The sequence below is a fragment of the Cryptomeria japonica genome, chromosome 8 (assembly GCF_030272615.1).
Source record: "Cryptomeria japonica chromosome 8, Sugi_1.0, whole genome shotgun sequence".
NCBI classification, from domain to species: domain Eukaryota; kingdom Viridiplantae; phylum Streptophyta; class Pinopsida; order Cupressales; family Cupressaceae; genus Cryptomeria; species Cryptomeria japonica.
This window is the reverse complement of record NC_081412.1, coordinates 743,761,562-743,833,650: the sequence shown is the minus strand read 5'-3', so window position 1 is coordinate 743,833,650 and position 72,089 is coordinate 743,761,562. Positions and strand designations below refer to the sequence as shown.

The window sequence follows — 72,089 nt, the reverse complement described above, 5'->3', positions numbered from 1 at the left end:
AGCTCATAGATCGAGTGCTCGTGAGAAATTAAAATTCCAAAACCCATGATTAAGATTTCAGACTTTTCAAGAATTTTTGCTCGAGCAACCAAGAGAAAGTGACTTAAGGGAACAAGTGGGCTGATTGAGAACTTATGAAAACTTAGAACTCCGCGACATGGTTAGGAGATACAAGGAACTAGCAACCGAGTTCAAAAACACATAAAGGCCATGAGTTAGTACTTTTGATTGAAATAAGTGAATAAAAATATTCATGGAGAAGGAACTCAAGGCCTGAAAATCAAAGGAAATAGTCGGTCAAATGACACTATTTGGGTTTCACTAATAACAGTTGGTACTTTGCCAAAATTGCTCTAGGAATCTCTGAAATTGTAAGTACACCTAAAAGAGAATAGCCTTTGAATATTGTATTATAATACTCATTAATAATAACATAATTGATATATGCTTTGGTGTGTGGATGTTTTCTTGAAAGGGTTTTCCCACGTAAATTCATGTGTTAATGCTTTTATGTTTTTATGTGTTTTGAATTTACTTTACCTTTGTGTATCTAAATCTGTAATTGTTACATTGGTTTGTAAGAAATTTTTGCACTCACACTCTTGTAATATTTTACATGTTGTTTCCACACTCCACTTTCTTTCCATTCTCTACTTCCTAATCAAATTCAAAAGTAGAAATAAGCATAGGTATGATGACATGGGGGTGTGGATGCAATGAATAGGAATCCTACGATGATGTGACATAAGTTATCGATTAATGGTTACAAAAGATGGATGTTATAAGTGCATGGAAAAATATTTGTCTTAAGTGTAGGGTACACATAAGTATCAGATTTACCCATGATGTCTATGTTGGTGTGAATAAGGTATTTCACCTAACTAGTTCACCTAATAGGTCCTATTAACATGCTATCTTTACTTAGGTCATAGTATTCTTTTTATAAGTTATAATTGTCATAAGATCTTATTTTATCTTATGTCATGTACTTATTTTCTTAGGTATTTAATGTTTGTTGTCTCATGTCATAGGATTAAGACACTTGTCATGATCTTGTCCAATCTTATTTCTAATCTTGGCTATAAAGAAGGTCTCTTCTACATTACATATCATCATAGGAGTTCATACTATATTGATACATTATTGATCATCGTACACATTGCTTCCATAATAAAAAAATTCATTCCCTTTCCATGCTCTCTTAAGGAAGAAAAGTTTTGTCTTGTAGGTGATCTCGAGCTATAGGATCTCACTAGCAACTCATAAATGGTATTAGAGTGCTAGATTTGCAAACTCAAATTTCAGGGTGTTTTGGACATGAGATTTTGTTGGGTGCATTTTAAAATCAAACATGCATCGCTATTGATTTTAGAAGGCTTAAAAATACCATTTTTCATATATGATACTTTATGTTTAGGTGATGAAAATTTTAGACATTTTTTGAGAGTTTGGCAGAATCTCACACACTTTATATGTAGTCACAAGTGCTAGATAATATGCATAGTTAAAATATATTGTGGTAGGAAATATTCATCTCTATGAAATTTGTATATGATCTAACAACACCCTTATGCTAGCAAGGTATGATTGCATATTTTTTAAATTTTTTTATGATAGATTAAATTTGACCTTTGGCCACCTATTAGTGGCTTGTGAGTGGTCATTGCCCAAGCATCACCATTACACCACCCAACTATCACTCCACTAGTAGTATATTTTCTTTTTTCTTTTTTAAATTTGCAACACTTGGTCACATTGGTGATGCTTGCTATCCCTTAGGGTTTGTTTTTGAAATCATCACAAGTTTTTACTCAAATATCATTGGAAAGTTGATTTTTTTTTTAGTGTGTAGGTAACACAATTTTTTTGCTAGTGTATTTTATTGTTGTACGTACTCAAATCTCTCATTTGGACCTCCAAGCTTATAAATTTAATCCTATTTATCCATTTTTACAATTCTTGTAGAATTGAAAAGGTATAAAGGGATTCTTCTATTCTACTCATTAAGTTTCAATTTATTCTACCTCAAAATCATTTTATTAATTTTTTTGCCAATATTGCATTCTGTCTTCTTACTTGGACATCCTGACACCTAGAGAAGTTTTGTCTTTCTAGAAGGGCTCATTTTCAATATTAATCATAGTTGAGAAAAAATATTTTTTGTTGAAGGTTTTTTTATATGAATTTGGAGATTTATCATAATTAATCATGAGATTTGTTTATTTCATTCTTCTTTGATCTTCTTGAAAAGAGAAAACTATAAACAATATATAGATGACATCTTGAAACATTTTAAATACATTCATTATAATTTTTCAAATTTATATGGTCTTGTTCCTCTTCCAAGTACTTCTAGTAATAAATTTACTTTAAATTGCAAAAAGGATCATGTTATAGGAGTGATTTCTTGCCATATTGATTTTTAAACTTGGAATGCCATTTGACACATCGAGTGCGAGCGCCCTCACACTCTTTGGACTAACATTTGGGAGATATATGAAGATCTTTATATGAAACCATTCCTAGATGACACTATTTTAAACTGTTTTGTACCTCTTGATGCTTCAAATAGTATTCCATATGAATATGATTCTATTCAAGAATTTGATACTTTGAAGAGATTTGAATATCAAGATGATATTGATTATGAGGTTTCTTCATATTTTTCTTCTTGTCTTGTGGAAATATGATGCAGTCAAGGTAGGGAGATCCAATGAAGGACAACCCATCCTTGTAGCCTAACACAAACACCATGCAAAACATACAAGTAAGCGGTAACACAATGCCAAAAATAGTAGAAAGAACAACTAGTAATAACACATAATACATAACCGGTCAATAATATGAATAATTCTTATTATAGTCTAAAGAATTACATATTCCACATGCTGGATCACAGTCCAGGATACAAGCAATGCTTACAACACAAATATAAGATTCGCAGATCATCCACATATCAAATCGGCCTCTGGAAACAGTCTGTTGGTTCTACCCTAATCTATAACTCAACCCTTCTGACTTTAGTCCACCGGATCAGAATCTCACTTGATATACATCTTCACTTGATCTTTATACTCTATCTTCTATGTTCTATTTCTTTGTTCTCAAATGATTCACAAACTTCTATTTATACCATCCACAAATAATTAACTTGATCAAGTTGACCCAAAGACCAACCGATTCATGAAACATGTAACGGTAACATGCCGGCTCAAATCACTAAGAACAACTTCCAAAATGTATAAAACATCATGTGGTCCTTCGATAACATCAGAAAAGACACAAGAAACATAAATCCATGATCCAAAAGTCATGGGAATCAACCGCAACCCAATACAACTTCACTCAACACATTGCCAAACTAACCGGTAAGAACATATCAACCAGGCCAATACCGAAATCGATCTCACTAGGATTAAATCCAAATGTCATGAAACTCAAACATGACAAAGACCACGAACTCAAGGGAATAAACCCAAATCCACAACGTTAAACTCTCAAACAAGAAGAAATGCCACGATCTCAAGCAACTCCACTGCAAACTGCCTCAACCGGTAAGAACTACACCGATGCTCCTACATCACAATATTTTTTGATCCTTCACCTGCAAACCTTGCTCTACCTCACATTCGATGATCTGAACAAGTCCACAAGTTGTGTCAACTTCCTCTTCAACCAACTAGTGCATAATCGGGTCTTCCAACAATAGGTTCACAAACTAGCTCTGATACCATTTGATGCAGTCAAGGTAGGGAGATCCAATGAAGGACAACCCATCCTTGCAACCTAACACAAACACCATGCAAAACATACCAGTAACCAGTAACACAATGCCAGAAATAGCAGAAAGAACAACCGGTGACAACACAAAATACATAACTAGTAAACAATATGAACAATTCTTATTACAGTCTAAAGAATTACATATGTCACATGTTGGATCATAGTCTAGGATACAAACACTACTTACAACACAAATATAAGATCCACAGATCATCCACATATCAGATCGGCCTCCGGAAACAGTCTGCCGGTTCTACCCTATTCCGGAACTTAGCCCTTCCGGCTTTAGTCCACTGAATCAAAATCTCGTTGGATCTACATATTCACTTGATCTCTAAACTCTATCTTCTATCTTCAGTTTTCTGTGTTCTCAAATGATTTGCAAACTTCTATCTATACCATCCGCAAATAATTAACTTGATCAAGTCGGCCCAAAGACCAACCGGTTCATGAAACGTGTAACGATAACATGTCGGCTCAAATCACTAAGAACAACTTCCAAAATATATAAAACATCACGTGGTCCTCTGAGAACATCAAAAAAGACACAAGAAACATAAATCCACAATCCGCAAGTCACAAGAATCAATTGCAACCCGATCCAACTTCACTCAACACATTTCTAGGCTAACCGATAAGAACATATCAACTAGGCCAATACTCGAATCGATAACTCACTAGGATTAAATCCAAAAGCCATGAAAATCAAACATAACAAAGACCACGAACTCAAGGGAATAAACCCAAATCCACAATGCTAAAATCTCAAACAAGAAGAAATGCCACGATCTCAATCAATTCCACTGCAAACTGCCTGAACCGGTAAGAACTAAACCAATGCTCCTGCATCAAAAAAGTTGTTGATCCTTTACCTTTTTTGATTCATTGTATAAAATAATTGATTGAGGCTCCCTTAATTTTTGTTTAATAGGACCACCTTCATCTTTCAAATTTATCTTTGTGGGATGAGTATTTGACAAGTATATTGGATTTATATTGTGTCTCATGTTGCAGATTTGGACAACACACTTGATGGGTTATCTTTCCTCTTTGATGATAATAATATCATAATTTTTGGCAAACAATTATTGTCATTGAATCTTGTTCATCATCAATTACCACTTGATCCTAGTTTGTTACCTTATTTTTTGATTGGGCTTCTACCTAATTTTATTGTGGCATTATGTTCCATGGATATAGTGACAAATGAGAAGATTTTAGAGACATCATCATACATATTCACCCTACTTCCTATCAATTTCTATCTGTTGGTATTTTGGTATGGTTTTTTCATTGATGTCAACACCTACTAAAACACTAGCACTTTGGTGATCCAACAACATTCACCGACAAGCAAGTAACTATTGCACAGTTACTGGTATATGGTTCACCGACAGGATATAATGATCACTGACACTTCGAATGGCATGGAAGACACATGGTTATGTCGAAGACATCATTTGGACATCTTGTCCTGGAGTTTTGTTCATTGGTACATTCACAGTTGCATATTTGCTTTTACCAACAAATAGGTCCAGGGTTATCTAGGGTTACACCGACAAGTTTATCTTTTCCAGATCAGCATGGCACGCTATGGAGATGAATAATTATTATTGTAAATGCATTAAGCCGACATGTTCAATCAGTTATTGCATCAGATATTATATTATTTGTAAAATGTTTTTATTGTAATATCTTGTAGAGCTGACCTACTAAAATTGGTCTTAGGTTATGGTATAAATGTAAGATCTTATTTGTAAGATCAAGTGTGGAATGTGAAAAAGAATTGTGTGAAGGTATATGTGAGATTAAGCAGTGTAATACACGCAGACATCATTTGAAGGTGAAGCTAGGTTTTTGTGAAAGCATACCAGCATTACACCGGTACTAAATCCAGCATATGAAGATGCTATTTTGTGCAGTACATTCTTATTGGATTTAACCATCCAATTGTAGTCAGTGTGACTCCCATTTTGTGATTGAGCAATGAGCTCTAGGCTGTTGGCCTTTCTGCATGTGTAGACCCCATTTATGTACACTTACTATCTACTAGTAGTATCATCTAATTGTGGGTAAGGTTTCCCACCGTGGTTTTTCCCCTTACAGGGTTTCCATGTACAAATATTGGCGTTATGTGTTGTGGATGGCTTTGTGTTTATGTTTCATGCATTAATCTTTACCGGTATAGCAATTAACTGTTAAAACCGTCTACCGACATACTTAACTGGTTTACCAGTATTAAGCATTAAGTTGGTTAAGTTGTTTTTGGTTTGAATTTATTTGACAATTGATTCACCCCCCCCCCCCTCTCAGTTGTCTTCGGGACCTCACACTATCAAGAATATGAAACATTATTTCATCTATACTTGTTTTTTTTCTTTTGAAATGGAGGAATGTTGCTTGTAAGCATTGGATCATATTTTATTTTTAAACTTCTACCATTCTTGTAGGGGATTACACATTGTAGCGGGGCTACATATTCTTGTAGGAGATTACACATTGTAGCAGGGATATCCCTTTTGTGAGATTTTGCCAAGATCAAGAGGCAATGGAAAGCACAAATAAGAGAGAACAAAATAGATGATAGAAATAAACTGTATTCTATCAAGATGAAAATACTGATCAACTGGATCATCAAACGTTCATTACATACAATGAATATGAGCTTGCTTATATAGGCAAGGCTATATGGATATGTGAGCACACAAACATGACATGTGGCTCAATAAGAAACAAGGGTAGGTAGGAAATAGGTGTGGGTAGGTAGGAGAAACAATATAATATTCCACATGAGGTGGATCACCCACCGAAGGTGGAATTATCACTCCACAATAAGTGGATATGATAAAGTAGTAACAAGATCAACACCATAAAAGGTGGAATTTCTCCTAGACACACTATCCCAATGTGGCACAAACACCCAAGTGTCTCATACCCAAACTACTATGAAATGCATTTCCTAAGTAAACTTAAGTATAGTGTAATAATATCCAAGATGAATAATTATTTACACCAACACCCCTCCTTAAGTGCAACTTAGGGGAATGCACTTAAGTCTACAATGCAACTAAGCAATGCAAGATGGGTCTAGGCTACTAGGCCATGTTAGGTACCCATGTACACATGCAAATGCAATCTCCCATAAATGAGGAAAGAGAGAAAAACCCAATGGGAAAAAACCCTCCCCCAAAAGAGAGATGATGAAAGCACACAATGCTCTCAATGATGAATGAGAAGAACAACACTATGTCCCCCCCATAAAAGAGAAGAAGAGACCATGAAGCCCTCCCTCAATGTCGAATCTCCTGCAAAGATGGTCCAAGGATGTTGACCAAAATACCTCCCTTTAAGGAAGAAAGAGAGCCAATGCTGCACCAATAATGTCAAAGTGTGACAAAACCAGGTACCAAGTCGATGACGATGAATCACTTGCTGCAACAAAAAGAAGATCAGGCATGGAGACAACCCGCTATGAGCATCATCTGAATACTCAAAAATAGCAGAAATACTGATACAATCCAAGTCTCATGGGAGCCATGCACAAATGTGTACAATCTAAGTCTCAACTAGAGCCATGCACCAAGTCTCACAAGATATTCCTAATCTACGTGTACAAGAGGATTACATCAAATAGTCAACAATGACAAGATACAAAGAGGTAAGGCACTTTATGATAGTGCGAGTACAACATTTCTCAAGCAAGATCATACATCATGATAAAATATTCAAATGTGGAAACATGAAAAATGATGCCGCCAACAAAGAAGCCCTATAGAATACTGCAGATGAAGATGCCTCTGAATGGAATTTCACCAAGAGATATAAATGAACAACTGACCCCCCATAAAAAGATCATGTTGGCACTTTCAAATAATGGAAAAGTGGACTTCTGATTTCAACTTTACAACTTCTCAAAATGAGATATAAGAGACTTCAACAAATATTGCTAGTGATCTAAACTGAGATCTAAGCAAAATACAAGTACCAAATAGGCCAAAAATGACCAAATACTGAAAGTACAATTTCTACACAAAATCACTACAAACAAATGGCAGATTATGAAAGTAGACAAAAAATTATGCACTTCAAAAAAAAATGGCACCTGAAAAGGAGTTCATATGAGCCCAAATGAAGCCTCCAAAGTTGTAAAAAACGGGATTTCATGATTTTTGAAAAACCTGTATCCAAAAATCCGACAAATCCTACACCATTGTACAGATCATGCAATTCTACCCCAAAACAAAAAAAATTGCTCGAAAAAAGGAGTCTGGATGAGTGAGATATCGCTATTTGAAACTTGCCTGCAAAATTATAATTTCTGGAAAATTTCCTTCGCAGCTTCAAACTTCAAATGCTTCTAGGTTTGGCCTCCAAAGTCTGATTTGGATGAAACAAAAGACAAAACTGACTCTCTTGGACCTCCTCAATCCAATGGTAACCTCAGATTTGACCCATCAAGCTTTAATAATAACCTGCAATAGAAAGATCTAAAATGCAAACCCTAAATAGCATCAAATTTCTCTCAATTGACAAACCAATGACACTCTAATGGCTCTGATTCCATGTGAGATTTTTCCAAGATCAAGAGGCAATGGAAAACACAAATAAGAGAGAACAAAATAGATGATAGAAATAAACTGTATTCTATCAAGATGAAAATACTGATCAACTGGATCATCAAGCATTCGTTATATACAATGAATATGAGCATGTGTATATAGGCAAGGCTATATGGATATGTGAGCACACAAACATGACATGTGGCTCAATAAGAAACAAGGGTAGGTAGGAAATAGGTGTGGGTAGGTATGAGAAACAATATAATATTCCAAATGAGGTGGATCACCCACCGAAGGTGAAATTATCACTCCACAATAAGTGGATATGATAAAGTAGTAACAAGATCAACACCGTAAAAGGTGGAATTTCTCCTAGACATACTATCCCAATGTGGCACAAACACCCAAGTGTCTCATACTGAAACTACTATGAAATGCATTTCCTAAGTAAAATTAAGTATAGTGTAATAATATCCAAGATGGATAATTATTTACACCAACACATTTTATATTTGTGATTAATGTAGTCCTTGTGGGGGCATGTTGAGTCCTCCATTCATTACTTATTTCATAAATTGTACATGATTGTTTTCTTACACTCCTTTTTTTTTAAGATGGTTTTTTTCTCATGTGATTTTTCTCGTTGCCCCATTTATGAGAGATCTTTTGTAAATGGGTACCTAATAGAGCCTAGTATCTAGAACCCATCCTCCATACATTTTTCTTCTTCTCTATAAGTTGCACTTAAGGGGGGTGTTGGTACATGAATAATGTATTTTACCTAACTACGTCATCTAATAGGTCTTATTCACATGTTAAGTTTATTTAAGTATTAAAAATATTTATAGAATTTTTGATTATCATAAAATCTTATCTTATCTTAAGTAATTTAATATTTTTTGTCTCATGTCATAAGATTAAGACACTGTCATGATCCTGCACATCCTATCTCTAATCTTAGATATACAAATAAGGCATCTTGTTCTCTATGTATCATGATAGGGGTTTGTGCTATAAAGAACTGTTATTTATCACTATATAAATTACATTCATAATCAGGTAATTCATCCTCTTTCCATACACTCTTGTGAAAGTATATTTTGATCTTGTAAGTGATCCTAGACCATGGGCGCTCGCTATTGATAAAATCCTTAGAGTTCACTACCAACTCCTATAGTCTGCAAATGATTTTTCATCATGTTTTTCTCCATTAGATATTTTTTTGTCTTTATAATTAAAATTTTTAGAGTGAGATTTTTGGATTTTTGTTTAGAGCATCTATTTCCATATAAGGATAATAGTATCACATTTTAAATATTTGGTTGACATGGATCATGATGTTAGTGTTGCACTTGGTGGATATTTCTATGTACTTCATTGATTACTAAGTAGGGTTCTCCCAAGGTGTTGCAAAGATAAATGGAGTGGGAGGTAGGTTGCATGATGGATGAAAAGGATGTAGTGACAAAGGTATACAAGCTAATGGATTTAGTTGGGTAAAAGGGATAGAGGAAGGATGAGATTATGGAGGTATGGGTAAATTTCATAAAGGTAAGGGGAATTAGGACCAATAATTACATACACCAAGTTGTCTTATGATTTTGGATCTTTTGTTGCATGCGACAGGGGATTTTGGGTTTTTAGATTTTGGGACTTATTAGCTGAGGGTTTTTGAACTTTAATGTGTTGGGATTTGGTGTTTCAGTGATGCTCTGGTGAAGATTGGTAGTTCCTGATTCTTGTAGATTCTTAGGAGTTGTCTTTGATGGCAACTCAGTCTTCTAATCTGAACCAATATGAAGTTTTGGTTAACCTAATATCTTGAATATGGTATTTCTGGATTAAGTCTATCAATCCAGTTTAGTATACGACTTTGTGAATTTCGATGAAATAGGTTTTGATTTCGGTGATCGGTGATTAATTGGTTGGGTATATGAAGCATATCATCACAACAATCCACCCTTTGGTATTTTTTCCTACACATGTTTGAAGATCTGGTATCCTATAGAATAGTAAAATAGAGTATTCTTCATGTGTGATGGGATAGCGTGTGTTTGAATTCTTTATGTTAATTTTGGTGATTGGAAATGTGTTTGGGGTTATATATGAGACCTATAGGAATCGTGCGATCATGTATTTTGGGTCCAGAATATGATCCGACAATAGATCCAAGCCGACTTGCAGCTACACGTTTCACATTTTGAAAATTGGCGAAGTCGACTTGTGGGAGATTAATTTTGAGTGTTCGGACATATAAGGTTGTTTGGGTTAATGGATTAGGTGTTGAATATAATATGTGTGGTGTTTTTGGAGCGAATGAGCACAATTTCACGTGTGCACTCATAATTGTATTGATCTGGTAAAGCAAAACAAAACAATTTTTCAGAATAGTGCAACAAATCATTTTGTGCCTAACTAGAATTGATATTTGGCATAGTTAGATGTTATTTTCTAGTTCACTACTTATTGTGATAATTTTGTAATCTCTTGTAAGGTAATAAGCCTTCTTCCAGGGTTGTATCCCTGTTTTTGTAACTTGAGCAGTGAGCTCTAGGTGGTGTGCTTGAATGCAAGTGCATTCCCCTTATGTATTATTGTTTTTCTACTAGCCATAGTGGAATAATATTGTGAGTTCAAATCCTACCATGATTTTTCCCATTTGGGTTTCCACGTAAAAATATTGGTGTTATGGTTGCATGGTTACTTGTTTCATGTTTCTGCACTTTGATTTTTTTGTTGTTCATCCGATGATTGAAGAAATAGATCAATAAATTTAAAATTTGCAGAAAATTTAGTCCCCCCCACCTCTCAGTGTTCTTTGATTCTAACAATTGGTATCAGAGGCTAGTTCCTCCGAGGAAGCCTAACAACTTGAGGTAGGTATGAGAAATTGAATCAATGGATTCAAGTTTGCAGAGACAACTTTGTGTGGCTCTTGAAGATCTTGATGCAAGAAGAAATGAAATAAGTTCCTTGAAGAGAAACTTGAATGCAACTGAAGACCTCATTAAGGATTTGAAAGATCAAGTGAACACTTCAAGAGACAAGAGGAAAGAGCTGATGGACAAACTAAAAGAGAAAGAAGAACAAAGTATGGAAAATATTGACAAGACTGATGAATGTGTAAAGCTTGCTAGAGAGAATGTTGTATTGAAGAATGAGATGCAATCCATAGTGATGAAGCTGACTAAGGAGATTGAAGACCAGAAGAAGAATGAAGAAAGCTTGACTCAATCATTGAAGGACAAATCAGATGAATGTTGCAGACTTACCTATGAGAATGATCAGTTGAAGCTTGAGCTGATGCAATCAAGGAATGATGGACAAGAACTTGAAAGATAGATTGTTGCCTTAAGAGTTGAACTTGCTATTGAAAATGAATACAAAGAAAAATCTAATACTAGCTCAACAAGGCTTGATGAGATGCTAGAAAGACAGAGACATGGAAAAGACATGAAAGGAATTGGATATGAGAAAGGAGAATCCTCCAGTTCTGGACAGGCCAATGCAAAGCCTAAGAACAACAATCCTCTGGTAATATAGCCTAATGCTTATAAGTTCAATGGTAGATGTTTTACTTGCAATAAATTTGGTCATACGAAAAATCAATGCAAAAGTAGGATGAATAATAGAATGAATAATATGAACAATGGTCTTACCTTTACCGGTCAGTGTTTCATATGCAACAATTTTGGTCACAAGTCAAACATGTGCAAAGCAGTATTGAATAACTTTCAGAACATGAGGTGTTATTCTTGTGGGATGTTTGCAAATATCTCTAACCAATGTAGGATGAGACCAAATTAGATAAATTTTAGACCTATGTAGAGAGATGTTGTTTTCCATGCATGCAACAAGCCTGGTCATATTGTAAAATACTGTAGAAGCAAGAATAATGGTTTAACTAACAAGAACAAATCAGATGAGAAAGGCAAAGCAAAAGTAGATGAAATCAAAGATCAACATAAGAAAATGTAGCTCAAGAAAGAAGATTACAATGTGTAGAATGGCTCCACACCTAAATCAGGTGATGGAACCTCATCTGACAACTAGGGCCTTTTTAGCCTTAGGGCTAGTTTCACATGCAGATTCATGAAACCCCCTCTTCGGTGATTTGCAACTGATTTTGGTAGGTTGTAGGAAGTTTAAATCATGTATGCATATATGTTATCCAGAAGATCTGATGAAGATTCGAGGCCCTGGTAAGAAATTTCATGAAAATCAAGGTAACCGATTAAAGCATTTATTACAATGTAGAATTAGGTCTTGAGAGGTTAAAAAGGGCATTTTAGAAGTTTATTTTTTCACAATGCGATTAAAAGAAAAGAGAAGTGGAGCAAAGAAAAGAGATTTGGCAATCAAAATTGAGCTTGCAACGATTCAGAAGTGATTTCTTGCACCTGGTTGAATTAAAAGGTATTTATCTATTCCACGAAGCTATCCATTTTCAAACCCTAGATTTAAAATGGCATTGACATCTAGAATTGATACCTTTTTGGTTGTTGAGATTAAGGATAGAGCTAGATCTACTTTTAAGAAACACCCCTTCAAGTCTGTTGAAGATGATCCGGAAGGATAATTAACTCCGATACCCTACGACATTCTTCACAATGAAGATATTAGGGAACACATCCAATGTGATCTTGGGGAGCTTGGAAATGTTGATATGTTGTCCCTATACAACAAACATTTGGTGAACAACTTGGGTAACCTTAAACCAAAATAAAAGATTCTTCAAGACAAGGGTTTTTCGTAGGTCATCCATTTCCCATTGTTTGTTGAAGTGGAATGGATCTGGTATATCAGTAGGTGAGTCCATGATGAGTTCATGTGGCTTGATAGGCCTCATAAGATCACTAAGAAGGCAATTTAAACTGTGACAAGCCTAAGTGAAACCGGTGAAGTACTTGGCCCGAGAAAGGTATCAAATAACACAATGATAACCACTACCAATTCTAAGTTTGACAATAGAGCAATGAATATCAACGACATCTTGGAGCATGATGTCAAAATTGCATCATGTCAAAATTGCATCGATGGTGGTCGATTACAAAGTCTATCAATCAAGCGGACAAAAATCTGTCTCTGAAACTGCAATTTATTCAATATATTAAATGCTCAAAGATGACAAGAGGTATGATCTGTGAATAGTCCTTCTGAGTGAACTGAACAAGCCTTATATTTATTGAATGAGATCCCTAGTATAAAAGGAAAGGTCCAATGGGCCTATGATAGATTGGTGGATATGCAAATCAAGGAGGGATTGTGGGGCATATGAGATGCTACAATGAGAATATCCGCATTATGGGGCTATTTCAAGACCTTTCATGTCTCCATGAAGAGTAGAGAAAGATCCCTAAGGAGATTGTGGAGAAGTATGAGCAAACCATTTTTTTCATTGTTGATAAAGATCATTTCCAGATGAAAGCGGTTGAGCCTAGAATAATTTAGATCATGCCTATGGGGTATGAAGTTGATGCCATCATGCTTGAAGCATATGCTCAACACCTATTGAGCTAACTGGTAGATCCAAAAGAAGAAAGATTTGGTACTTTCAAGGAAAAAGACTTTATTCTATATAAATAGTTCACTAATGCTGAAAGAAAGAGAAAGATCAGAAAGGAAGTGGAGGTTATTGTAGAACAAATGGGATTGACAAAGGAAGTTGTACAGAGGGCAAGAGCTCAAAACATTTTGAGGAAAGAGGATGTAATCAAACCACAACCCAAACCAACAAATCCTTCTATGTAGCCCAAAGATAAGCCTAGCAAGTCTCCACCTGTCTCTATAGTGAAGAAGTCAATACCTCCACCTAAGACAAAACCAACAGTATCAACTGGTGGAGTGAAGAAAATGAAAAAAGGAGAAGCCTTCAAGGTAGTATGTTGGAGCTGAGGAGGAGATAGAGTCAGATGAAGAAGTTCAGAAAGTTAAGAAGAATGCTACTTATGCTCAAGTAGTTAGAAAGCCATCCGGTGATGCTCCACCCTCTAAGAAAACAATGATTCAAGGTGAGCCATCCAGAAAGCCTAGAGGAACCAGGAAGCATAAATCTGAGATAGATGAAGCCTTGGAGTCTGGTAAGATTGAGATTATTCCTTCTAAATCCCTGAAATATATAAAGAATGAAATCATTAAGGATGGAAATTTGAATAATCTTACTATATATTATGAGAATGCAGATGATAAGGAGAGAAGAGAAATTGAGGAAGCAGTTGTTCTATATATGAATAACTTCAGTAGGGCTCTAATTGAGTTATCATCCGAGGGAGCTGTATGATATTCTTGATATCCAGAGAAATACTCCTTGTTGGAAAGATGAAGAAATGAAGGAGTATGTTTTGGTGAATACTTGTTCAATCATTTCTAGGGATGAAGTTGAAAGGTTATTAAAATTAGCAAAAGAGAAATTCAGGAGCAAGAGAAGAGTTAACAAAATTATGCTTTGCAAAATCGATGAAGTTGCAAGAGAAATAAAATATAATGAAAGACTTTTTACTTGAGCTGAGATATGAGGTAAATCAACCTTAGGGTGCATCCCACTTGGAAGGACAAAATCTTGACACTTCCATTCTAGAAGTACATGTAGAAGTATCGGATGGTCAGGGAGATCAACAATCTATTGAGAAAGAAGCAACACAAGATGCACCCTCTGAGAATCTAGTTGCAGATGTCTTCGGTGAAGCTACTCACAATCCTCCTAAGATAGAAGTGATTGCAAAAAAAGATAGCAAAGGAGATAGCGAAAGTTGAAAAGAGAGTGAATGTAGAGGTTGGGAAGGAGAAGAGTGATGAGAAAACAGAGAGACCTCCAGTAACCATGACTGCAGCTATTGTCACCAATAAAGGTAAGGAGATTGATGTAGAGGATGACTTTTCTCATGGTTCGGTTGATTTAAACACTCTTTACCCTCTTTAAGCTTTGAAACTTGCCTCCCAAGCTTAGATCAAGGCAAGTGAAGATCTGTTGAAATCTTAGTGTGAAGATTAAGAGGTCATCTCTCTTGCAACTAAGGTTTTGGAAAAGCTTTTACCCAGTTTCAGTCATGATTCCAGTGCTTCTCCCTTTAGAAATCTTAATAACCTATTAAATGTTGTTAACTCTAATTTTGTATCATTAAAAAAGGCTGCAGATGAATCTGTATAGAAAAGGTTTAATGAGAGGAGACTGCAAGAAAAGTTGAAATAAGTAGAGAGAGATAGAGCCAGCCTAATGACTGCAATGAAGAGTATAGAAGAGGCATTGGATGAAGGTGAGAAAATTTTCAAATCATATCTATTTTTGCCCACGTTTACTACAGACATTGATAAAAAAATAAGAGATCTTGAAAATAAGTTAGTTGGTATCAGTCATTCTTTTGCACCTCAATCTATCTTCCCGAGTATCTTTGAAGCACAAATTTTGGATTAATCAGATAAAATAAAGGGCTTGAACCATGACAAGGAGAGAATATTGAGTAGAGTAGGAGAACTGAGGAGTTTGATAACTCCCTAGATGGATACCTTACTAGGAGTACAACTAGATGCAATAAGTGCCGTAGGTAAATTGGTGTCATCCGATCTTCAGAGTGTTGAGATTCATGCATTTCAATTCCCTAATAAATGTCTTTGATTATTTCCAGAGAGGATGGAATGAGTATCTAAAATCCTTAAAGGTGACTTACTCTGACATCTTTAAGTTCATGTAATCAAACGTATTCATTCTTTTGTATATAAGTTTTGGTGGATTACCACCCTTTTCTATTTATGTCAAAGGGGAAGAGAGAGAGCAGTGAAAAATGGGAAGTTCATGGGGAGTCAGTTAGATTGAGTAAACACAATTCAAATTTTTGGTGTTTAGTAGATTCTGGATACTTATCATTTTTCATCCGTGTTGCCATCAATCCCAAAGGGGGAGATTGTTGGCATTTGGTGTTCTGATGATTGTCTGGTGAATATTGTTGGTTCCTAATGCTTGTAGATTTTTAGGAGTTGTCATTGATGGCAACTAAATCTTTTGATCTAATCCGGTATGAAGTTTTGGTTAACTGGATGTCTTGAATATGGTATTTCTGGATTAAGTCTGTCAGTGCACTTCAGTATACGGATTTGTGACTTCCGATGAACTAGGTTTTAGTTTTGATGATCGATGATTCATTGGTTGGGTATATGAAGCAGATAATCATGACAATCCACTCTTTGGTATTGATTCCTATGCCTGTTTGAAGATCCGATATCCAGTAGAACAGTAAAACAAATTATTCTTCATGTGCGATGGGATATCATGTGTCAAAATTCTTTATGTTAATTTGAGTGATTGGAATGTGTTTGGGGTGATATGTGAGACCTATAGGAAGTGTGTGATCATGTATTTTGGGTCTGGTATATGGTCTGACAATAGATCTAAGCCGACTTGCAGCTACATGTTTCACATTTTAAAAATTGGTCAAGTTGACTTGTGTGAGATTAATTTTGAGTGTCTGGATATATAAGGTTGTTTGGGTTAATGGATTAGGTGTCGATATAATATGTGTGGTGTTTTTGGAGTTATTGAGCATAGTTTCACGTGCACACTCAGAATTCTGTTGATCTGGTAAAGCAGAACAAAACAAAACAGAGTCATTTTTTAGATTAGTGCAGTGGATCATTTTGTGCCTAATCGGAAATGATATTTGGCATATTCAGATGCTATTTTATAGTTCACTACTTATTCTAATCAGTTTGTAATCTCTTGTAAGGCAGTGAGCCTTCCTCCGGGGTTGTATCCCCATTTTTGTAACTTGAGCAGTGAGCTCTAGGCAGTGTGTCTGAATTCAAGTGTATTCCCCTTATGTAATATTGTTTTGCTACTGGCCATAGTGGAATATTGTGGGTTAAAATCCCACTATGGTTTTTCCCATTTGGGTTTCCACGTAAAATCTTGGTGTTATGGTTGCATGGTTACTTGTTTAATGTTTCTGCACTTTGCATTCTTTGTTGTTCATCCGGTGGTTGAAGAATCAGATCAATAAATTTAAAATTTGCAGAACATTGATTCTCACTCTCCTCTTAGTGTTCTTTGATTCTAACATTATGCTCTTCAATATTTAGAATTTGAAATTTGAATTATCCATATTTCCATGTTTTGGGATCCAAATAAATTTTGCATTTTAGCTTGTTGGATTTTGATTTGGATATTTTGATTCTATGGAATCATGATTGTCAAATTTTAAGAACTAAGTGGATTTCAAAGTTTTAGGTTTTGGGGATTATGGACCATTAAATTTTATCTTTACATTCAAGATTTTTTTGTAGTATGATTGCATTTTAAAGACTAGATTTTGGTATGGGATGTTGGGATTTTTTGATTTTGAATCCCAAGCTGAGAATTGTCGCGTTTTTGGATTTAAATATATTTTTATGAATTTGGCCTTTGTATTTATTGGGGCTTAGACTTTATGGGTGCAAGGATTTTAGGTATTTGGATGGGTTCCTTAGGATATGTTGATGTATCCATGTTGGTTTAAAATCCTAGTTTGTGATTCGTTAAGGAAATATTATCTTGAACGCCCATGAAGGTGATGATAAGTTAATGTTGTGAAATGTTTTGAGGGATGTGTGATTTTTTGATCCAAGGTGATGCATGATTAAGGCTAGTGATAGGAATGGTAGGGTTAGTGAGAGGGGTGATGATGTAAATTTATTAGTAGGAATGATGAAAGGCAACCATTTTGATGTTCAGATAAGCTACTCTAATGGTTGAGGGAATATCATTATAATCCTCATTTTGCACATCAAGATATTTGTATGCGAGGCCCTAAGATCCTAATTTGAATAAATATGAATGTGTTCAAAGAAATTTTGTTCGTGAAGGCTTAATCCTTTTCCTTGATAGTTCATGAAGATTTGTATTTGAGGCCCTAAGATCCTAGTTTGAATAAATATGAATGCATTCAAAGAATATTTGTTCATGAAGGCTTAATCCTTTTCCTTGATAGTTCATGATTCTATGGTTTTGATTTGCGATGGGGTATATGTTTTGGATTAAGGAAAAAAGAGTGTTTGAAGGGCCCCTGAAACCCTTTACAAAATGATTCTAAGAGATATAGAATCAAATATTAACTTTGAAAACAAAACGGGCTGCATGGATAAGCATTAGAAACAATAGCCAAAGAGATAGCAAAAGCCCAGCCGAGCACAAAAAGACAACAAGGAGACCAAACCTAGACACAGATAGAGCCAACAACCAAAAAATAGAAAATAACATAGACCTAGTTACATAAGGCTTTTGAGGGTCTCAACGACCTCAGCCTCAAGGAAATTCATTGTATTAGAAACAATCTTCATAACTTTTTAATCCACATTCTGAATAGCCGCCTTTTTCTTCATATTCCAATAGATCCTTTTTGCAGGGTCCTTCTCTAGCCTAAGCCGCCTCAGCATCATCCCCAATAATAACAACTACCCTATTCGGCTACTCTGGACTATTCACCATAGTATTCATAACAACTGCAAACTGTTTGATAATTTTGTGATTGCTTGCCATAATAGTTTTGAGGGTGTCTTGGATCTTGTTATAGCCTTCCTCAACATGAGTAATGCAATCCTCCAGCCTTTTCTTCAGTTGATCAACTCCTTCACCCATCTTCTTGATGTAGTTCATAACCGATTTCTTGTCAACGTCAGTCCAATTTCCCTCATTATTCTGATTACCTTGAGTACAACTGGTAGGTATCGCTTCCATTTTGCTTCCCAGGGCTCTTTGGTTGGTCCTTATCTCCTTAAGTTCATGGAACAACCATTTGAACATGCTAAAAGTGTCAATAGCATGTTCACGAGCCATGCCCAACACATTATCATAATCCTCCCTTTTATTGTTAATATCAACACTTTTGGGATGAAGGTCTTCAATACCAATCGCGCCCACATTACCAGTTTCCTTATTGGAAGAAGGAGAGGCCGAGACATTAGGGCAATCATGGTCCTTACCATCTTTTGCCTTCTCTCTAGAAGAGGGGGAGCCATTCTCAGCAGAAGTAGAGGAGAAGGACATAACAATGTTCTATTTCCCTTTGATACCCTTCCTCACCTTAGGTTTTGAACTCGAGGGTTTTTTGATTTTAGCTTTTTTCAGGGGAGGGGAATTCTCTTCAAACCCAGACCCAGAGGATTCATTGTTAGAGTCACCCGCACTAGTCTCATAATTCTCAGAAACAATATGGATATAATTCTCAAGGGGAGGAAGAGCATGGAAATGGGCATCAATAAGGACCATCAAGCCTTCGTGCAAGATGGGAAAATTAGAAGGGTTCTTGCGGTGGTCACTAAAATTAACCCTAAGAGAAGACATGAGATAGAAAGGGAAAGAAATGTTCACACCCTAGTGGAAATGCTTCAAAATAACAAAGTGATGACCATACACCCTAGTATAACGACCATCCAAAGTAAGGTAATTCATGATTACCTTAAGAAGCTTCTGCCATAAAGACTTAATGATCGCAATGTCATAGTAATTGGCCATCTTTTTTAACAATTTTGCCCCCCTTCGCCTCCTTGGGGAAATTCTGCACAACTTTCTCAGTATACACTATATCTCTGTAATATTTCATACCCTCCATAGATAACCCTATGACCTGTGTAATAAGGGATTCATAAACTAGGACCTTTTGACCATGGAGAACAATCGTTCCATCCTTCCAGTTCTGAGCAAAATAGTTTATGACATCCTGATTACGCCCTTGTAGCCTCTCAATGTAGGGAGTGAACGCCCCTTTCTCCAAAATCTGCCATGGCTTCTTATCATTCTTCAACTACATACAACTAGGCGGATCAATTCTTTTTCTCGCACCATCCATTCTATCTTGCTCTCTATAACACTCTGCAAAAAAAAATTAAAGTGAAAGTAAGACTCTAGAAAATGTTTAAAATCACCCACAAAGCATGCGAAATAAGTTCGCATTGATTCTCATGTCCTCTTTGGCCACCTGTCTCAAAAGGAAGGTCTCAATAACTCTAAAAAACACTTGAAGTCATTATGGAACAAGTTATCATTAAATTTACTCCCTTGACTTCGCTCGTGGAACAAATGCATAGCAAATTCTGAGTCCAACCTGTCACCACGGGTCCAACTAAGTTGAGCTTTACACGTAACTCCTCTATTGGCAAGGAAGTCAGCCACCACATTGGCTTGTCTGTATGCATGAATAATAATGTATCTATCAAAGGTTTTAATAATATCTTTTACCTTCTTCATCCATATATCAACATTCCAAGCCGAAGTAGATTTGCCCTTTAGGTAGTTGATAATATTCTTTGAGTCCCCCTCAACTTAAACAAGATTAAAGTTGTTTTGTTTAGCAAGTTTTAAGTTGTGATAGGCTCCTATAGCTTTTGTAACATTATTAGTCTATTTTCCAAGAGGGAGAGAAATAGCAAAAATGAAGTTGCCATAGTGATCCCATATCACCCCTCCACAACCAGCTTGACTAGGGTTCCCTCTTGGCGCACCATCAAAATTGATTTTCACCCATCCTTGGGGTGGAAAGTTCCAACTAATGTTGTCCCTAGGATTGACCTTAGGTTTGACCAAATGAAGAATATGACCAAAATCCCAATAATTGACAACATTGGCTTCATACTCCTTAAGGAATCCACTTTGAAAAAGAACATTGGAGCTAATAGTCGAGAGATTATCAAAGATGGCTCTAGAAATTTTCTTGAAGACAATATCAGGAGGGAAATGGATATTCCTGAAGATATGATTATTACGTTATTTCCATAAACCCCATGCCATGTGAGGAAACACAAAGTACCATATCTTCTTCAGGAGAATATTTATTGAGGGTAGGTTCCATTGGTGAACGAACTCCTTTATGGCCCTCGTGAGATTCCAGCAAAGACCCCATTTCTGAAGCATCGGACCCCAAATCTCAGAAGTATAAGAGAAATGTAAAAAAAAATGATAAAAAGATTCAGCATCCCTCATACACAAGTAGCATCTATTTGGGATAGAAAAGACTCTCTTAACAATGTTGTCCATAGTTAAGATTTTATTAAGAAAGAGGAGCTAAAAAAACATATTGACCTTAGGAGAGAGGTCCTTTATCCACACCTTAGAACACCAAGAAACATGGGGTTCATCATAGAAATCCATAGAAGCAACATAAAACATCCCATTAGGAGTGAATTTCCAAATAAGCTCATCTTCCACACCATCCTCCAAACCTAAAGAATTTAGGGAAAACTGCTAGTGAGTAAAAAAAGGATTAATAACAGAAAGATTCACCCACTTACCCTCCTTCCAATAGTCAGCCACCATTAAGCCAAAAGAAGCCACACAAAGATCCCTTAAAGATCCCAATGTAGGATCAAAATCGAGTGAGCAATTCTTGATCCAACAATCATCCCAAAACCGGATTCTTCTGCCATTCCCCAACTTCCAATAGGCTCCCTAGCTAGCCACATCCCTAGCCTTGAGGATATTGTTCCAAAGATGAGACCCAATGGGTATATGAGAAGAACTCAAAAAATCCTACAAAGAATGAACATTAGAGAAATATTTATTGCGCCATAAGGTGTTCCATTCCCTTCTATAGTCATAAGATCTCCAGACCTGTTTAGCCAAACGAGCATTATTAAAAGTTTTAATGCTTCTAATTCCCAATCCACCATATCTCCTTGGTTTGTAGACATTCTCCTAGGAAACCAGAGGAATTCTTTTCTTTTCCTCAAACCCAGACCAAAGGAATCTTTTCTGAATTTTATCAATAATTTCAGCAAATTTAGAGGGAATGTTGAACAAACTGAGGGAATACACTGGGAGGTTTTGAAGTGTAGCTTTCAACAACTGAATTTTACCAACCTGACTCAAAAGGGTGCCTTTCCACCTAGCCAACTTCCTATTAAATTGATCAATTAAAAATATCCAAAAGGAATCAGAAGGTTTAGATCCCAAAGGAAGACCCAGGTAAGTAGAGGGGGGCTTACCTATGAGGCAATCGAGAATGTTAGCAATCTTCATTTGACGTTGCTCGAGAGTATTAATGAAGTAGATAAAACTCTTGGTTCTATTAACCATTTGTCCATAAGCCTTTTCATAAAGGAAGAGAATTGATCTAATGAATTTGTCTTCCCCAACAAAGGAGCTTCGCATTAAAATGGTCTCATCAACAAACTGTTGATGAGAGCAAATCAAATTGGCAGAGGATGACTTGAGGCCCTTCACAGATCCTTCCACCACCTTTTTATGAATGAATCTTCCCAAAATTTCCACCACTATAGTGAACAAAATAGGCAGTATAGGATCACCCTGCCTTAGTCCCCTCCAGGTTTTAAAGAAATGGGAGGGCATACCATTGACAATAACTGCAGTTGAAGCGGTGGATATAAGCTACCAAATTAGACTGATGGCCTTACCAGAGAAACCAAAAGCATGAAGAACTTTTTTTAAGAAGAACCAATCCACCCTATCATAAGCCTTAGCAATGTCCAATTTCAACAGAAATCCTTGAGTCTTCGCCTCCAAAAGTGAATGGATGTTTTCATGAACAGTGATGATGGAGTCCAAAATCTGTCTCCTGGACACAAAGTCATTTTGTTGAGGAGAAATCAAAAGAGGAAGAATCTTCAACATCCTCAACGTAAGGACCTTGGAGATAATTTTATAGAAAGAATTGCACAAGCTGATAGGCCTAAAAGAATCCAGAGAATCAACCCCCTGCTTCTTAGGGATGAGGACAATAAAAGTTGCATTCAGTTCCTTCAACAGGGATCTAGCTCCAAAAAACTCTTTCACAACATTAGACACATCTTTCTCCACAACTTCCCAAAAGTGCTGAAAGAAGAACATAGGAAAGCCATCGGGACCAAGAGCTTTATTGCCATCAAAAGAAAATAAATCACTCCTAATTTCCTCCTTTGAAGGAATGGCAGCCAAATTATGATTTTGGTTATCAGATAGGACTTTATGTATGATATCAACCAACTTATTTTGAGCCCTCGGGTCTAATAAAGTATCTTTCTTTAGAAGATCAACAAAGAACTCAATAGTAGTTCCACTTATTTCATCCTCATTATCAATTCTTCTCCCATTCTTCATAAGGTGGCCAATTTTATTTTGCAGCCATGTGTTTAAGGGTAGAGATGTAGAAGAATATGGTATTTTTATCACCATCCTTAAGCCATAAGGATCTAGATCTCTGCCTCCAAAATGTCTCTTCCCGGGCTATAATTTTGTGGTATTTGGACAAAACCTCACTTTCCTTAGAAAAATTATCATTCACATATCCTTCATTTTGGAATTTGTCTTGGATCAGGCCCAACTCCTCCTGAAGAGCAGATTTCTGAACGAAGATGTCCCCAAAGATTTCTCTATTTCACTTTTTAATCTTCTCCTTAACATGCCTTAAATTTTTAGCAACCCAGAACATATCAGAACCATCCACTTGAATATTCCACCAATATTTCATACTATTGGAAAGTTTTGGGTGGGAAAGCCACATTTTAACATTAGATAGTCAAATTTGTTGGGATTTTCAACATGCTCATTAACAAGAAGACAAATCTAAACAAAGGTAGTTAGGTTTGACAAATATAATACTTTATGTTGAGTGGAGTTGATGGGCGATTTATTGACTTCGAGTTAGTTATGGACAAGTTTGAACATGTGGTAGATAATGATTTTGATGTATCATTAATTTTTCACCTTGTAGAGTGAGTGCATTTCCCTTCAGCTTGATGTCACATTTATTGATTAGATATTGTATGTAGTTTCATAATAAATGGCATGCCTTTAGATTTTATGAAACTTACCATAGAGATTATGGATTCAATGAAAGGGGTGATTTGTAGGAATGGAAATGCTAAGAGAATTTTGAGTAACCTCAACATGTTTGAGTTGCTAGGGGTGCGCAATGACTCCTCAAATTTGTGTTTTGATTGTGATTCCTTGCTTGAGTAACCCTTGAGATTGTATGTGTTAATCCTATGAGGATATAGTTAATATTGAGAGGGGGGGGGGGTGAATCATTATTAAGACCAATTGAAACTTTAAACCCAAAATCAAACTTATATCAGATCTGTAACCATTTAACAAATATCTCAACTTCTTTAATCAGATCTAACAACCTCTTTATCAGATTTTCTTAATACATTAATCAAATCGTTTACCACATCTATCAATACTTTCACCACCAAAGCAATCATATAGATTTGATCATTTACCAACTCTATATCCTCATCAATCAGATCAAAACACTTTCTCTACCAACACATATCAGTACTGGTAACCTCTGATAAAACATCATAACCGGTGTCTCAGAAATAATGCATGAAATGAAACTATAGCGTCCTAAAATTGTGACACTTGCAATTTCGACCGCATTTGGGTCTTCACGATGGCGATGCAACACTAAACCTGAATGGAGACCCCGAAACTTGCTCATGACACCAAAAACTGCATTTTCTTGCACCCTGGCCTGATCCTCCTTTGCACCCTGCTGTCCCGGGAGGTGGGACCAGAGCGCCCAGCGCCCTGGTCCCCCAGGACCATGGCGCCTAGCGCCCTGGTCCCTGGCCCTATTTTGGGCCCGGTCTCCTATGGGACTTCAGGCCTTTTTGTTTGCAAATTGGAAAATTATCTTTCCTGGTCGGCCTAAGGTCGGGAAAATCAGTCTTTTAACCCTAATTGGCAAGTATATAAACTACTTTTCCTCTCTCATTTGAGGAGGATGAAAAAAGGTGGAAACGATATTCAAACATTCAAGCATTCAAGCATTCAAGCATTCCTTCAAGCAATTGATCATTCTAAGTCTTCATTCAAGGCTAAGTGTTGCATTCAAGACAAGGATTCAACCATTGAAGAGGAGATCACTTACAACACATTACATGCTACAACATACAACATACAACAAACAACAACATCTATACCTTCGCATATAAGGATACAAACATCCTTACAACAAGGTATTAGTACTTGTTTTACATTACATTTACAGCATTTCTCATTTCTTGGTTAATTCCAAAACCGGGGTTTGACCTAAAGGCAAACCCCTAATCCCTAACCCCCCAATCGTCTTCGCTTTTCTGTGTGTAGGTTGCAGGTACGCGGCTGAAATTGAAGATCTGGAATCCTTGTGCAGAGACGAACAGATCCCCCTTCGTTTCGCGGATTTTTCGGAGGATCGTGTGCACACCGGGCGCCATCGTCCTGTCAACTTTTGCTCAAATTTGCAGGACAGTGCCGTATCGACATTTTACAGCTAATTCCAGGTCCGCAGCTTCATATCATATCCCTATCTCAGTTTATAAGCGAATCTTTCTCACTTTCTATGCATTCCTAGTTCAATCTTTCTATCTACATTCTTTACAAAAGAGGGTATCCTTGCTATCACAACCCTTGAAACTCATATAGAATCCAATCTTGCATTGCGTGGGATTGGATCTTGTGGGTTTCAACCCCTCTTTTGAATGTAAAGTCTCCCCTAAGTGAAAACCATCAACCCTAGTGACTCTCCCTTCTCTCTCCTCGGAGTTGGAAGAGGGGAGAACGACTAGGGTTCGATCATTTTTTCGCTTTACATTTTGGTGAACCCGACGTGAACATCCTTTTTGATTATTCATAGTTAGATCTGAAAATTGGATTCCTTGATTACATTTCCATGTTTGATCTTTTGCAAAATTTTAGAGGTTAATTGCATAAAAACCCTAAAATTTTCTTTTTAGTAATTAAACTTGTAAAATGTTTGATTGTTAATGCTTGTTTCAGATCTGCCCTTCTATTACAAATTATCAATTCATATTTGTGCATTAATTTTGAAAATTAAGTGGTTAAGTGTCAAAACCCTAATTTTCGAAACCCTCTTGATTCAACCTTTGTCCGACAATTTCACTGATCAAAACATCTCCAAATCAGCTGTAACTTTGGATTCTGCAATAAAATCATAATATCTTTCATCCCTGAAAATTTGGAAAAAAGTTGCGAGGACCGTGTGCACCCCAAGTGCCATCGTCCTCGACATTTTTTTCAAAATTTCGGGAGCTAGATCTTACTGTATTTTTCTGCTAAAATCCAGAATTTTGACTGATTTTATCAATTTTAACACCTTCAAAATTACAGTCAAAGTTGGTCTAGCGATTACTTGGATTGAGGCTTCTAATCATTCAAAAATTGTTGAAATTGAAATTCATGTCAAAATTGTGTTTCTTGCTGTCCTAAATCTGAAAAGTGTGTTAGCATTCATTCAAAATTTCAGTGATTTATTCAAATTTTTGCAATTTGTGACTTTTGAAATTAAGTGCTTAATTACAACAACTTTGATTTCCGCTTTCAAAATTGAATTTTGCGTGAAATTGAGTCAACTTTCAAATTTCAAAACTTGCATTGCTTTTGGTATTCCCTCTAAAATCATAAAATTCAAAATTTCAGTTTCCCTCTCTTTTTCAAAATTCAAATTTTGCATTTTTCGACAATCTTGGTAGGGTTCAATTTTGAGATTGCAACTTTAATTTGGCCTATCTACAGATCGTAAAATCACTCAATTTTTTCAGGTTAGTTGTAAAATCATCATAACTTTCATCCCTGCAAATTTCGAAAAAAGTTGCGAGGACCGTGTGCACCCCGAGCGCCACGGTCCCGGACATTTTTTTCGAAAGTTTGGGAGATTGTCCTGATTGTATTTAACAGCTTAAATCTAGAAGATTGGCTGGTTTTACTGAAATTTGCTACCTCTAAAATTCAAAATCTTCTCTCTTTCTTTAGTGCATGAGTTTTACAACAATAAGCCCTACTTACACTATTCCCGTTAGACGAAGCCTTAGAATTAAGTCCTTCCAAGGTTTAATTACTGAGGAGATGGAACCTAATTTGAATGGTCTTTTTAACGAGGACATGGGTAATTCCTCTAATCCTCTTAATGATGAAGAAGCTCTCCATGAGGTTTCTGTAGAACAACTTTCAAAATTGGATAACCAATTTGACGATTTTCGACAGTGGATGTCTCAAGAATACCCTGATAGTCAAGCTCTTCCTTTAATTGAGGGTCTAAAACGTATGCTTCAAAGTGATAAGAATGGAATTGATATTTTGTGTGGTATTGCACACATTGTGGATTCAAATGTGATGCCTATGAAAAGTTGTGCCGAAACCTTAGGTTATACACAACCTCCTACTCAAGTCAATCATTCTATTCCTTTAACGACTCCTATTGCTAGTATACCTACTTTTACATCAAACATAATGACTACTTCAACACAAAACATTCCTCCTATGATCACTAGTCATGGGGGCAACCCTTCTTCTTCAATCAACCCTCTTCCTTCAATCAATCCAACTTCTTCATTCATTCCTTCAATGAGTGTTCCTATTATATCTCCACAAATGAACATGATGCAAGGGGGCAATTCGTTTTCCATTCCTCCTTGTAGTGTTCCTCCTGTCCAAACATCTCCTATGACTAACTATCATAGTGTTCACCACCTTATTCTCTACCTTCTTTCAATAACATAACACCTCCATCACAATCTAACATGTCTAATATGAACTCTTCGACTGAAGCGACCATTAACAATCTTGCACAAACTGTCTCTTCTTTACAGCAACAAATTGCCTCTATGAATCAATCCAAGTTTAGTGTGCCCACATTTCATGTTGCGAGCCCACTTTCTCTTACATTGTTTGAGCTATCCCTCCTAAACATGTTGAAATCCCGCATTTGGAGCTTTATAATGGTAAGGGTGATCCTCTAACACATGTTAAGACCTTTCAAACAATATGTACTGATTTTGCTTATGACCAAAGGTTGCTTGCAAAGCTGTTTACTAGAACATTAAGAGATAAAGCCCTACAATGGTATTGCTCGTTGCCTTCTTATTCTATTACTTCTTTTGAACAACTTGCAAATGCTTTTATTCAACAATATCAAAACAATATAAGTCCTAAAGTTACTTTGATTGATTTAATGCATTGTAAACAAGGGGTTAAAGAAAAAGTGACTGATTTCATTGGTAGATATAAGCATTTGTATGCTCAAATTTCCTTTCCAGTGCCTGACAATGATATTCAAAGAATCTTTATTTCTAATTTACAAAAAGACATTAGAGAAAAACTCCTGTTTTCTGAGTTTACTTCTTTCCAACAGTTGTGCGCAACTCTTCACAATTATCAACTGACTGTGGGTCAAATGGAACAATCACATCCTATGGCTCCGAGTGATAAGGGTGATAGTAGTCAACAACCATTTGGGAAGTTTAAACCGAACAGAGAGTCCATTAAATTCAATGAAAACATCATCACCAACAATGTGAATACAGCATCAGGTGTGTCTCCTATTTCTAAGTTTTTCAAGAAAGAAAGAAAGTTTACTCCTTTGAATGAATCATTGCATAGTATTATGAATAAGTTATTGGAACAAAATGTGCTTGCTCTTCCTCCTATAAGGCAAATTGATCCTGCAAATATTAATTCACCCTATTTTGATAACAAATCTTTTTGTCAATTTCATCGTCAACCTGGGCATGATACTGAAAAATGTTTTGCTTTAAAGGGGAAAATTCAAGATTTGATTGATAATAATACTATCTCTGTTTCTGGAGTGAATGATAAAGGCAACACATCTGCAGCTCCTCCTAACCAAAATCTTCAGATTTTTACTGATCCATTGCCTTCTCATAACTCTAATGCGATTGATACTATTGATTCCTCTGTCTCACCTGATGATCTTGTGTCTATGACTCCGAATGTGATTAACTTTGTGGAACAGCAGAAAATCCCTAAAGAACCTTCCATCACATTTGATTCTAGTGAAACTATCAGGGCACCTGATGGTCCTTTATATATAGTTGCAAAAGTCAAGAACACACCTTGCCGTGGAGTGCTTATTGATCCTTCTTGTATGGTTAATGTCATTACTGAAGAATTTCTTTTTACTTTGCAATTGAATCAAGTTATCTATGACAAAATAGATGTGGTTGTGAAACTATTTGATGCATTTTCTTCTCCTGCAATTGGTTCTATTACTTTACCTATTGAGGTCCATAACAAATCCCTTGATGTGAACTTTGCTATTATTCCTTCGTCCGAACAATTTCGTGTGAAGCTTGGCTATCCTTGGCTATCTTCCATGAAAGCTATTGCTTCTCCTATTCATAAATGTTTGAAATTTCCCCATAATGGTGAAGTTGTCTCTGTCAATCATAGTCTCTTTAAACCAGCTGAAAGAACTTCTAGTGTTCCTATTGATTACTTTTGGCCTAAACAATTCCAATCTCTTCCTCCGCGAAGTGATCATCTTTTCAAATCTTATCAAAAGTGGAAAACAGATATGATCCTATCTCTAAGTGAACCTAGAACACCCAAACTTGACATTCCTATCGTTCTTGAGAAGGAGGTTCTTCCTTTGAAAGATAAAACTAATGTCTTTCCTCAAGAAGATTCCCAACCCATCCCTATGGATGTGACTATGCCTATATCTAATAAACTTCCTAAGAGTAGACCTATACCTCCTCGTCATGATGGACTTGGTCTCCTTCCTAAACCAAATATTCCTCCCTTATATGGAGCAGTTCCTCCTCCTTCCTCTTATGGAGAGAAGAGACCTTCCTCTTCTCCTATTGTTCAACCTAAGAGACCACAACCTAAACACCCAAGTGATAAGGATGAGAATATTCCTCCTCCTCAATCTCCTAATCTTCCTACTAAGACTAGACGAAATCATTCTGCATGTGAACGCCGACGAAAGCGTCGTCTTAGAGCTCAGGCAGCTGCTTCTCAAACTTTGCAATCCCCAAAAACACCTTCAACAAGCATTATTCCATTTTCTCCTCAGCCGACGATTGAGCCGAAATCCCCTAAACATAATGATGATCTTGATCCTGTGCGAGTTAAAGATCCTATTTTTATAAATCTTGATGATGATATAGATGAAAATGTTATTCATGATGAAAAGGCTACTTCTCCTGTTCATTCTGATAGTGAATATGAACTTGTTGATATTGATAACCATTTATCTAATGAATTTTCTAAAGCACTTATCCTAGCTCCTAGACAAGAACAACGTGGCTTGGAACATGAACATAGCCCTTGTTTGGATCTTGTGATAGCTCCATCTGCTGTGTTGGATGTTCCTCCTCTAGCATGTTCCCTGCCTTCCCGAAACATTGATTAGCAAGATCGGGGGGTAGATGACGTGCTAGACTAGTTTCATTAGCATAGCAGATTCTCTCCCCCTCTCTTTTGTTACTTCTTTTATATGTTATTCTCATTCTTCTATTTGTTGTCCTTAGTGTTGTCTACTTGAGGACGATGCAAAGCATTGAGATCTCTCGATCTCTCTCATGTTGACTCAAAAGACACATGTGTTCCCTTCTTCTAGGCGACCTTCCTTGATTGGGGAATGAAGAACAATTATGCATAGATACATATGATATACATAAATTATCATACAACATACTGACCCTGAGGAAAGCGAAGTCACCTTGTGCTTTGTGTTTTGTGTCTATTATCCTTGGGCTTATCTCACACTTGGGGGCTAAATCCTTGTGGTAACGTGCTCCAATCCTTTCTCATTCTTATATGTATCACTACCTTAAATCAATCACCCCCGGTGAGGCGTGTGCGATCGCTTTAATGTAGGGGGGCATACATCCCGTTCATATCTTTTCAAGATACTTGAAAATTTCTTGACAAATTTAGCTTTGCCTTGAAAATTTTTGATATCTTTCTTGCATGACTCATAGTGAGGGAACCTTACTACTGACAGTCATGGTTCTCCCTCGTGATCTTCCCTTTTACTTTGTCAATCAAAGTCGTAAGATCCTTAGTCCACTGGGGGCTTGGTGTATCTTGCCTCCTTGATGCGGTGAAAGTTTTTCAATGTTGTTTCCTTGTACTTTACCGGAAGTATGAGCGTACGCTTATACTCCCGCTAAAGTGGGGGCTAAATGTAGCATCCTAAAATTGCGACACTTGCAATTTCGACTGCATTTGGGTCTTCATGATGGCGATGCAACACTAAACCTGAATGGAGACCCCGAAACTTGCTCACGACACCAAAAACTGCATTTTCTTGCACCCTAGCCTGATCCTCCTTTGCACCTTGTTGTCCCGAGAGGTGGGACCAGAGCGCCCAGTGCCCTGGTCCCTGGCCCTATTTTGGGCCCAGTCTCCTATGGGACTTCAGGCCTTTTTGTTTGCAAATTGGAAAATTATCTTTCTTGGTCGGCCTAAGGTCGGGAAAATCAGTCTTTTAACCCTAATTGGCAAGTATATAAACTACTTTTCCTCTCTCATTTGAGGAGGATGAAAAAAGGTGGAAACGATATTCAAACATTCAAGCATTCAAGCATTCAAGCATTCCTTCAAGCAATTGATCATTCTAAGTCTTCATTCAAGGCTAAGTGTTGCATTCAAGACAAGGATTCAACCATTGAAGAGGAGATCACTTACAACACATTACATGCTACAACATACAACATACAAAAAACAACAACATCTATACCTTCGCATATAAGGATACAAACATCCTTACAACAAGGTATTAGTACTTGTTTTACATTACATTTACAACATTTCTCATTTCTTGGTTAATTCCAAAACCGGGGTTTGACCTAAAGGCAAACCCCTAATCCCTAACCCCCCAATCGTCTTCACTTTTCTATGTGTAGGTTGCAGGTATGCGGCTGAAATTGAAGATCTGGAATCCTTGTGCAGAGACGAACAGATCCCCCTTCGTTTCGCAGATTTTTCGGAGGACCGTGTGCACACCGGGCACCATCGTCTCGTCAACTTTTGCTCAAATTTGCAGGACAGCGCCGTATCGACATTTTACAGCTAATTCCAGGTCCGCAGCTTCATATCATATCCCTATCTCAGTTTATAAGTGAATCTTTCTCACTTTCTATGCATTCCTAGTTCAATCTTTCTATCTACATTCTTTACAAAAGAGGGTATCCTTGCTATCACAACCCTTGAAACTCATATAGAATCCAATCTTGCATTGCGTGGGATTGGATCTTGTGGGTTTCAACCCCTCTTTTGAATGTAAAGTCTCCCCTAAGTGAAAACCATCAACCCTAGTGACTCTCCCTTCTCTCTCCTCGGAGTTGGAAGAGGGGAGAACGACTAGGGTTCGATCATTTTTCTGCTTTACAGAAACATAAACAAAAACATCACATGAAAATATTTCACACATGAACACCATAAGTTTTTGATGTGGAAACCCAAATAGGCAAAAACCACGATGGGAGTTGGCACGCACAAATATTTGTACTCTTTTGAAGGTACGCCCTGTTAGGAGCTTACAATATGCGCTGTTAGGAGCAGAACCTATTAGGAGTGACCTAGTTAAGGGATTTGCCTAGCAGCCTGATAAGGAGCTTGATGATCTGATATGATCAACCTCGTGAGATGATTTAACACTCTTTTGAGAGATGCCCTATTAGGGGACATAAATGTTTAAGGCCTATTAGGACTTACTCGATTAAGGGATTTAACCTGTTACAACTGTTAGGGAACACCAATAAGAAAATGATCTGTTACTTGCACTTCTCTACTTGCTTGATCAGATCCAATTGTGCACAACACTCTGCAACTCTTAGGAAGATCTCACACTTCACTTGGACAACTCCACATTATCTAAGACCACCGACATGAAACACATTAACTGTGGCATCCTAAATAGCCATCTCAACTAGGTCGGCCACTAAACCCCAATTACATCATGAATTTACAACTCAAATAATAAGAGATCATCACAGATCGATATACAAATCATTACAACAAATTAAAATGCAATATCAACCGTAGGTTGATCGTAACCCATCATGAAAATCCGATCTGTACCAAAGTCAAAATAATAGAACACTCTACTAAGCGTTTCGCTAATTCCCAAGAAATTCTTCCTTGAATTGCACCAAAACAACAATCAAATATTTTCACTCGGGTTTTGTCATGTTACCACCTTCATGTAGACTCATCGTCGATCATCGTCATAACATGAATAATTACCGGTTTGATGATTTATTCACCGGTCTTAAACCCTACTAAAACCCTAGCAAAACTTCATCAAAAATTTGAAACATGCCTTCCAATAATCTTCACAAGTTCCGGTTCCAATTAGATACTCCTTTCCATGATACAAGTTCACCTTCCAAACCACAAATCACCAATCATCACCGATTGACCGATTCAATCAATACATCTCTGCTTTACCGGTTAAAGTCCTATTTCACAGCCTTCAGTTCTCTGTAAGTAAACCCTATCTTCCGATAAACCAAATCACTTAGATGACAAAACAAAACATCAGGAACATCAATTGACATCAGTTGCCATCAATGACAACACAAATAACTGATCAAGTCATCTAATCACAACATCTCAATCTCTTCATCACAAATAGACTTCTATCTTTTACCAATGCAGTCATCCATCTTCAAGTGCATTAGTTATGCCAAATTCCATCAATCTCCCCCTTTAGCATTAATGGCAACACCAATCAGATATACAATCAAAGTAACATCATCATCTGCAACTTGCTTGCTAGTATCAGAGATCATCGACCGGTTCTCCTCTTTTTTGCATCTCCCCCTTAACCAATGCTTCTCTCAATCTGATATTTTTTTCTTCTCCCATATCTGCCATATTTGATGATTTATTTTCTTCTTCCCCTCTGACAACAATGCCAAAGGTGTAAATGTATCACTTTTGTTTAATTCTATTGCTGCCTCTTCCATCATCTCTGCTAATCAAATTAGAAAAATGATAATAGATCATTAAATCATAACCTTGCATCAGACTTTCTCCCCCAAAGGAGTAGCCTACACCTTCATTAATCCTTAGTGAAAGATAACCATGAAATCCACGAGATTGATGGATCTCCATCATTCTAGTTCTTCCGGTGTAGGGGTCTAACCCATAGTTTACCTCTAAGAAACTCAAAGGCAGCGTTGGGTAAGTGCTTAATAAAGATATCAGCTAACTGATCTTTACTCTTCACCTATTTTTCTTGAACTCTTTCCCTTTGGAAATGATACTTCTATTCAATGTGCTTGGTTCTAGAATGAAGTACATGATTCTTAGAAATATTTATTGCACTTGTATTATCACAATAGATAGTCACCAGTTCTGACATATATATCTTAAATCCTTCTAGCACATTTGTCATCCTTATTGCCCACATGCAATTCATGGATGCAGCTACATACTTTGCTTCAATTGTAGATTGAGAAACACAAGTTTGTTTCTTGCTTGTCCATGCCACTAATCTTCCTCCAAGTAGAGAAGCTCCACTGGTTGTGCTTTTCTGATCATCCACATTACCTGCCCAATCAGCATCAGTAAATACATCCAAAGTAAAATCTCCTTTATAGGGATACCATAAACCATAGTCTACTATGCCTTTGAGATATTGAAAAATTCTTCATAGCCACCATATGACTGTCCTTAGGCTCTTTTTGAAATCTAGCCACTAATCCAACAAGATGAGCAATGTCCAGTATGCTATGAACAACATAGTATAGCTTGCCAATCATAGATCTATACTCTTTTTCACTAACAACAGGGGAATCATCTTGCTTTGATAACTTGCAACCTATCACCATCGGTGTTCCTACTGATTTGTTGTCTTCCATGCCGAAAGTCCTCAACAACTCTTTGATATACTTGGTCTGACAAATAAAAATACCACCATCCAGTTGTTAGACCTGTAAGCCAATAAAGAACTTTATTTCACCAATTAGAGACATTTCAAATTCCTTTTTCATTATATCAACAAAGTCCATACACATATCATCATTTCCACCAAAAATTATGTCATCTACAAACACTTCTGCTATCAACATCTTGTCTCCATCAATCTTCAAATAAATGTTGTTGTCCTCACTGGTACGTTGGAATCCAAATTTGATCAAATGTGCATGTAATCTCTCATACCATGCTCTCAGTGCCTGCTTTAGACCATATAGTGCTTTATGGAATTTACAAGCCATGTCCTTATCATCAGTCAAGGAAAATCCATCTGGTTGTTCAATGTATACTTTTTCTAGAATCCCATTTAGAAAGCCTAACTTGACATCCATTTTATAAAATTTGAATCCCTTATATGCAACAAATGCCAACAACATCCTTACACCTTCTAATCTAGCAACTGGTGCAAATGTTTCACCTAATCCTCACCTTCTTCTTGAGCATACCCTTTGCAGACTAACCTCGCCTTGCTTCTTACAATTTTTCCTTCTTCATCCAATTTATTCCTAAAGACCCATTTTGTTTCAATTACATTCTTATCGTCCAGTCTAGGAACAAGTGACCATATCCAATTCTTCTCAATTTGATGTAATTCTTCATTCATTACATTAACCCAATTGTCATCCTTTAGTGCCTCCTTAACTGACTTGGGTTCAATTGTAGATATCAAACACGAGTTCTCTCAGATCTTTCTCTTGGTTTGCACACCTGTATTCTTATTGTATACACCTAAAAATGGTCTGAATATAGTTAATTAAATATGCGGTTATTTGATTAGTTCCCCTTCCCAATTAATTGAATTCACAAGCAATTTAATTAATTTCTCTATTCATCTACTAGTAAATAAATCTAAATGATTTATTTATATAGTTCATTTCATATCCCCCTTTGATTAATTAATTCTAAATTAATTAATGTCTCCCCATATTAATCAACTCTTCTATTCCCTAATTAAGATTAGCAAAGTCAATTTTGTTGAGATTAATTACCATTTTCCAATTATTTAAATTTCTAAATTCAAATGAGCACATGGCTCCTAACTTTTAACCACCTAACCTAACCATCCCCTAACTTAACCCATTCAATCTAATCTTGGGTCTAACTAACCCTATCCTATCTTGCACATTCTAATCTCCTTATCTTAACCTCCCATGGTGTGGGTATTCTCTCCTTGAGACACATGACACTTTTGCCACATGTATCCTCCCTTGGACACTTGCCCTCTCATGAGCAAGGCTCCTTGACACTTGTCACCACAGAGATGACAAGTGTCCCTTCCTCCAACCTCTTCTCCAACTTCCTCAATCTTGGCCCTTGATATCTTCAGATCAGATCTGGACCATCGATTCCTGCCACCTCAGCTTTGGCCTTGGAATTCCTATAAATATCCCCCATTTTGGAGCAATAAGGATCCCCATCTCATATCAATTTAGGCATCATTACTATAGGCAATTTGAATTTCAATTATCTAGTAATTAGCTTTTGGATTAATCATAGCATGTTAATCTAGTTTCTTAAATCATGCATTTCATATCATCTCCATAGTCAATCATGATCAAATAGCTACTCAACTCTTGAGTTGCCACTTTGGAGGTCATTGCTCCGCTGAGAGCCCATCAATCTAACACCTTCAAGGTCCTCAAGAATAGAGGAAAATGAGACATTTCAAGGAAGGCTTATGGTTTGCATTTCTAATCTAGTTTTCAATTAAGCTTTTCAATTACATTTTATTGTCTCATTATATGTGTATGCCTCCTATATACCACATTTTTAGCATCACACTTATCACCAATTATCTACTCTTGTGAATGATTCAATATGACATGTCTAGGTATCGCCTGTGTCGGTTCTACATCTTCTGCTTTAGGTTCTTCATTTTCTTCCTCACTGTCATCGCTTATTGGTTGAGCATCTAATTCTGTATTTTCTGGTTCTTCATTATTCTTTGCTTCTGATTCAATGATCACAATCTTTTCGTCATTATCATCCTTATCAGGTTCTAAATTGCTTGTACATTCAGACTTACTAGATAGATCATCAAATTTTACATTAGCACTTTCAACAATTGTCTTAGTTCTCTTGTTGTAACATTTATATGCCTTACTCTTAGAAGAGTAACCAAGAAAAATTCCCTCATCATATTTTGCATCAAATTTCTCGGTGTAGTTATCTCTCTTAATAAAACATTGACTTCCAAAGATTTTAAAATAACTTACGCAAGGATTTTTTCCATACCATAGCTCATAGGGTGTCTTATTGTTACCTCTCTTTATCAGTACCTAGTTTAAAGTGTATACAACAGTACTGATTGCTTCTCTCCAAAACATTTTGGATACATAACCTTGTAATAACATGATTCTTGCAGCTTCAACTATTATTCTATTCATCCTTTCTGCTATGCCACTCTGTTGTGGTGTCCTTGGAGCAGACATCTATCTCTTTATACCCTATTCATCACAATACTTAACAAATTTATCAGATGTGAGTTCAACTCCTTGGTCTAATCTTAAACACTTCAAGCTCTTACCGGTTTGCTTCTCAACCAGAGCTTTAAATGATTTAAATTTACTAAATTCTTCTAATTTTTCTCTCAAAAATGCCACCCACATCATTTTAGAATAGTCATCGGCGAAGATCATGAAATACCTATCACCGTAATTTAACTCTTTGTTCTCATAGGGCCACAAAGATCAATATGTACCAAATCTAAAATATTCTCAGAAATCAAATTCTTGCTCTTGAAAGAAATAGAGGCCATCTTACTGATTTGACAATCTTTGCATATCACACTATCCAGTTTGACAAGTTGGGGTAATCCTCTTACAACACTTGACTTTCTTATCTTAACCAAATTATCAAAATTAACATGACAAAATATTTTATGCCACAACCAAGTGTCTTCCATTCTTGCAACCAGACAATTATTAATATTACTATTCAAATGGAATAAGTTACCTCTAGTCTGCTTCTCGGTAGCAATCAGTTCACCATTACCTCCAAGAATTCTGTAGACTCTACTTTTAAACTCAAGCAATAACCTTTATCATTGAGTTGACCAACACTTAAAAGATTATGCTTTAGACCATCAACCCAAAACACATCATCAACATTACTCTTCCCATTTAGAGAAATTGAACCTTTACCTTTCACCATGGAAGGAGTTATTTCCAAAACTAACAACACCTCCATCAAATTCATTAAGGGCTATGAACTTACTTTTGTCTCTGGTCATGTGGTGTGAGCAACCACCATCTATAATCCATTCATCACTATTCTCCATATGAGATACTAGTGCCTTTTCATCTGACAATTCCTCCTTCATGACTACAAACATAATTTCTTCATTGTCATCTTCATCATCCGACTCCTCATCGATCACACCTTCATCTTTTGCAACATAACAATGTTTCTTTCCCTTTCCTTTGAATCTTCTAAACTTTTCTTTATTATCGGTGTTAGGGCAGTTAGCAGCAATATGACCAATTTTACCACAAGAGAAACACTTCAAAGGTAGATTTCCTTTATACTTACTAGTGCCTCTTGAAAATCTCTTTGCTAACAGTACCTCAAGTTCTATCACTTGATCTTCATTGTCTTCATTTTCCCGGTTACTTCCATGATTTGTCCCGTACTCATGATTTTGACATATATCTTTTCCTTTTCTAGCAGATGAGTCAGTAACAAAAGCCTTAAAGGTAGATTTAGTAGATTTTGTCACACTATTTAAATCAAAAGTTGCAAGCTTACCAATCAATGAATCAACAATTACCTTATCCTTTGAAATAGATCTAAGTTCTTGGATTGCCGATACTCTTATAGCATATCGAGGTTGAAGAGTTCTGAGCATTTTACTTACTATTGCATCATCTTCTATTTTACCACCAACACTCTTTATGCCGCCAACAACTTCTTTGATTCTTTGACCATACTGTGCAATATTTTCTCCTTCAAGAATTCTCATGTCATCGAACTTTCCTCTCAAGCTTTCCTCTTTGGCTCTTTGAACATTCTCATCTCCTCCATAGATTGTCTCTAACTTTTCCCAAACCTCACCTGTAGTTTCCAATCTGTGAACATCAATATATTTTGAAACAAATAAAGTACTTACAATAGTTTCTAGGGATTGCATGTTATCTTGCTGCTCTCTGAGTTCATCCGCTGTCAAGGGAGTAGTAGTAGGAGCAACATATGTTGTTTCAACTTGCTTCAAATATTGTACACCAAGACCTTTGATGTAGATCTTCATTATGTCTTTCCAGATCTTGTAGTTATCCTTGTTGAACTTAGGACCCTCTTTCTTTATCATCTTGACTTCGTCATAATCTTTCCCTCAAGCAGTTAGGCTTTCTGCACATAGAGGACCAAAGCTCTAATACCAATTGTTAATCCTATGAGGATTTGGTTAATACTGAGAGAGGGGGGGGGGGTGTGAATCAGTATTAAGAAAAATTGAAACTTTAAACCCAAAATCAAACTTATATCAGATCTAAAACCATTTAACAAATATCTCAACTTCTTTAATCAAATCTAACAACCTCTTTATCAAATTTGCTTAATACATTAATCAAATCATTTACCACATCTATCAATACTTTCACCACCAAAGCAATCATATAGATTTGATCATTTACCAACTCTATATCCTCATCAATCAAATCAAAACACTTTCTCTACAAACACATCAATACCAGTAACCTCTGATAAAACATCATAACTGGTGTCTAAGAAATAATGCATGAAATGAAACATAAACAACAATATCACATGAAAAAAATTCCATACATGAACACCATAAGTTTTTGACATGGAAACCCAAATAGGGAAAAACCACGATGGGAGTTGGCACCCACAAATATTTATTCTCTTTTGAAGTACACCCTGTTAGGAGCTTACAATACACCCTGTTAGGAGCAGACCCTGTTAGGAGTCACACGGTTAAGGGATTCGCCTAGTAGCCCGGTTAGGAGCTTGATGATCTGTTAGGATCAACCTCATGAGAGGATTTAACGCTCTTTTGAGAGATTCCCTGTTAGGGGACTTAAATGTTTAAGGCCTGTTAGGACCTACCCGGTTAAGGGATTTAACCTGCTACAACTGTTAGGGAACAATAGTAAGAAAATGATTTCTTACTTGCACTTCTCTGCTTGCTTGATCAGATCCAGTTATGTACAACACTCTACAACTCTTAGGCAAATCTCACACTTCTCTTGGATGACTCAACCCATCGACATGAAAAAACATCAATTGTGTCATCCTAAATAGCCATCTCAACTAGGTCAACCACTAAACCCTAATTACATACTGAATTTATAATTCAAATCATAAGAGATCATCACATATCGATATACAGATCATTACAACAAATTACAATGCAATATTAACTGTTGGTTGATCGTAACCCATCATGAAAATCCAATTTGTACCAAAGTCAAAACCATAAAACACTCTACTAAACGTTTCGCCGATTCCCAAGAAATTTTTCCTTGAATCGCGCCAAAACAACAATCAAATCTTTTCATGCGGGTTGTGTTGTGTTACCACCTTGATGTAGACTTGCCATCGATCACCATCATAACAGAAATCAGTACCAGATTGATGATTTCTTCACCAGTCTTAAACCCTACTAAAACCTTAGCAAAAATTCATCAGAAATTTGAAACATGCCTTTCAGTAATCTTCACAAGTTCCAGTTCCGGTCAGATACTCCTTTCCATGATACAAGTTCACCTTCCAAACCACAAATCACCAATTATCGCCGATCAACCGATTCAATCAAAACATCTCTGCTTTACCGATTAAAGTCCTATTTCATAGACTTCAATTCTCTGTCGGTAAATCTTGTCTTCCGGTAAACCAAATCGCTTAGATGACCAAAAAAAAAGGAACATCAACAACATTAGTTGACATCAGTTGCCATCAATGACAACACAAATAACTGATCAAGTCATCTAATAAGAAAATCTCAATCTCTTCATCACAAATAGACTTCTATCCTTTATCGGTGCAATCATCCATCTTCAACTGCATCAGTTATGCCAAATGCCAACAATATGTATTAATTGAGTTGGTTTAATAGATCTATTGGTGGATGCGTTAGAATCAACATAGATTAATAGATGATTTTATGGATGAGGATTAATAAAGATTAATGTACTGATATGCATGGATTGATGGATTAGGTTTGATATTTTTCTATGCATAATTCTAAACATGATCAAATTAAGTCTTACATTGAGGTGAAAAAGTATCAAATTCATTCCAACATTGTGGTCATTCTTGTTTATAAACGAAAGAAAGTCCTATATTGTAGATAAAATAAATCGAATATGAACAAATTATCAAATTGATTCCTACTTTAAGAGCACCCTTGTAGATGGAAAAATCACTTCCATAAATTCAAAAATCTACAAAATTCATACTCATGAACACAAAACCCACTCATCAAAATTGGAAATACAATCAAAAAGTAATTTAATAAACTGATTTTATTAATTATTATAACAACATAAATTAAATAATACTAAAAAAATTCCCTCCCATATTAATTAATCCCAACTCCAAATTCTAAACTTGAATTAAAATTTCATGAAAAACAATTCCATTGCTGAATTTTATGAGAAAAACATTCCATAGTTGAAATTTCATGAGAAAAACATTCAATTGTTGAATTTCATAAAAAAACATTACATTGTTGAAATTTCATGAGAAAAACATTCAAGTAAATTGTAGTGAAAACGTTTTATTAATTACACAAACATAATTGCAATCTATCTTATCTAGGAAAGATGTAATCTTTGTACATTATTCACATACATACTTAAAGTAATCATTACACTATAAACTACCCAACATCTGCAAAGCTTCAAACTACAAAAAAACACCCAAATTTTTAGTCAACTTCCTTAATCTTGGGTCCTCCAGCCGTCGATCCTCCTCGAGAAGACACAAAATCATCAAAAACAACACCAGGACGAGCACCATCAACACCACCATACATTTTAGCAATGATGAGATTACATATTGCCTCCAACTCTTTTTTCTTATCTTCAAATTCTTCCACCTCTGCTAGTTGGTTATGATCTAGCTAGCTAAGGACATCACCAACAACCTAGTGATTTTCTCCTTCTCCTCTAGACTTGGCTTCGAAGAAATATTCTCATCCTTCACTGTGCTATGCATATTGTATGCATAGTTCTCCAGGGAATTCTTTGCCTCCACCTTTCTCTTGATCTGCTCGTCCTCAGCCTTGTACTAATATGCGTTTGCACCATTCTGTCAATATCTTCTTTGCCAAGTCGCCCATTGTCATTAGTAAATTTGGCGATTTTGTTCTTCACTCTTGCAGTCTTGTACTCCGCAGAGACGTTCAGAATGCCATCTGCATCTATGTCAAATTTTACATTGATCTGCGGGATGCCCCAGGGAGTGGGCGGAATGTCGCTCAGTTCAAATTTGCCCAACAAATTGTTGTCTTTTGTTCTTGCTTGCTCTTCTTTGTATACCTGTACCCACCAGGAAATTACAAATGTAAGTTTTAAAGGGAAATAGAAGTTGCAAATAATTATGGAAGGAAAATTCAAAAGAAGATTGCGACATTTTGAATTTTGTTGATGTAAGGGACAATTCGATTGATTTTTAGAACATATGGGATGAATCAGATGTTTAGGATTCCATCCTCCCCTCAAAACAATTGGATGACCAAAGTCCCCTCCTCCCTTCCATCATGGATTAGATGAGACCCTCCTACCCTAAAACTAATCGAATGACCAGAGAATCAGATGGCCAAAATCCCCTCCTCCCCTAAAATGAATCAGATGACCAAAGTTCCCTCTATTATGAACTACCCAACATCTGCAGAGCTTCAAACTATGAAAAAAACACCCAAATTTTTAGTCGACTTCCTTAATCTTGGGTCCTCTAGCCGCCGATCCTCCTCGAGAAGACACAAAATCATCAAAAACAACACCGGGACGAGCACCGTCAACACCACCATACATTTTAGCAATGATGAGATTACATATTGCCTCCAACTCTTTTTTCTTATCTTCAAATTCTTCCACCTCTGCTAGCTGGTTATGATCTAGCCAGCTAAGGACATCACCAACAACCTTGTGATTTTCTCTTTCTCCTCTAGACTTAGCTTCAAAGAAATATTCTCATCCTTCACTGTGCTACGCATATTGTATGCATAGTTATCCAGGGAATTCTTTTCCTCCACCTTTCTCTTGATCCGCTCGTCCTCAGCCTTATACTAATATGCATTTGCACCATTCTATCGATATCTTCTTTGCTGAGTCACCCATTGTCATTAGTAAATTTGGTGATTTTGTTCTTCACTCCTGCAGTCTTGTACTCCGCATAGACGTTCAGAATGCCATTCACGTCTACGTTGAATTTTACATTGATATGCGGGACACCCCAGGGAGCGAGCGGAATGTCGCTTAGTTCAAATTTGCCCAACAAATTGTTGTCTTTTGTTCTTGCTTGCTCTTCTTTGTATACCTGTACCCACCAGGAAATTACAAATGTAAGTTTCAAAGGGAAAGAGAAGTTGCAAACAATTCTGGAACGAAAATTCAAAAGAAGATTGCAACATTTTGAATTTCCCTTGATATAAGGGACAATTCGATTAATGTTTAGAACATATGGGATGAATTAGATGTTTAGGATTCCATCCTCCCCTCAAAACAATTGGATGACCAGAGTCCCCTCCTCCCTTCCATCATGGATTAGTTGAGCCCCTCCTACCCCAAAACTAATCGAATGACCAGAGAATCAGATGACCAAAATCCCCTCCTCCCCTAAAACGAATCAAATGACCAAAGTTCCCTCTATTATGAATAAGATGACTAAAAGTCCCCCCCTCCCTGCTACTATGAATTAGATGACCAGAGTTCCCTCTATTATGAATTAGATGACCAAAATCCCCCCCCCTCCCTGCTACAATGAATCAGATGACTAGAGTTCCCTCTATTATGAATCAAATGACCAAAATTCCCCCCTCCCTGCTACTATGAATTAGATGACCAGAGTCCCCTCCTCTACTCTAGTGTAAATCGGATGACCAGGTTCCCCTCCTCTACTATGAGAGGGACGACCAGGTTCTACTATGAATCAAATGGCCAATATCTCCCCTCCTCTACTCTACTATAAATCAAATGACCAAAATCCCATCCTCTACTCTACTATAAATTGGATGACAAAAATACCCAACTCTACTATGAGTGGGATGACCAAATTCCCCTCCTCTACTCTACTATAAATCATATGACCAAAATCCCCTCCTCTACTCTACTATAAAACAGATGACTAGAATCCCCTCCTCTACTATGAGTGGGATGACCAGGTTCCCCTCCTCTACTCTACTATAAATTAGATGACCAAAATCCCCTCCTCTACTATGAGTGGGATGACCAAGTTCCCCTCCTCTACTATGAATCAGATGGCTAATATCTCTCCTCCTCTACTCTACTTAAATCAGATGACCAGAATCCCTTCCTCTACTTTACTACTAGTCGGATGACCAAAGTCCCCTCCTCTCTATTATGCATCAGATGACCAAATTCCCGTCCCCTCCTCCACTATGAATCAGATTACCAGAATCCCCTCTTGTCCTCCACTATGAATCAGATGACCAGAATCCCCTCCTCCCCTGCTACTACTCTCAACTATTCCTGCTACTACTCTAACTGTCTAATGACTTGTTAATCTCCCTTTTAATTGAATGACAAGAGTCCCCTCCCTGCTACTACGAATTGAATGACCAGAATCCCCTCATACCCTTCTAGTACTCTAACTATCTAACAAGTTGTTTATAAATGTATAAAACAAATGGGACAAATTAATGACTTGTTTATAGATGTATGAAACAAATGAAACAAAATTGATGACTAAAATCCCCTTCTCCCTCCCCTGCTACTATTCTAATGAAATCCCCTCTTCCCTCCCTTGCTACTATTCTAATGCTCTAATGAATTGCTTATATTTTTATAATATTGCAGATCTTAAGAATACCATTTTATAAATGATAATCTAGATATTTATAAAAAAGTTTTGAAATCAAGGGGAAGAAATCAAACCTGGATAAGCACTCCTGGCTGGTTGTCAGAGTAAGTCGAAAATATCTTCTCTTTCTTGGTGGGGATTGTTGTGTTACGAGGAATCAAAATAGTTATAACGCCTCCTATTGTCTCAAGGCCGAAACTCAAAGGAGTGACGTTTAGTAGCAACAGGTCTTGCACTTTCTAGTCGCCTTCTCTAGTTAAAATAGTAGCCTAGACTGTTGCACCATAGGCCATGGCCTCATCTGGGTTTATGCTCTTGCATAGTTCCTTGCCATTGAAGAAATCTTGCAGCAGCTGCTGCACCTTGGGAATTCGGGTCAACCCACCAACCAGAACGACTTCGCCTATTCGACTCTTGTCGAGCTTAGCATCTCTCAGGCATTTCTCCACTGGTTCCATGCACTTTCTGAACATGTCCATGTTCATCTATTCAAATCTACATTATTAAAATACAGTTAATTAATAAAGCAATTTTTTTTACTAGCCTTTGCCATTTCATTAGTCATGATACCAAAGAAGAATGAAAATAAAGAAAATAGTTTTTTTTTTTTAAAATAATGATAACGGTTAAGGCCTTTTCACATATACTTTCATAGAGGGGAAATTTGGATGACATGAATCCTCTTCCTTCCCTTTTCTATTAAAGTTTGACATCTAATGACTCCAAGTTGGTTCTCAACTTTGTGTGTTTTGAACCTCAATGTGCAATTAAATTTTCATAGAGTGTAATTTTTTATAAGGAAAATGTAAATGACTAATAATCATCCTATTCTTTATTCATGTACCCAAATCTTCTTCCTTTCTTCTTCTTTTAGTACCCAAATCTTCTTCCTTTCTTCTCCTTTTCCTCCCTTATTAAAGTCCAAATCTTCTTCCTTTCCTCTCTTTTATTAAAGTTGAGACCTAACAAATTTTTCAAATTTATATGTTTTGGACCTTACTCCATTTGGACTCTAAGGTGTAATTATTTATTCTCTCATATGTCTATGAAAAAGCCAAATAATCAAGATCATCCTCTTCCCATCACGATAAATGGGAAAGTTGGATAACCTGTAGCCTCCTCTCCCTCTTCTATTAAAATTAAGACTTAACGACTATATATTTTTGAAGCAAACGTTAGATAACCCAAATCCTCCTCTCCCTCTCTTAATAAAATTTACACCTTACGACTCTAAAATGTTTTTGACTTCGCTTCAATTGAACTATACTAGACTCTATTTAAACTCTAGGGTGTAATTATTTGTCCCTTCACACGTGTAAGGTAAAACTCACAATCACCATCTTCCTATTTTGTTCTTTTTACTTTGATGAATAGAAAAGTTGGATAACCCAAATCTAAAGTATAATTATTTATCCCCTCATATGTGTAAGAATAGGAAAGTTGGATAACCCAAATATAGAGTGTAATTGTTTAAGGAAAAGTCAAATAATCAAAATCATCATCTTCCCATCTTGCTGAATAGGAAAGTTGGATAACTCAAATCTAAAGTGTAATTATTTATCCCCTTGTCATGACCCAATTCAAACCACCTAGTTAGAGATTACTTTTAGATACCAATACTTATACTAATGACATTTTATGCTAATAAATGCACGTGATGACTTTGATTAGATTATTCATGATGTGAGATGGTATTATGTTGTTTAACGCTATTAATGATGATTAATGACGTTGTTTAATGCTATCTATGATGTTAATGTCGTTTCAATTATGATGTTTAATGATATTAATGCTTTTGTTAGATTTTACATGTCATGATGAATATAATGCATTTTTTTTATCATGATCTAACGACTTGTTATCGAGTTTGAGTTGGTTGCAGGTTGACTGTCGAAGGCGGACATATGACCGAGGAGGAGTTTTTCTAGCTTGTCTGCAATGACCTACAAAATGGGACCCTCTGCAAAAACACAAATTAGATAATAATTAGTAAATTAAACCTTGAAATTAAAATAAATAAATCAATATTAGAAATTAATTATTCAATAGTTAAATTATAAAAATAATAAACAAATATTATTTAAGAGATGAGGTATAATAATTAAAGCTATTAAAATATTATATTAGAGAGTTAAAATAAATAAATAAAATAATTGATTTATTCGAAAGTTAGAATGCTTGACATGCACAGATGTTTATATAGATAAAATATATTAATTTATTTAAGAGTTAAATTAATTAAAATATAATTGATTTTAAGATTCACAAATATTTAAATTACAAAATTTACATGTGTGGATATATATAGAGGACAAATTGTAAATTTATAAGAAAATGATAATTAAAAAAAAACATAAGCGACATGCGAGGGTATTGATAAATAATAAAGCAAATATTTCAAATAAAAATATAATCATTAATTAATTGTTTTCGAAACTAAAATTTAGCATAAGTCCTGCATTCAATTTAATTACTAAAATTAGTTTTCTAGATTTAAAATTTATAAGCTCATTATTATAAAAACCATTCAAATAGCTAAGAACTATCTTTAGCACTTATTATTAAGTTATTCTTAATACATTACATGCATTGAACCAAAATGAATCAAAACAATTATAAATATAGGATCGACTCTCTTGTTTTCAATCATCAACCGGTTGGAATTATTTTCTCTTGTGAATTCTTTTTGGAAGCTGCTTGGGTTTTAGTCTTCTTTGGCTACCTCTCAGTTTTGGATGGGTTATCCTCGTCTTCTCATCCTACCACATATTTGACAGGGTAACTCGACTATTATGGCTTTATTCTGGTTCTTCAACCATTTCATATTTATTTTTCATTTTCTTATTTTACTTGTATCTTGGCTTAATTGATTGTAGTGCAAAATATCTTGGCAGTCTAGTTTGGTGAATACTACCTTGGATCAAACTTATCTCTTTTCCTCCACACCTCAGTTGCCTACTGTTGGTGGCACATATAAAAATTTCCATTCTATATGTCGCCTTATTGAGTCATGTCCCCATCTAGTCCTTTGGTCGAGTCATGTGCTTTCAATTTCCCATGTAATCGAGTCTTTGTTGTTTCCTTAAGTTTCACTATGTTGAACTTGAACCTTGAACTTGAACCTTTTTGGTTCAAGGTTCAAAGTTCAATAGGCGTCGTATTAAAAGTTTTTCCTCCCACGCGACTTTAAGTCTTCTTTAGTTTTTGTCGGTGTTTAGCATTGTTTGAACCTTGAACTTGAACCTTTTTGGTTAAAGGTTCAAAGTTCAAGATTTGTCATGTTTATGTTTTTGTGTCACGATTGTTCCTCAAGATTCAGAGTTTGATGTTTAGACTTCTTGGAGATCATGTGACTTTCATGAGGTGGCGGTGCGGATTTTAAGATATGATTAACGGCGGCAGAGAAGAGGAATATTCTTTCTTTAATGATTTGAAATCTGTCATTTATGGCAAGTGTGGCGTGGAGATCCGTATTGTCAGATATGAAGTGACTTGGCATTAAATGCATGCTCGAACGCGATCATTTCAAAGTGAGGTCGCACGAGTGAAGAGTAATGAGGACAATTCGTGGTAATCATGGGTAAGATTTTCTCGGCTTGTTAAATTGAGCAGTTGCCTTGTCAAGATTGTCATTTGTGGATAAGTTTAAGAAGAGTTTTTGGAGCGGGAAGAAATAGACTGCGATAGGGGTTTTGCAGATGACAGAGGAAGGTATGTTCAACAACTTTCCTAATTGCTGCAGTTTTTAGAAAAGATCTGGGTATTTTGTTTAGTTGTTTGTTTCCGTTTTACCTTTTCTTCTTTGTCTGGGTTAATTGGGGAAAATCATGAGTTAATCATGAGGCCCACTCTGCTTAAATTAATGAACTCTTCTTCCCTTGTAAGTTCCTTACCAGAGCTGGGTGATACAACTTTAGTTCAATTAGATTTAGATGATTTCCTAGAAAGAAAACGAAACCCAACCACAGATTCTATGATGAGAGATATTGCACAAAGCGGTTTATTGGAAGCAGCCGCATTTCCCACAACTGCCCCTTGTCCTGAATTGGTTTTAGAATGTATGAACCACTATGATAAAGCTAAAAGATGCATAAGGAAAAATAATGGTGAGGTTTTGTTGTCCATTGATAGACAGACGGTAATGGCTACCATGGGTATCTCACATCAGCAACCCTATGAAGATTGGACTATTGAAAAATATTATGGAATTTATTCTAAGAAAAAGTAGTATTACATAACTGTTATTGTGCGAAATTGGATTTTGAGGTTTCAAAAAGGGGGCTCAAGGTTACCAAGACCCTTAACCCAAGAGCATTTGATTCTTGGAATCAGAGATTTGGTAATATTGTTGAGCAGAGTTAAGGGAAATTCACACTCCTTCTATTGGGAAGACTGGATGTATTTCTTCATCCAGGTCACTCTAGACAAAAATCGGTTCATTGACTAGGGAACTGTTATTGCAGAAAGATTGCATGAGGGTTTGAGCAATTATCTTGGGATGCCGAATTTCTATATGGCTTCATACCTGTTATATATGCTAGCTTGTGTGAGGGAGTGGTCTAGATTATTCCATGCTAAATGCATTCAAGGTATTAAAATTTATGAGTATCACCCCCATTTGACTTTAAAAGGACATGTTGATAATTACCTTTGCTGGAATGACATTTTTGCTGGGAGGTTGACCTTTGAATTACAAGATAACTTGCATAGGAGAATGTTTGTAGAAGCAGTTGAACTAGTAAATATCTATGGTAGTTTCTTTACACAATTGAATCACTTCACTTACATAACGGTTGGAGGTTTTGAAGGTGAACCCTTTAGGCTACCTAGATATGTTTCAGACTCCTGTATTTAGATTGAAATTTCTAGGAAGATAGCCTATGTTGCAAAGGATTATGGTGAAGATTCTGGCACAAGTGGAATTTTTCCTATCGATTTAGGCCATTACAGTTGTAGGTTTATTTCTGATGCACTAAATCTTGAGTTAGAGTTTAAGAGATTTCATTTGAAAACCTTTGTGAAAAGGGATAACTTTGATAGTAAAGGTTTTATTGCCCAATATGTGAAAAAGATAGTGCCTGATCAACATGTGCCCCAGTTGGAGGATTATTGGGAGGATTGCCTAGATGAGTTTGAAGTGAGAAAGAGGAGTTGGTCTAGGTTAACTCTGAAACATATTCATGACATGAAATTGTCAATGGATACCTCAGGTGTCACCACTGATGATGAAGATGTACTGGATCAAGAGTTTATGAAGTGGGTACATAATGAACCTCTCCCAGAAGTTGACTAGAGTAAAAAGATGGAAGATAGCATACAGGAACACACTTTTAGCATAATTTGCACAACAAAAAATTGGCTTAGGAGTTGCTGATTTCACCCGTGAGGGCAACTATTTCAAGAAACAAAAATGGAAGGAAGATCGCAATAAAAACTATTGTTTTAACTAACATCCTTGTTTCTATTGCAAGGCAGGCAAAGATTAAAGAAGAAAAACTTGACACTGAAGTTGTACATTTTATTGGTGGATGAGTAACCAGGTCAAGATACAAGAAGAATTTTCATCCACCTACCACCCACCTCATTCTTGATTTGGACGTCGAGGAGGTACAGGGAAATATGGCAACCCTTGTTTCAGATGCTGACAAGTCTTCAACTGATTCACATGCTACTATCTAGGATTCATAAGTGCTTGATATCCGGTCTAACGCAGACAATGTTACACTACCGCCTTCAGGAGAACCTTCCCCTATGCAATCTAAGGAACTGACTTTGGCACCTAAATGGTTAAGTGACTCAATTACCAGGAAAAGAAATGTGGTGGCTATTTTGGTGTCGATGGAAGATGCTGTGAGTAAATGCCTGGGAAGATCCACAAAGCCTAAGCGGCTAAAAATGGAGACTATGATTGGTTTTGACGAAGACACAAAGCATTGGACTGCAAACATTGCCAAACCTACATCTGATAAGGATGCTGCCACCGCTTCTGAGGTGGCTTATACCATTGAGCGAGTTGATTTGGGGGTCGGAACCAGAGCAGTTGATGTGAAACATTTGGAGACTTCGACCAAATGGATTATCTCCCCCACTTGGAAGGACGAGAAGGACAAGGCTGAGTTGAAGCAGAATTTAATGCAAATGGCCCAATATATTCATGCTCTACAGAATACTCCGTTGTTGTTGTCTCAAAGCTCAGTGTCCTTTAGTTAAAAATTCCCATGTAATCAGAAGTTCTTTGATGAGGTTCAACGAAACAAGATGATTGCAAAGATTTTCTCTGAATGGCTCACCTCGATTGTGCATCAAGGAACCAATTACATATCAGATTTAGTCCAGATTTTCAAAGATGCTAATGAAGTTACCAAGGAGTTGGATGCCGACTTAATCTCATGGCAAAAAGAAAAGACTAAATGGGCAGTGATTTCAAAGAAAATGCGCGACATTCAGCGTTATGGCTTGATGAATTTTCTTGTCGAAAGACAAGTGCCAGGGTTAAACGAGGATATAATGTTTATATGCAAAGAAAGCATAGAGTGGCGCAACCAAATCATCGAATAGGGTCATAGTGAATCAGGAAGTCTACGAGGCAAACTAACAACCTTGAGGACGACCATGCAAAAGGATTTGCGCTGCATAGATGTCCAATTGCTTAAGGAAGATAGCTAGACTTTGGAAGATACTGCACAAATGATCAATCAATTCAACAGCCACATTAAACAAATTAAAGTGGAGAAATCCTTGGCTGTGGAAGAGTTTACGAGGATTTCCAAAGTGGAATCAATTCTCACTATTTCTCTGGATCACTTTGATTCACACAGGGACAAATTACAAATGGCGAAAAGGAAGAAAGAACTCTGGAAGCAAAGGGTAATACACATCAGCCTAGCGCATGTAACAGTAAGTCAGAGTTCTCGAAGGTGCATCGAGAGTGGAGTGTGGCAAAGGCAGTTATGGTGTCCGTCCAAAATAATAACCTGGGCAATCTGACTGAGACGGGATCCACAACATGACTAGCACTGTTGGCAGTTGTTTGCCAGCGAGTCTAGTCGTGTTTTTATAGTTTCAGTTATGCAGTTAGGGTATTTTTTCATTAACTCTTTCGAGTTAATTTTACCTTTGGTTCAAAATATTTGTCTGGTGACCTATTTATATGTTTTGTAATAACTTTAAGTAGGTTCACTAAGTTTTTGAAAAAACTCTCTCTTTAATTTTGTTGAAAAACTTTGTGTATGTGGAAGGTGGATGATCATCTATGAATGAAAATCTAAATGACAGTTATCTTTGACTTCAAATATGTGTGTTTGATGTTTGAAATTTGGTTTTTATGAGAATCTATTTCAAGAAAAGATCTGTTATAAATTTCCATGTGCGCAGAAAATTACCAGTGAAATTCATCTTTTAAGCTTTTCATTTTGTTTTAGTGTACATGTGAAGTCCGTCGGCTTTATACAAAGAGTTATATATGAAAAAATGCTTGCGTTCATTTGGTGTTGACTAGTGAATGCAATTACCTTTTTGTGCTTTCTGGTGAAAAGTATAATATTGGTTGTGTGTAATTTGGAGCCAATTGAATATCTATTAAAGGGAGTTGTACCTTAATTCAGAGGTTAATCAATACAATGATTTTCCAACTGTTTGGTGAAAGTTGTCTTTCATTTTTCAAGCTATAGGGTATAAAGATTAAATAAATTGTGAGAGACAAATCTGTTTACCAACAGATTTTTGGCGACTTTGCTGGGGAAGAACGAGAACAGTTGGTTTTAAAAACATGGTCATCATTTCAGTGATGCTTTGTTCTTTATAAATGGCGCTAACTCACGAAGGGTTTTTACCTATTTTACAACCAAATTTAAATTGTGTTCAAGAAGAGAAAAGTAACATTATCTCTAAGTTAGATACTCTAGCCTGGAGACATAGAAGAAGTCGAGTTGAATATGATAGAATAAGTGCTTTCCTTGATGAAATAGAAAGACAAGCAGACCATCCTGTGTTAATCTTTGAGAGGGTAATTGTTCCTATGGTTTACTTTATTCAAGTCCCTGATAATCAATTATGGAATCCCAGACGCTTGTTACCCTGATCATTCCACATTGGACTCTAAGCCGTATACTAGATCCCAAAGAAGGGAGGGGGTTTTTGATCCTATTTTTGAAGAGATGCAGAACTTAAATTTTCAACCTACCTTCTCACCTCAACAAAGGGTAAGAACTAGACCTACTTCCCTATTGCCATCATCACCCGTGTCCTCAGTTTGTCAAGCCTTGAACCTGCACGATGTTGCCTTGCCGAATATATTCAATCTGACCCCTCTTAATATCATACTCCCAATGGCAGCAAATAACCCATGGGGGGCTGTTGTAGGCCCATTGAACTTAGGTTTGAATCTTAACCCCTTGCCAAAAGGTGCTAGGGATCATTTGCCCAAATTTAGTGGAGATGGGACGGTCACCACTGATGAGCACCTGAATGCTTTCAATGTAGCCTGTGGAGTAATTGCGCTTCAACACAAGGACGTGGTTGTCAGGTTGTTTGTTCAGACACTAACATGGGTAGCAGCCGATTGGTTTTATCACTTGCCAAATAGTGTGATAACAACCTAGAAAGATCTGAAGATAAGATTTGAAGCTAGATTTAAGGTAGCTGAGGACGAATATTCCCTCTTAGCCCAATTATCCCAGTTAAAAAAAGAAATTCCTGAATCTATGAGGGGCTTTGTGGTGAGGTTTGATAGATCTTGCACAAGATTCTAGTTAATCAAAAGCCCTTAGAGGACAATCTTAAATGTTTTTTTATTAATTCTATGCCTTCTGAAATAATTTTCCCGATTCGTAGGCAAAGTGTTGCAGATTTGAATGCCGCTAAAACTCCTGCAGTTGAATTAGAAGATGATTTGATCACAACGAGTAAATGGAAAAGAGAAGTACAAACACCTAATGCCCAACCTTCAATTTCTTTAGATCTTGTCATCCAACGGTTAATGAATGATGTGATTGCCTTAAAGAGACAGTCTCCTAAAGCAAGTACTTCATATTCTCAACCATACCAAGATATTCCTAGAAAATATCCTAACCAACAGGGAGGAAATGGAGGAAAACATTTACAATTACCTCTTGTACAACAAAGACTTGCTATTGAAGCACCATCCCTCAAGACAAACACATGTGTGTTTCATTTAACTGATGAACATGATGGTTCTTCATGTCCAGAGATGGTTCATTTTTCTCAAATGATTAGTAAAGGAGAAACAATCTTAGAAGTTGATGAAGGAGGTTCCCAAAGTATGTCTGGTGACTCTGAAATTCATTACATGGAATATGTCTCCGACTCAGAAAGGGGAGGAAACATTTTGGTCTCTTTGGAAGATTCCTCATACGCAATTCTTACTAGAACTCAACAAAATTTGAAGTCTCAAGATGTTGTAACACCCGTTCATAGCACTGTAAAAGGAAAGGAAATTCTGACTCGTCATGGAGGTGTTTCAAAAGTTGTTCAAGAAGTTGCTTCTTCAAGTTCTGATTCATTTAATAATCCTTTTGATATCATTGAATTTTGCAAGTCATCCTGTGTTCAGATCACTCCGGTTGAGTATTTGAAATTGAACCCTAAGGAGTTGGATAGACTAGTTGAATTTGTCAGGGGAAATGATGCTCATGCTTTAGCAAGTGAAACCCAAATGTTGATGAATGGTAATTCTCTGGCACATGAAAAATGTCAGTCCTGCTTTAGTAATTCCTGAAGTCTCACCGAAAACTATTCCTCAACAAGCTGAATTGATTGAACCTAACTTTGAAAATAAATCAGAACATTTCTATGTGTCCTTATATATTAATGGGCATAAATTGAGCAATTGTATAATAGATTCAAGAGCATTAGACAATGTCATGCCCTCGGCTGTAGCAAAACCATTAGGTTTAATCTTAACAAAGACCTTTGGCAAATGTTATTCCATGGATTCTTAGCAGGTTCCTTTATTAGGGCAAATTAAGGATGCATAGGTCACTTTAGTAGCACCCCCTGACAAGAGAATCAAGTTGACGATTCTAGTGGCTGACATCCCTACTAGTTATGACATGTTGTTGAATCACACCTTTTGTAAAGATATGGGAGGGGAAATTAGAATGGATTGGTCTGAGGCAATGATCACAATTGGAAAACAAAGAGTTATTTTGCACCCTGAAACAAAAGCTCAATACACAGTCTTTCCCTCAAATGATCTGAAAGCTCGGATTTTGTATCAAGATTGTGGTTTTGGAAATTATATGATATCAACTGATCCTCAAGGTGTGGATAAGGCTAAAAATTCAGGTATGTCTGATGAACTCTGGTCTATGGAATTTGATGGGAGTTGTTCATCTTCTGGTTCAAGGGTCGGGGTTGTATTAATACCTCCCCAAGGTAAATTTGTTCCTTATGCTTTTAAATTGGAATTCCAAAACATGAATAATACAGCCGAATACGAAGCTTTGTTATTAGGTCTTGCTGAAGTGAGGAGATTGCAGATCAAAATGTTGAAAGTTAGAGGTGATGTTGAACTTATTGTAAAACAAGTGAGAGGTTTATTTGTTGTTAAAAATGAGAGACTGAGACATTACAAAAATCGTGTTTGGGATGAGATCGAAGCATTCGATGCTTTCTCAATTGAAGCGGTCCCTAGGGAGTTTAACTCAAAGGCTGATTATTTGGCAGTATCTGCAGCTTTATTAGTGCCTCATCCTGATTTCACAACCGATACTTGTAGGGTAGAATTAGTTTATAGACCTAGTGTGCCTGACAATTCAGAATCCTGACAGTTATTTGAAAATGATAAACAGATTCAGAACTTTTTATAGTGTGCTGAGATTTTTACATCCTTGTTTTATGAAGGATTGGAGGCGAGTTGTAAAGAGTTTTCCCCCAATACACCGGAGGAACTGCATGATGGAATGTTATAGTTGAAAGGAAATAAAATCCCCAAGGGTTTAGTTTCTCTTGAATGTCTTTTTGATAGGAAAGATGGGTATGTTAAGCAAGGGGAGAAAGAGTCTCATGTAATTCAAAACCCTGGTGAGTATGATCAAATCAACATTGGTACTAAGGAGGATCCTAATTTTGTTAATTTGGGAAAATGTTGTTCTGAAGAGGAGAAAAGGAGATTCATTAGCTTGTTGGTTGAATTCAAAGATGTTTTTGCATGGAACTACGATGATTTAAAGAATTTCAGGGATGGTAATTTCCAACATCACATTCCTTTGAAACCAGGTGTCAATCCTTTCCGGCAGAAGTTAAGGAATTTTAATCCAAAAGTAGCAGAAGCGATCTTCCATGAGGTCGACAAGATGTTGAAAGCCCGAATTATTTATCCTTTACATCATTCCACCTGGATTGCTAATATTGTTCCTGTTCGGAAGAAAAATGGTGAAATATGAATCTGTGTTGATTTCAGAAACTTAAACCAAGCAAGCTTGAAATATAATTATCCTCTGCCAGCAATGGACCATAGTTTACAAACTGTTTCAGGATTAGAGATGATGTCCATGTTGGATGGCTTCTCTGGATATAACCAAATCAATGTCTCAAAGCAAGATCAACACAAGACAACCTTTATAACTCCCTGGGGCACCTTTGCATATAATAGAATGCCTTTTGGATTGATTAATGTGGGGGAAACGTTTAAGAGGATGATGGATCTTTCCTTTGGGAATTTAAGGGATAAGATCATTGTGGTGTATCTAGATGATTTGACTATTTTCTCTAAGAAGAGGAAACATCATGTACGAGATTTGAGGAAAGTTTTGGTGAGATGTAGAGAGCATGGGGTATCGTTAAACCCTAAAAAAAAAAGTTTTTGTGTCACAGAAGGAAAACTTCTAGGATATATTGTTTCACAGGAGGGGGTAAAGGTAGATCCACAGAGAGTAAAAGCAATACAACAACCCAGTCTTCCTTCCAACAGAAATGGAGTGAGGTCCTTCTTTGGACAAGTGAACTTTCTAAGGCGTTTTATTCCCAATTTTGCTGAAACTACTAAATATATTGTAAATATGATGAGTGAGAAGGTAGAATTTAAGTGGACTGAGGCAGGAAAAAGGGCCTTTGAAGAAATTAAAATGACAATTGCGCATGCACCGACTCTAGTTAATATGTATTTTAGTAAAGACTTTATTATTTATTGTTATGCATCAGAGCATACAATGTTTGGAATTTTAGTGCAAAAAAGCGAGGATAATGAGGAAGTTCCAATTTCCTTCATGAGTGTACCTCTAAAGAAGCATGAGTTAAAATACTCACAGACAGAGAAGCAGGCTTATGCAATAGTAAAAGCTGTGAAACAATTCAGGTACTATATACTTCATTCACATGCAACTATTTTTGTTCCCAGCTTTGCAGTGAAAAGTGTTTTAACCCAACAGGATGTTGGTATCAACAATAGAGCATCTTGGGTCTCTAAGATTCAGGAATTCAATTTGGACATCAAGCCCACTAAACTAGTCAGACGGCAAGGCCTTTGTAAATTAATGGCAGAGAATAAGTTTGAAGAGGAGAAGAATCTACCCTTAACTCTATTTGTTGGTCATCAAGATTCTTGGTTCACCGATGTTTCCTTTTATCTCACTTATGGGGACTGTCTAGACCATCTTTCTTCTAGGGAGAAACAAAATTTGAGGCTGAAAGCTGCAAATTATGTTATCTTTGATGATATACTATATAAGAAGGGTTTAGATGGCACCTTTCTCAGGTGTGTGGATAACCAGCATCAAGAGGATTTATTGAAAACTTTTCATAGTGAAGCATGCGGGGGTCATTTCTCTTCTATGGTTACTACATATAAATCCTTGAGGAACTATTACTATTGGCCAGGAATGTTCAGAGATGCGTATTTTTGGGTAGCAAAGTGTGAGAAGTGCAAATTGTTCACAGGTAAACCCCAGTTGGCTGCCTTGCCCTTAAGACCCATAGTAATTGAGGAGCCCTTTAAATAGTGGGGGTTAGATTTCATTGGCCCTCTGAACCCAATTTCTAGTGCAAGGCAAACTCACATATTAACAACAACGGATTATTTCACTAAGTGGGTGAAAGCTATCCCTATGAAAAAGACCACTATAGAGATTGTGTGTGTGTTCCTTAAGGACAATATTCTTGTCAGGTTTGGGGTTCCTCGGAAAATAGTCACAAATAATGCATCAAATTTCTCTTCATTTGAATTAATTTTATTTTGCTATGATCATGGAATTTCTTTGGCACACGCTTCTGATTATTACCGATAGGGTAACGGTCAAGCAGAATCAAGTAACAAGTGTGTATGGTGAAAATGGATAACAATAATAACAAGATTGAAAGACTAAATGAATTCAACCACAAAACCCTAGCCTAACAACAACAAAGATCCACCATAACATATGAAGATTACCTAAGACAATGCAAATCAAATGAAATCACAAAGATTATACCATTACATGTCCAATAGGGTTTTGATCTCCATTCTTCCTATCTCCATTGATCTTGCTTGATATATTTGCTCTCAGATTTTGTATGCACAAGAGCTCAACAAAGAATGGAATGTGGTTGCAAGTAGGATCGTAGTGTAGTCAAGTCCTCCAAATTGTCAATTAGGTCATTAGGATCATTAGCTCATTAGGGTTTGATAATGAAGGAATCATCTCCTTAAATAGAAGACACAATATGAAATGGAGGGATAAGATTGAGAGGTGCAAAAAGGAGGTCGGCTATGATTAGAGGGTAGGTAGAAGAAATAGTAAAATAATGAAAGAGGTAGGTAGTGTAGGAATTAAGAGATGAATGACATGTGTCATAGGTAGAAAAGGTTAATGAATTAATTAAATAAATAAAGATTTATTTAATTAATAGAAGAAGTGGGATAATTAAATAAATAAGATATTTATTTAATTTAGGAAAAGGATAATTTAAATAAATAAATGTATTTATTTAAATGAGAAATAAGGCTAGAAGAGGATAAATGAATTAATTAAATAAATAAGGATTTATTTAATTAATAGAAGAATTAGGCTTAAATAATTAAATAAATAAAATATTTATTTAATTAGACATGACAATTTTGGGTGTCTACATTTTGCCCCTCTTTGAGACAATGCGGCTTGTCCCGTTGTTTCAAAGAAGATAAGATGAACTGATACAGAGTTGCCCCAGAATGGGAATGATATGCCCCCTTGAGAGATTGGATGAAAAAGTTTGGAAAGATTGCAGACAATCTCTCGATAAGAAAGAAAGGCTAGAATGGAATGGTCGGATAAAGTGACAAAGTCACGGGATAATGAAGACTGACTTGGGAAATGAAGGCGAGGGCTAGGGTAGGCTATAAGATAGACCACGAGCAAAAGACATCCTCATTGTCATCTACACCCTCACGAGATCACAGTGCAGAGCGAGAAAAAGAGCAGCAGCAGTCAGCAGCAATGGCTTTCGTACACAGATTCGACCGCGTTCGCCGATTTCAGAGACCAGTAGAGGCAGGAGAGCCGGTAAGTACCACCAAACCTCCTCGTACTTTGACGCATTCAATTTTGTCATTAATGCATGCTAGTTAGCAATAAATGCACTTAGGAATAGGGCACAAAAAAAAGTGCAAAAACGTGCAACCGCGTCTGCGTCGGTGCCAGGCACGTCTATGTCCGCCAGGCGTGTCTGTATCAGTGCCAGGCGCGTCTGCGTCTGGAACCGCGTTTGTGTCTAATGCGGGCGCGTCTGCGTCCTGAAGGGGCATTTGTGTGCCAAAGTCGCGTTTATGAATAATGTAGGCACATTTATGTCAAACAGGCGCGTTTGCGTTGTTCAGGCACGCTTGTGCAGTCTATAGGCACGTTTGTGAGTTAGAAACGTGTTTGTGTCTGAAAATGCAAGGTTTTGTCTTCTAGGTCAAATCGGCAGTTCTGTGATGAACATACGTTGTCGATTGGATAAGCTGCTGAGAGGATACACTCAAGTAGGTCCTCTAGGAAGACTAGGATAGATCAAGGCACTTTGTGATGAACAGGGAGCACCAAGATAGAGTACTTTGTGATGAACAGGGAGTACCAAGATAGAGTACTTTGTGATGAACAGGGAGTACCCAAAGTATGAGCAGCACTTTGTGATGAACAGGGAGTGCAAAATGTGAGTAACACTTTGTGATGAATAGGGAATGTCACACACATAGTACTTTGTGATGAACAAGGAGCACTACTAGGATAGATAGCAACACTTTGTGATGAACAGTGAGTGTCACTGAGATAGATGACCATATGCATTTAGATAGCGAGTAGCATTTTGTGATGAACAGTGAATGCCACCATGACTGACATGATTGATTTGTTTGACTGCAGGAGTATTTGCCTATGCTAGAGTCACAGGAGAGATTCCCGTCCACACAGAGGTTGCGACCGGAGTTGTCTTTTAAGGATAGAGCTGCCATCAAGGAGATGGGTTTGAGACACATATTGTATGTGCCTGAGTTTCGGGCAAACATGGGTTTACTGACTGCACTGGTCGAGAGATGGCATTCAGAGACATGCACATTTCATTTGCCAATGGGTGAGATAACAGTCACCCTTGAGGATGTCTATAGGATTCTACGGATACTGATCGATGGAGAGCTGATTCCATACGATGAGACAGAGAGGCTTTGAGACGGGTGTTTCAGGATCCCAGCCTAGAGATGAGAGCAGGACATGTGGCATGGGATACCATGACTGCGACATGGTTAGCTTTGCCAACTGTGATTGGAGGAGCTATCAGTGGGTTCCTATGTCTGGACAGAGCGACACGAGGGTTGGCAATGGGCTGGGGAGGAGCACTAGAGATATTGGTGACGCAACACACCAGATATGCGTGGGGTCCATGTGTTTTGGCCCACCTATATTATGAGCTTCACCAGCTTGTCTACCATGGGTCAGTGGGACTGGGTTGTGGAGTGACACTACTGCAAGTTTGGGCATACGAGCATCTGCCTATCACGCGGCCAATACACTTCAGAGGGAGAGGTCATGGACAGAGTTTTGTTCATCTGTACGACATGATCACTTCACAGCCTCGGATTGGCAGGTTAGAGTATTGGCGGCGAGTGATAGATGACATTGATGTCATCATCTGGAGGCCGTATCTGGGATGCAAGGAGTGGGAGGATGACGCAGTGGAGCTGCCTTACACCTTCCGGAGCAGGTATTTGATTGGGCGGATGCCCTATATACTGGAGAGGCAGCTGGTAGACAGGATTGGCCGACAGTTTGGCCGGATCCAAAGGATGCCACGAGGCTCGGGTATGTATGCCCGTACAGTTAGGGATCAGGCACAATTCGGGCCTTTATTGTCATATGATCAGGCAGTCACATAGCTGGCAGAGATGATACCTCTTCCTTGGGACATGTGGCCTGAGATTGAGGACGCCGGGATGGATGCACAGTATACAGCATATTGGGCAGAGCATCCATTCCCCCGATTGACAGATCCAGGAGAGCTACTGGATGGAGATGGAGGAGGAGATGATGATGATGATGGTGGGGGTGATGGGGGTAGAGGCCGATGATGACGGAGGGGAGTAGTTGGGGAGAGGAGGGTGGCACCTTGGAGAGAGGGTGGACAGGAGGGACAGGCCCAAGTGGTGAGGGGTCATGGTGGAGTGCCCCTGCAGGTACCAACAGCACAGGGTCCTAGAGCACAGGGACAGAGACAGGGACAGGTGCAGGGACAGGTGCCAGTACAGGCACAGGGACAGAGACAGGTACAAGGACCTAGGCATGTACCGAGACAGGTACCCATTCAGGCACCAGTACAGGTACAGGGATAGGTACAGGGGCAAGCACCCGCAGAGGGAGAGCCACGGGCAGAGGCAGAGGGTGGGGATCCAGAGGAGGATGAGCTGATTGAGCTCAGGGAGATCTACTAGGGCCAGGCAGATGAGATCCAGGAGCTGGAGAGGGAGAGGGACCGACTCAGGATCAGGCTCAAGGATACTGAGCGGGAGAGGGATCAGGCGATTCAGCGCTACACTGAGGTTGAGACAACGCTGAGGGCAAGGAGGCAGGCGGCGGAGGACACAGGAGCAGGCTACGCATATGTCCTACGAGCCAGAGAGGAGATTGCCTACTGGAGGGACCTGTATTATGGTGCTATGCCAGCAGATCAGCAGGCGAGGAGCTTCCATAGACCATCACGGACAGCGACAGCTACGGGAGGGAGCCGGAGGAGACAGGCATCGAGTGGTGGGATCATGGGTCCTCCACCACCACTAGACAGGTAGGGTGATCCTGGAGTGGGTCCTTCTAGGGCTCAGATTCCGTCAAGGCCAGGCGGCTCCGAGGGAGGGAGTTCATCATAGCCATAGAGGGCTCCCTTGTATCAGTATTTGTACCATTTTTTGTATTGTAGACACTTGCGGGTGATTGTAGCCATATGATTTTTTGACATCATTGTATCATGACATTTTTTATTATATATATGAGAGATGATTCATTTTTGCGGCAGCTATATGCATGTGTACCTATGTGATGAGATGTTCTTAGAATGTATGCTTATGATATGGATGCAAATATATACATAATACAATGCAATATATATTTTTGTTCTTTTATGTTGTATATGCGATGCATGATGCAAATGTGAATGTATGTGATGAAAATGAATATGATAATGCAAATGTAAATTGTGCTAACAGGTGTTGTGTGTAGGATGTGATGCAATTGTGATATCTATATGTATGTGTGAAATGCTTATATGTGGTAATGCAGGTGCAACTACATGAAATGCAAATGTTTTTGGTGTGTCATTATACTCAGTCATGTGATAGCGGGCTACGCGGACTCAAGAAGGACGATGGAAGTCAATCAAGAAAGGGGGATGAAAGATAGAAGATATGAAAGTGAAAGAGCTTCTTGTGCGTTATCATCATTGAGCTTATTATGGCAAGTAGGTTATGACAATCAAGGCATATGTTCGACCCAGAAAGTCATTGTACCCGTTTGCATGGAGATAAGACAGTCACAAACAAGGAATGCCCCAATTCACACTAGACTCACAGTGTCCTCATATCCTTGGACAAATCATAGCATTACTAAGAGACAATCCATAGATAGCAAATACAAGTAGGTGACGATACCCCATCCTCGCCTTTCTAGTCAAAGACATCCTGGAGATAGAATCTCTAGTCAAAGACATCCCGGAAAAGCTAAAAGACATGTCACCAAAAAGATAAAATCAAGAGAAAACCAAGACTCGACACCAACATCCACTGTAGTCCTCAAGTTTAGTGTCGCTTGTCACTTGTATAAGTCTTATTTGATTGTGGTCACAATGTTTACTTTCACAGAAAGGATAGATAGCACTGAACCATATGTTGTCTGAGTCTGTTGAAAGATTTGATTTTGTTGAAGTCCATTGTTGCTGCTGTGTCTCATCTGAAACTGACTGAATCCATGAAACTGATACTTTATTGCGGAGAAGATGAAACTTTATTATGGATCTGTGATGCAAATGTTGCTTTATTGCGGATTGTGCGCGGAAAGACTGAAGAAAGCTGGAAGAAACTGTACTCCTCGAAACATGTGATGTTCTCAGTTCCACACCCATCACTAGACGTAGGATTTGCCTTAGCCACAGATAGGGTCTGATTTGTTATGGATGGAAAGGGATGTGAAAAGGGAGGTTTATTATGAATGGCTAACCAATCTTAGGTAGATCAATAACAAGCCATGATGGGAATGGGTAAGTTTATTATGAACGAATAGGTTGTGAGTGTGTGCAAAGTGAAAGGATGAAAGAGAATCCTGAAGGAGGGAGGAGCAATGTCTCTACACATGGTGCTGGTAACCCAGTTTTCACCATGGTACTTGCCCAGGGTGCCACTGAAGTGGTTTTCACCATTGGACGAAATTATTTTTCTTTACTTTTTGATTTTTCAATGTTTTTTGTGTCACAAGGCGCCTGTTTGCCAGGTTTTCACCAAGTAACGATTTTTTTGTTTTATAATTTTTTTGTATTTTTGAATTTTTTTGATTTTTTTTGTATTTTTGAATTAGGATATTCCGACGAGCTATGTGTAGAACCTGCGAAGATGCATGTTGTTGATAGGATCCTCCAAAGGTTCACCTTCTGTAGTAGAGAGCTGATATGCCCCAGATCCATAGACTATCGTAATGATGTAAGGACCCAGCCAATTTGGTTCAAACTTGCCCTTCTTCTCTCTGTCTTGCTGATTTTTGGGATTTTCTCTGAGAACCAAGTCACCTACCTCAAATGTGCGAGGCTTGACTTTGTGATTGTAGCTGCGACTCACTCGTTGTTGGTAAGCCTTGAGATGATTAAAAGCAATTTGTCTCCGTTCATCCAACAGTTCTAGTTCTTGTAAGCGAGAGACCCTGTAGTCTTCATCAATGATGATGTTTTGCAAAGAGACCCGTAAAGAGGGTAACTCGACCTCAATAGGCAAGATGGCTTCAGCACCGTAGACAAGTGAATATGGGGTAGCTCCTGTAGGTGTGCGGACACTTGTGCGGTAGGCCCAAAGTGCAGGATTGAGTTGGATATGCCAGTTACGGCCAGCGTCGTCGACTGTCTTTTTGAGGATTTTAAGAATTGTTTTATTAGACACCTCAGCTTGGCCATTACCTTGGGGGTAATATGGTGTGGAGAAACGATGGGAAATATGGAAGTGGTCACAGAGTTCACGAACATCCTGATTTTTGAAGGGACGCCCGTTATCAGTAATAATGGACTTAGGAATACCATATCGGCAAATGATGTAGTTAAGGATGAAAGTAGCAATTTGTTTTCCAGTGACTTGTGTGAGAGGCACGACTTCAATCCATTTTGTGAAATACTCTGTGGCAGTGATAATGAATTTATGACCATTGGAAGAAGGAGGGTGAATCTTGCCTATGAGATCGAGTCCCCACTGACAAAAGGGCCAAGGAGATGCAAGTGGTTGTAGTTCTTGTGCTGGCGCATGTATGAGGTCTCCATGAATTTGACATTGCTTACATTTCTTGACAAATTGATATGAGTCTTTCTCCATATTGGGCCAGTAATATCCAGTCCTGATGAGTTTCTTGGCCAAGGTAGGACCACTAGCATGTGGACCACATATCCCTTCATGCACTTCGCGTAACGCAATCTGAGCTTCGTCACTTTCTAGACATCTAAGAAGAGTGCCATCTAGACCTCGTCGGTATAGGATATCAGCTAAAATGACATATCGAGAGGATTGGCGAATGAAAGTACGACGTTGGTTGTTTGATAGATCAGGAGGTAAGATATTGTCGCGAAGATATGTGAATATGGAACCATATAACTGGGATTCGGGACCAACAACGCATATCATTTCAGTAGGAGTGATCTCATATGACGGAACCAACAGGTTGTCTACCAAGAACTCATAGCAGGTCTCATTTTGAGGTAGATCAATTAGTGAAACAATTGTAGCCATGGCATCTGCAGCACGATTCTGCTCTCTTGGTATCTGCTCAAAATCTATCTTTGTGAAGTGCTATTTCAAATCATCCACCATTTGCTTGTAAGGTAGCAATTTTTCATCTTTTGTTTGGTAATCATCAGTTGCTTGACGGATGACAAGTTGAGAATCCCCAAAAACATGAAGTTCTTGGATCTTCCACTGAACTGCAATTCGTAATCCAGTTGTTAATGCTTCATATTCCGCTATATTGTTAGTGCAAGGAAATGATAAGCGGTATGATTTTGGTATAGAATCGCCTTGAGGAGTTATAAAGAGGATGCCAGCTCCTACCCCATGTTGTGTGTATGAGCCGTCAAAGTACAGTTGCCATGGCTTTGCCCGTGATATTGTTAAAATGGATTCATCTGGAAATTCTGAACTTAGAGGAACATCATCAATCATGGGAGCATCTGCTAATTGATCTGTGATGGCTTGTCCTTTTATTGCTTTTCTGTCCACATACTCGATGTCAAATTCACTCAGTATCATTACCCATTTGGCCAGTCGCCCAGTAAGTGTTGCTTTATTGAGAAGGTATTTTAATGGATCAATTCTTGCAACCAACTTAGTCTTATGAGTAAGCATGTAATGTCGTAATTTCTGTGAAGCAAAGACCACGACGAGACATGCGCGCTCAATTGCTTTTTCCTTGCCGTCAGCTATTTGTTGCGCTAGGAGTGCCCCCAGTGCTGTTGGAGTAGCTGATATGTATAGCAACAAAGGCTGATCTGGAATTGGTGGCATCAAAACTGGTGGATTCAAAATATAGTCTTTGAGCGTCTGGAAAGCCTGTTGACAGTTGTCATCCCATTTGAATTTGATGTTTTTATGTAGCAGGTGTTGAAAAGGGTTACACTTATCTGCAAGTTGTGCTATGAATCTTCATATAGACTGGAGTCTCCCTTGTAAGGATCGAAGTTGACTGATATTTCTGGGTGGCGGCATGTCCAAGATAGCCTTGACTTTTGCTAGATCGGCTTCGATTCCTCTTTTGGACACAATGAATCCTAGGAGCTTCCTGGAGGTTACTCCAAAGACACATTTCTTAGGGTTTAATCTAACTTTGTACTTTTCCAACCGATCAAAGACGACTGAAAGTATGTCCAAATGTGTATCTCTGTCTATTGATTTGACCAAGAGGTCGTCAACATAATCTTCCACAGTTACATGCATGAGATCATGAAAGATAGTAGTCATAGCTCTTTGATATGTAGCACCTGCATTTTTTAGCCCAAAGGGCATGACATTCCAACAGAAAGTTCCCCATGGACAAGTAAATGATGTTTTGTGTTGATCCTCAGGTGCGATTCTTATTTGATTATAACCAGAGAATCCATCCATCAATGATAACATTTCGTGACCTGCTGTGAGATCAACGATCAAGTCAATATTTGGTAATGGGAAGTCATCTTTCGGACAAGCTTTGTTGATGTCTCTGAAATCTGGACATATTCTGATGCTGCGATCTGGTTTACTGACAGGTACCAAGTTAGAGATCCATTCTGGATAATCAATTGGGCGAATGAATCTGACATCCAATAATTTCTCCAGCTCTACTTTGACTAGTAATGCCACTTGTGGATGCATTTTCCTTAATTTCTGTTTCACTGGCTTTGCCCCCGGTTTGACTGTCAAATGATGCATTACCAAATCCGGATCCAGTCCAGGCATATCAGCGTATGACCATGCAAAGTTGATTTGTCGTTCTTTGAAGAAGCTTATGAATTTTGATCTTTCGGACTCTGTTAATGATTGAGCTAGGAATATGTTGTGTGGAACCTCTTCTGTACCAATGTTTGTTTTGATAGTCTCCTCTACCAACATGGATGACTTTTCCTCATATGATGTTGGGAGAATTTCGAGCCTTCCATCTTCAGGTGCCTCAGAGAGGTTTTCGCCCTCAGATACGTCCTTTCTTTTTACTTTTTTGGGATTAGATAGCGCCACAGTGTGGTTTTCGCCATAAGACCCTTGATTTGTTCTTATTTTCACATTTTTGCGACTGGAAGGTCCGACACCCTCACCAAAATATGCCATGTTGTTGAGTTCTATGGTGTATCCTGCTTTGTGGTCCCCAGGGGGAAGATCATCTCGTATGCCAAGATAGTCAATAATAGCTTCGTCATTTTGAAATGTGTCAAATTGTGTTGGTCCTTCATAATCCCAGTCAATGAGTTGGTGGTGAACAAGGGGAAGGCCTTTAATGTTTTCGGAGTTTGCAGGGCTAAGAGTGAAGATATGGTTATATTCGGGTATATCGAGGCAATCGTCGAGGTCATCGATGGCACTCTCCTCATCAGTTTCAATCGCAAGCGAATCCAAATTGTCGTCACTAGCAGTGCCTTCCGGGACAGGTGTCCTCATCCTATGTGATTTCGACCTAGAACCTTGAGACGAAGACTGTGCGGAATCCTTATGGGTTGTTTCTTCACCAACTCTGAACTTTTTATAAAATTCCTCTTCTTCTGTGGGTTCATCTGGCTCTCTGAATGTCTCGGTGAGCTCATAGTCACTGGAGGATTTGTCTGAACCCCATTCCCATTCATTGGAATCTATGGAATAGTAATCTTCTTGTTGAACTTTGGCAACTTTGATTTGTGATGCCTCTTCTGTCCTTTTAGTATGGATCTTGGAAGTCAGAAAACCAAGTCCCTTTGAGCGTTCTCTTCTTACAATCGATTCAGGTTGTAGGGGTTCCATAACGCCTTCTTTGCGTAACCCAAGAGGGCTTTTTCCATCATACCCGAATTTTTGTAGAATCTTGAAGCCTTTGCCATATTTCTCACAAGGTATATTGATCTGATCATGTGTGTCATCTTCAATGTCTTTATAGAGAATTTTGTATAAATCTTCCTATTCTAGTTCGCCCCATCTTTGAAAGGTAGTAGGATCCCATTTGAGTATCATGATGAATGTTTGCTTGTTAGGATGTGGCCTTCCATATTCTTTTGGAGAGCTCATGACTTGTCGTAAATACATGGTCTGATTTAAAGTGTATTCTCCCATGCCTTTGTCTTGAAATTTGCCTTTAAGTTCACCTTGTTTTGATGTCGAAGGTTTCAATGACTCAGGATCAATGTATGCCGAAGAAGGAACAACTTCACGATTACTGGGAATGATGGTCTCCGTATGTGATCTCAGGTTATTGCAATATATGAATGGATTAGGATCACCGTTGACTGTTACCTCGTCTCCATTATGAGGAAACTTAATGCATTGGTGATATGTCGATGGGACTGCCCTCATTTCATGAATCCAAGGACGTCCTAGCAATATATTATAAGTGAGATCTAAATCCAGGACCTGACAAACCACATCCTTTGTAACTTGCCCAATTCTTAGAGGTAAGGTGACCGTGCCCTTGGATGAGTGTTCTTCATCATCGTATGCCTTGATGGTGATTTGATTTTTTGAATTCACAGCTTTATCGGAATATCCCAATTGTTTAATTCTGCTCAATGTACAAATGTTTAGACTAGCTCCTCCATCTATCAGGACTCGCTTTATTCGATGCTTGTGTATGAAGGCTTCAATATGTAATGGTGCATTATGTGGCTGACTTATGGAGGCGTCATCAGCTTTTGTGAATGTAAGGGAATGTGGAATGGAAAGGTATCCCACCATGGCTTGAAACTGGTCCACGTTCAGATCAGTAGGAACGGCGGTGTCTCTCAAGATTTGGTCAAGAATAGCTTTATGAGCGAGGGATATCCGTAAGAGCTCAAGGATGGAGATGAGCGCGGGTGTCTTTCCTAACTGTTCTACAAGGTCATACTCAGGTTTGGTTGATGAAGAAGCCGTATTTTTAGTTGAAGCACCTGGCAAAGTAATTTTACCTCGACAAGTTGTAACATGACATTCAGAGGTAGGTTCGGAAAAAGATCCAACACCTCTTAGAACAATCTTGGGTCTCTGAGGAGGATTCTCAGGATTTTTGTTCTTGATGGTAATAGTAGAGATATGATTGTCCATTGAGATGTGATTGATAGTTGAATCATAGTTGTAAGGTGCTCTAGTATAGTTGCCTTGATCATCTGTGACTTTGGCTTTTCCCTTGTCATGCTTTGGGAATGGTTCCTTAAACATCTCATGTTCTTGATTATACGAATGTCCCTCAATCTCAATGTCACCTCTATCAATGAGATCTTGCACAATATTCTTCAGTCGCTGACAATTACCTATTTTATGACCCTTGCTTTTATGAAATTCACAATACTCATCATCATTCCACCAATTTGGTTTGACCTTTGGTTCATATGGAGGAAAATCTGGAATTGTGATCACTTTGTTTGCCACTAGCTTTTTGAAGACTGATTCAAGTGGTTCTCCCAATGGGGTGTACTTCCTTCGTGATCTATAAGTTGTTTGAGTATTCACTTGATTGTTTGTAGAACTTGATCCTGAAAAGATGAACTTGGGTCTCACTGTATTGGCATCAACAACACCATCGTTGACTGTGTTCTTGTTTTTATTCCAAAATCTTGGCTTGTCTTTTCCTTTAAAGTCATCTTTGTTTTCCTTGAATATTTTAATGACTCCTTGTTCAATTAAGACCTTTTCTGTTGCTAAGCCTTTTTCGATAACGTCCTTGAAGGTGGACAAACAAGCTTTCCTTAGATCATAGCCAATATCCTTGTTAACATTTTGAGTGAACATTTCTACCATTTGTTTCTGTGGAATTTCACAAGAGCATCTGCTGGCTAGATTTCTCCATCTTTGTAAAAATGATGCAAAAGATTCTCCCTCTTTTTGCTTGGTGTTGCACAAAGTAGTGACTGAGATGTCTGTTTCTATGTTGTAGGAGAAATGTTGAATAAATGCCTCTGCTAAGTCACCCCATGACTTAATACCAGGAGGTAATTGAGAGAACCATTCCATAGCTTGATCGCCTAAGCTTTGCGGGAATAACCTCATCAAATATGTTTCTTCTGCCGCTACCTCTATGCAAGCTGTGAAAAATTGTCGTATGTGTGCCTTGGGGTCTCCTTTTCCTCTGTACTTGTCAAATTTTGGCGTCACAAAGTGTGCCGGAAATGGAGGCATTGGAATGCTCTTATCAAATGGATAAGGATATATGTCTCTCATAGTGTATGTTGGTTTTGGTGTACTCATGTCCTCCATTTTCTTTTGTAACTCTCTGATTTGTTGCTCCAAATTATTCTTAGGTGGCGATCGATTTCTTATAGCATACCCCATGTTTGGGACACCAATTTGAGGAGGAGCTTGTTGCATGTATGGATGATATTGATCATAGACATGTTCATATGGAGGAGGTTTATATTGATGCGGCATATAGGGAGCACTTGGTATAGCTTCATGTTGAGGAACCCAATATCTATTTTGTGCATATATACCATATTCTATAGGCACGTCGGGTTCTATTGTGTTGCCCCCAAATTTGACATGAGGTTTCCTTATGTCCAAATTTTGAGCATGCCTTTGAATGTCCACTTGTTTTGATTGATCCATAGCTTGAGCATGTGATTGAGCATATCTATCTGCATAAGACTTCCATAATGGTCTTCGAAGGTAAGTATCATATGTTTGACCGTGTGTATGTGGGATTTCTGGTTTTTGAAGCAAAGCTGATGGTGATTCAGGTACCATGTGTGGTCCTCTATTTCCTCCACTATTGGGTCTCCTTTGATCCATGTTGGAGTGAGTTTGTTGCGAGGGTCGGTTTTCCATAAGTTGAGACATGTCAAAGTCATGAGGTATTTTAGCTCCACTTCGTGCCATCATGTGTAAGAAGTATTATCTATCCCTCTTCATTATCTCTTCAACCAATCTATTGAAATGAGGATTCATTATGGATTCTTCTATATCTGCTGATTGTATTGAAAAGTTGTCCACATTGTCATTGTGTGTAGCCTTGTTGTTTGTAGTGTCTGCGTTTTCCACATTTGGAATGTGTCTATAAACATCCATGTCAGGCAATGTAGTGTGCTCAGGATTGAAAAATAAATCATTGTCATACTCATAAGAACTCATGTTGGTGGACTCTTGAGCTTCTTTAGCTTTTCTCCTAGATTTTTGAAGACGGGTTTCAACCATGAACTAGGTATTTAACCAAGATGTGTAAGACTAGATGAAAAATGGAAAGAGTATGGAAGACCAAGAGTTGTATGGAGTGTAAATGAATCTTGAGGTGTACTTGCAATGTCCAAAGTGTAAGACCAAGTATGTAAGTAGTAGAGTAGGTGTGACTTCCAAAGAGAGGATAGTTTCTCTTGATGAGGTAAGCTGACCTTGACTCTAAGTAAGACCAAATGAGACCCAAAGGTAAGAAACCTTGATGAGGGACCACTTAGCAAAGTGTAGTTGTATGTAGTATGTTGACAAAGTATGATGAGGACAAGCAAGTGACCTTTTGACTCAAGTTTAGACAATTGTGACTGTAATGAGAGATGTGAAGCAATGATGGACTGTATGAGACCCAGAGACAGGTTGAATGCTAGATGAAACCTGAAGAAACAACCTAGGAAGCTCAATTATTCCGAAACTGATTTCTCTTGTTTGCTGGACTGTAAAAATTTTCAATCCTGGACACAGACGCTTCTGTATACTTCACAGATGCGATTTCCAGACACAGACGTGTCTCTGTTCGACA

The 72,089-nt window shown here is 37.6% G+C and overlaps 1 pseudogene; it reads right to left on the bottom strand.

The window, feature by feature from the left end:
• Positions 1 to 41,926: 41,926 nt before the first annotated feature.
• Positions 41,927 to 50,627, bottom strand: LOC131061482 (heat shock 70 kDa protein-like; annotated as a pseudogene).
• Between the last annotated feature and the right edge of the window lie 21,462 nt (positions 50,628 to 72,089).